We start from the raw sequence: 55,303 nt of genomic DNA on the forward strand, positions 1-55,303 counted from the left end.
TACATGATAATTTGGGCATGCTATTTGAGTACCGGGTATTATTTGGCTCTCAGGAATAAAAAAGACAGTTCTGGTGAGTAAAAATGCATATGTTTATTATGGTTTTGCTTTGCTTTTGCTATTGGGTATTTGTACATGATAATTTGGGCATGCTATTTGAGTACCGGGTATTATTTGGCTCTCAGGAATAAGAAAGACAGTTCTGGTGAGTAAAAATGCATATGTTTATTATGGTTAAAGCTTTTGTTTGATTTTGCTTTGCTTTTGCTATTGTGTATTTGTACATGATAATTTGGGCATGCTATTTGACTACCGGGTATTATTTGGCTCTCAGGAATAAGAAAGACAGTTCTGGTGAGTAAAAATGCATATGTTTATTATGGTTAAAGCTTTTGTTTGATTTTGCTTTGCTTTTGCTATTGTGTATTTGTCATGATAAAATTATTTCAGTTCATAATTATATAACTATAATTGAGCATTTGTACATCACAAATTTAAGTTCATGCTTTTTTTTTTACTACGTTAAGGGTATTTTTAAAAGTACAGTACATGCTATTTTTCTACTTGGTATATATTTTACTATTGGGTGTTTGTACATGATTACTTTAAGTTCGTGTTTGTTTTACTATTGGGTTGTTTTACATGACAATTTTAAGTATGGTACATGCTATCTTACTATTCTGGTATATGATACCGGTAATTTAAAATGTGTGCTATTACCATTCAGTATATGATAATCTTTTAGTGCACGCTATTTTACTGTTTTGGATATTTTTACATGATAGTTTTATGTGCCTGCTTTTAAACTATTCAGGGTATTTGTACGTGGCAAGTTTAAGTTCATACTTTATTTCAATATCCGGTATTTTTACATCATGACAATTTTAAGTACATTCTATTTTACCATTTAGTATATAACAATTTTTAAATGCATGTACATATGATAATTTCAAATATTTATTTTTTAATATTCGGTATATATGATAATTTTATGTGCATATTTTCTACTAAAGTGCCTGCTAATCTTGTGGTGATCTCATGCGAGAGTTGCATCACAGCAATGTCAACAATGACATTTAGCCGCAAAGACAGCGTGCGCAACACAATTCATTAAGCCGATACCGCTAGGCTGTAGACAATTTTTGGGTTCGACGGTAGGACAACGGATCCTAATCTTGTGTTGGCCTGTGGTCCCGTGGTTGTCCTGTAAACGCGCAAGTGAAAGTCGTTCTATGTGGTAGGGATTGTGGTAGGTTGGCTGGCTAATTAGCTGCCTTGTGCGCTGTTGGATTGAGGTTGTTTCGCTGTTAGTTTCAAGTGATCTTGGACGCGGGCTCTAATATGCTGAGCGCACGATCATTTGAAATTTGTATGACAATATAAACACTCTAACTTGTAACTCAGTTTACGTTTGCTAACCTTATCTTGGATGCCTATCTTGGGTCAAACGCATGCTCTTGCCAGGGAAACCAAAAAAACTAACAAAACTAACTAACAAATGTAAGAAAACTATATAAATTAAGGTATCTGGTATTTGCCCCCACAGACAAAAAATCCTAGGTACGACCCTGTTTTTTCACACTCAGGATATTAAACAACTGTTAAACCAAAAGCCATTTGCTTGGAGATACTGATAGTTATGTCTTTTTTATTTTTTGCTAGCCTACTTCTCCACTTAACTTAAAAAGATATTTTTATAATTTAGTGTATTTTACAGTTAACTTAGGTGAATTAGTCTTTTTATTCTTTTTAATCCTTTTATTGGTCTTCTATTTTTTCTATAATACAATTAAGTTGCAACTTTTTAATATAGATATGTAATTTTTAATTGTAAAAAACTTGTAAAGCGCTATTGAAAAGTAAAATATTTTTCAAGGCTACATGTACTTTTCACAGCAATGATAAGAAATAGGTCTGAATAGGTCGACCAATTTGCACAGTGTTGACCAAAAGTCAACTTGGCAATAATGAGGGTTAAATCGTTTTTAATTCAATTTGGACCAATCGATTCGAGACGATTTGTTTGCCTTGATCTCTAACCAACATACCGGAAGTCAACTTGGCAAAACTGAGGGCTTAAAACGTTAATTCGATTCGAGACTATTTGTGGGTCTTGATCTCTACCCGACCTACCGGAAGTTAACTTGGCAAAAATGAGGGTTTAAAACATTGTTGATTCGATTCGAACCAATCGATTTGAGACGATTTGTTTTCCTAGATCTCTACCCAACATACAGGAAGTCACTTTGGCAAAACTGAGGGCTTAAAACGTTAATTCGATTCGAGACTATTTGTGGGTCTTGATCTCTACCCGACATACCGGAAGTTAACTTGGCAAAAATGAGGGTTTAAAACGTTGTTAATTCGATTCGAACCAATCGATTCGAGACGATTTGTCTGCCTTGGTCTCTACCCGACATACCGGAAGTCAACTTGGCAAAAACGATAGTTAAAAACGTTGTTAATTCGATTCGAACCAATCGATTCGAGACGATTTGTCTGCCTTGATCTCTACTCAACATACAATGAGGGTTTAAAACGGTAATTCGATTCAAGATTATTTGTCGGCTCCTTGATCTCTACCCAACATACCGGAAGTCAACTTGACAAAAATGAAATTAAAAACGTTGTTAATTCGATTCGAACCCATCGATTCGAGACGATTTGTTTGCCTTGATCTCTAGCCAACATACCGGAAGTTAACTTGGCAAAAATGAGGGTTTAAAACGTTAATTCGATTCGAGATTATTTGTCGGCCTTGATCTCTACCCGACATACCGGAAGTCAACTTGACAAAAATGAGGGTTAAAAACGTTGTTAATTCGATTCAAACCCATTGATTCGAGACTATTTGTCGGTCTTGATCCTACCCGACATACCGGAAGTCATCTTGACAAAGATGAGGGTTTAAACAATAGTTCGATTCGAGACAATTTGTCTGCCTTGATCTCTACCCGACATACCGGAAGTCAACTTGGCGAAATGATGGTTAAAAACGTTGTTAAATCGATTCGAACCAATCGATTCGAGACGCTTTCTCTGCCTTGATCTCTACCCGACATACCGGAAGTCAACTTGGCAAAAATGAGGGTTTAAAACGTTAATTCGATTCCAGACTATTTGTCGTCCTTGATCTCTACCTGACATACCGGAAGTCAACTTGACAAAAACGAGGGTTAAATTAATGTTGTTAATTCGATTCAAACCCATCGATTCGAGAGGATTTGTTTGCCTTGATCTCTACCTAACATACCGGAAGTCACTTTGGCAAAAATGATGGTTAAAAACGTTGTTAATTTGATTTGAACCAATCGATTCAAGACGCTTTGTCTTCCTTGATCTCTACCCGACATACCGGAAGTCAACTTGACAAAAACGAGGGTTAAATTAATGTTGTTAATTCGATTCAAACCCATCGATTCGAGAGGATTTGTTTGCCTTGATCTCTACCTAACATACCGGAAGTCACTTTGGCAAAAATGATGGTTAAAAACGTTGTTAATTTGATTTGAACCAATCGATTCAAGACGCTTTGTCTTCCTTGATCTCTACCCGACATACCGGAAGTCAACTTGACAAAAACGAGGGTTAAATTAATGTTGTTAATTTGATTCAAACCCATTGATTCGAGAGGATTTGTTTGCCTTGATCTCTACCCAACATACCGGAAGTCACTTTGGCAAAAATGATGGTTAAAAACGTTGTTAATTCGATTCGAACCAATCGATTCAAGACGCTTTGTCTTCCTTGATCTCTACCCATATCGGAAGTCAACTTGGCAAAAATGAGGGTTTAAAACGTTAATTCGATTCGAGACTATTTGTCGGCCTTGATCTCTACCTGACATACCGAAAGTCAACTTGACAAAAATGAGGGTTTAAAACATTGTTGATTCGATTCGAACCAATCGATTTGAGACGATTTGTTTTCCTAGATCTCTAACCAACATACAGGAAGTCACTTTGGCAAAACTGAGGGCTTAAAACGTTAATTCGATTCGAGACTATTTGTGGGTCTTGATCTCTACCCGACATACCGGAAGTTAACTTGGCAAAAATGAGGGTTTAAAACGTTGTTAATTCGATTCGAACCAATCGATTCGAGACGATTTGTCTGCCTTGGTCTCTACCCGACATACCGGAAGTCAACTTGGCAAAAACGATAGTTAAAAACGTTGTTAATTCGATTCGAACCAATCGATTCGAGACGATTTGTCTGCCTTGATCTCTACTCAACATACAATGAGGGTTTAAAACGGTAATTCGATTCAAGATTATTTGTCGGCTCCTTGATCTCTACCCAACATACCGGAAGTCAACTTGACAAAAATGAGGGTTAAAAACGTTGTTAATTCAATTCGAACCCATCGATTCGAGACGATTTGTTTGCCTTGATCTCTAGCCAACATACCGGAAGTTAACTTGGCAAAAATGAGGGTTTAAAACGTTAATTCGATTCGAGATTATTTGTCGGCCTTGATCTCTACCCGACATACCGGAAGTCAACTTGACAAAAATGAGGGTTAAAAACGTTGTTAATTCGATTCAAACCCATTGATTCGAGACTATTTGTCGGTCTTGATCCTACCCGACATACTGGAAGTCATCTTGACAAAGATGAGGGTTTAAACAATAGTTCGATTCGAGACAATTTGTCTGCCTTGATCTCTACCCGACATACCGGAAGTCAACTTGGCAAAAATGAGGGTTTAAAACGTTAATTCGATTCCAGACTATTTGTCGTCCTTGATCTCTACCCGACATACCGGAAGTCAACTTGACAAAAATGAGGGTTAAATTAATGTTGTTAATTCGATTCGAACCCATCGATTCGAGATGATTTGTTTGCCTTGATCTCTACCCAACATACCGGAAGTCACTTTGGCAAAAATGATGGTTAAAAACGTTGTTAATTCGATTCGAACCAATCGATTCAAGACGATTTGTCTGCCTTGGTCTCTACCCGACATACCAGAAGTCAACTTGGCAAAAACGATAGTTAAAAACGTTGTTAATTCGATTCGAACCAATCGATTCGAGACGATTTGTCTGCCTTGATCTCTACTCAACATACAATGAGGGTTTAAAACGGTAATTCGATTTAAGATTATTTGTCGGCTCCTTGATCTCTACCCAACATACCGGAAGTCAACTTGACAAAAATGAGGGTTTAAAACGTTAATTCGATTCCAGACTGTTTGTCGTCCTTGATCTCTACCTGACATACCGGAAGTCAACTTGACAAAAACGAGGGTTAAATTAATGTTGTTAATTCAATTCAAACCCATCGATTCGAGAGGATTTGTTTGCCTTGATCTCTACCTAACATACCGGAAGTCACTTTGGCAAAAATGATGGTTAAAAACGTTGTTAATTTGATTTGAACCAATCGATTCAAGACGCTTTGTCTTCCTTGATCTCTACCCATATCGGAAGTCAACTTGGCAAAAATGAGGGTTAAATTAATGTTGTTAATTCGATTCGAACTCATCGATTCGAGACGATTTGTTTGCCTTGATCTCTACCCGACATACCGGAAGTCAACTTGACAAAAATGAGGGTTAAATTAATGTTGTTAATTCGATTCCAACTCATCGATTCGAGACGATTTGTTTGCCTTGATCTCTACCCAACATACCGGAAGTCACTTTGGCAAAAATGATGGTTAAAAACGTTGTTAATTCAATTCGAACCAATCGATTCAAGACGCTTTGTCTGCCTTGATCTCTACCCATATCGGAAGTCAACTTGGCAAAAATGAGGGTTTAAAACGTTAATTCGATTCGAGACTATTTGTCGGCCTTGATCTCTACCTGACATACCGGAAGTCAACTTGACAAAAATGAGGGTTAAAAACGCTGTTAATTCGATTCGAACCAATCGATTCGAGACGATTTGTTTGCCTTGATCTCTACCCAACATACCGGAAGTCAACTTGGCAAAAATGATGGTTTAAAATGTTCATTCGATTCGAGACTGTTTGTCGGCCTTGATCTCTACCCGACATACCGAAAGACAGCTTGACAAAAATGCGGGTTAAAAATGTTGTTTATATCAACCCAACATACCGGAAGTCACTTTGGCAAAAATGATGGTTAAAAACATTGTTAATTCGATTTGAACCAATCGATTCAAGACGCTTTGTCTGCCTTGATCTCTACACAACATACCGGAAGTCAACTTGGCAAAAATGAGGGTTAAATTAATGTTGTTAATTCGATTCGAACCAATCGATTCAAGACGCTTTGTCTGCCTTGATCTCTACCCAACATACCGGAAGTCAACTTGGCAAAAATGAGGGTTTAAAACGTTAATTCGATTCCAGACTATTTGTCGTCCTTGATCTCTACCCGACATACCGGAAGTCAACTTGACAAAAATGAGGGTTAAATTAATGTTGTTAATTCGATTCGAACCCATCGATTCGAGATGATTTGTTTGCCTTGATCTCTACCCAACATACCGGAAGTCACTTTGGCAAAAATGATGGTTAAAAACGTTGTTAATTCGATTCGAACCAATCGATTCAAGACGCTTTGTCTGCCTTGATCTCTACCCATACCGGAAGTCAACTTGGCAAAAAGGAGGGTTAAATACTATTCAAACTGATTAATTCGAGACGAATTCTTCGAAAAATGGTCGAGATCTTCAGAAATTTTAATTCGATTCAAGACTATTTGTCGGCCTTGATCTCTACCCGACATACCGGAAGTCAACTTGGCAAAAATGAGGGTTTAAAACATTGTTTATTCGATTCGAGCCACTCGATTCAAGACGATTTATCTGCCTTGATCTCTACCGACATACCAGAACTCAACTTGGCAAAAAGGAGGGTTAAATACTATTCAAACTGATTAATTCGAGACGAATTCTTCGAAAAATGGTCGAGATCTTCAGAAATTTCATATCTCCGTGCAACTACAGTGTATGTAATACAGTGGAACCTCGATATAACGAAGTGCCAAGGGACTGGCAAAATGTGTTTGCTGTTAATAACAAGGTTTTGTTATATCAAGGTTCTTTTCCATACATTTTACTATTACTGGGGCGAAGAATATTGTTCGTTATATTGAGGACTTCGCTATATAGAGGTTCGTTAAATCGAGGTTCCACTGTATACTCCATGTATTCAAACTGTCTGTTTTTTATATAACTCTCTTCTACTTGCTGTGTTCTTTGTTTTCTCAATATTTTTCAGGTTGTTTTTGCCTGGATCACCTGGATGGCAATCTATCCATCTGACTGGTGCTATTTCTGGATATATATCTGTAAAAGGTAAGGTATGGCTACACTCTGGAATTTAGTTTTCTGGAATAAAATTTGTGACTTTTGTGAGGCCCCGTAGACTTTTGTTTTAAAGACAACATCTTGTCAAAGAGCAATTTTTTATTTGAATAAACTAATTGGGAATTTGAGTGAAGAGATGTTTTAAAAGGTATTTTGAGAGTTAATTTTAATTAATGTGGTAAACGCATACACAGAATAAGAGTACAGTAAATCTTATTGTGAATAGCAACCGACAACTTTAATTACCTTAATTTAGCATTCTTATTTTCTTTTTCAGAATCAACCTTGCAGAGACTTGGGGGTCGGCTTACATGTACATGTATGTACAAGTGCACTCAGCTTATACACAAGTCTTTACGATAATTAAATTTTATAATGGAACACAAATTAACAATCTGTAATTTTAAAATTTAGAGAGCAATCTCGTCTCTGAAAATCCGTAAAATTATATTCCATCATCCTTGAACCCTAACAGGGCCTTTTTTGTGTCTGTTTACAGCTTGAATGAATCATCATTGTAAATTGCACCTCAAAAGAAGAGAAGACCCCAAGAATGAGAAGGGTTTGTTGTATCAAAATGGCAACAATGAAAACGTAAGTATACAATTGTAACCACATTGCACACTGGCTCTTTAATTAATGTGCAGTATAATGCTTTTTGAAGTGTCGTTGCGGTGGTTTCGTTTTGTTGTTTCGGGTTTATTTGGTACATGCCCAGTTTGTTAACCTTGACTTTTCTTGAAAATATCACCAATTTGATTTAGTCACCCTCCTAATAGTTTTGTAAACACAAAATTATTATGTTTTTTTAAATCCAACTGGTAAATGTGCCCAGTAGTTTCCTCCTTGCCTCAAGACTAAAGCTCATGTTATTTTGTTTCGTGAATTTTGAAACAGTAGCAATGACTGTAGTCTAATTTAAATCACCTGAAACAGTCACCTTCAGCAAAGGCACTGGTTGCTAATTATGCTAATATCTTTGATTACTTTTCAGACAAGAGAAGAAGTGTAAATCTATCAAGCATGTTCCTATTCCTGTCCCACAAAAAGGAGTTGACAAACATTTTTGGACTAGTACTGTTGAGTTGCAGATTGCTTGGACAATGCTTTCGAGCTGTAATAGCGGAAAGGTAACCTGAAGTGTTGGCAGTTTTCTGTTTCATAAATTATTTGTTTTTGAGGAGAAGGGTCAGAGGGCTTAATGTTTTACAGTATTAGGTAAAGGGATAAGTGAACACATGATGCATAATCTAAACAAGAATGCATTGATCAAAACCCTTTCTTCTTCTTAATCTCCTGGAAAAAAAACTTCTGACTTTGTGTGGCCCTGTGAGGGGGTCTGTCAATAATCCATAATCCTCTAGGTAAACTATGGCAATAATTCATATCCCAATTAAAAATAATAACCCTAAAAGTGATGACTGATAATAATCTGTACTTACATTTGTAACGTAATCTGTGGTCCTTTGTAATAAAGAAAACATCTCGTCAAAAGATCGGACTAAAGCATCTCTTTTTATAAAACTCAGGGAATTTGAGTGGATAGATATTAGCTTCAAAAGGTAATTTGAGATTTGATTAATGTAGTAAACGCACATCATAATATTAAATCTTATTGTGCATATAGCAACCAACCACTTCAACTTAGCATTCTTAATTTTTTTTTTTCAGAATCAACCTTGAAAGTTGGGGGTGCAGCTTATACACAAGTCCTTACCGTCGGTAATTTTATAATGGAACACAAAATTAATAATCCGTAATTTTTACATTTAGTGAGCAGTCTCTTTCTCTGAATACCACATATATTTCATAATCCTAAAACCCTAACAGGGCCTCTTTTGTGTCTGTTTACAGCAGTGAGCTTGAATCATCATTGTAAATTGCACTTGAAAAGAAGAGAAGACAACATGTCCTGATACATTTTCTTCCCTGTGTACATATTTTGATTTTGCCCCTTCTACATGTCCCCACTACACCTCCTGCTTAACAGGTCCCTTCAGTGTGAAGAACACATGATTTTGTCACTGCTACATGTTGCTGTAATATGTCCCTGCGTGTTGACCTTAAATAAGCTTGTGTTGTTTTGTTTTATGAATTTTGAAACAGTAGAAATTGAACAAAGTTTATTAATCACCTGAAACAGTCACCGTCTGCCAAGGCACTGGTTGCTAATTATCACAGACAATGGGCGTCAAAAGTCCTTGAGACAGTTGGATGAATTTGATACTAATTTAAAATTCCCGTTTTTTCACCTTTAACCTGCTGCCGCTTCTGAACCACTCCCCCTCCCCCCTATTCAATGTTGTACTCAAACGAGGCAAGTCTTGCAGATAGAAAATACAACAAATTTGTTTCGGGGGGAGGGGGTAATATTGAAGGGGTGAGGGGAAAAATTTGTCCAAGGAACCCAAAAAGTGCCGACTGTCTCAACACTTTTGGCGCTCATTGGAGCTACAATAAGCTTTAATAGTACATTGATTACTATTAAGTCTTGAGAAGAAGTGAAAATCCATATCTAGCATATGCATTGATCCTATTCCTGTCCTACATGTATGTAAAAGGAGGAGCGCTAGTTGGCAAAAAAATTTTTAGCACTGTCAAGATGCAGATTGCTTGGACATGCTTTTGAGCTATAAGGGTGGAAAGGTAACCTGAAATTTTGGCAGTTTAATTTAATTTTTTACAGTATTGGGTAAAGGGATTAGTGAACACATAAATTAAAACTGCACTGATCAAAACCAGGGTTTTGGAAGAAGGATTATTTCCTCTAAGTAAAAGTTGTAAAATTGAGGTCAAGTGTCTTAAAGAATAATACAGCAAAACATCTGGATAATTATGTTATTAATGGTCAATCTGCCGGTGTTTTCTTTGTTCTTCCAGGATGGAATACTGGATGTTGACTTGTGTGAGCCAAGTATTCCAAGAATGAGGAAAAAGATAATACACCAGACCCAATATTCTTCTGGGCGAGTAAAAAGAGGTATATTATAAGAAATGACCTTTAGTATTCTTGACTTTATAGCTTATAATAATTTATTAGGGCCCCAATGGGTCCAAGTGTTCTGCCAGTCAAACATTAAACCATTGCCATAGTAACTGGCTACAACCCTTTTTTTTGTTTTTCTTTTGGTCACACAGGGTGGTCCTCACGCACAAATACTACGTTATTTGAAACCCATTGTCATGCAAGTCAATATGCCATCATTCTGCCAAATAGGGACCTTTATTGCCTAAGTTGCATGTCATGAAACTCAAAATCATTTTACAAAATGAGAATGAATATGATGAAACAAAATATTTAGGTAAAATAAACTTGTGGGTATATGCTTTATTCTGCATGTTTGCTGGGAGCATCATTTAATTTTTTATAAAAAATAATAACACTATTGTATGTAGCATGTTCATTCACATTTGCATTCCCATTCAGTTTTCCATTCCACAATGAGTAAGTGATTGTGTCACGTTTATGTCTTTTTGTGATCTTAACTTCTTCCCAACTTTATAATGGAACTCATGGTAACTAGCCAATTACATCTCTCGTTTCAATTATTCACTGCTTCTCATCTGCTTTTCAAGTTAAGAGAAAAGGTTGAAGTGAACAGCCTAAGATGCTTTCTTCTGCTTAATTGATTAACAAACTTAAAAGACTCGAACATAGGGTACAACATTGGGTTTGAGTTTTTGTGTCATTTTAAGTTTGTTAATCAGTTAAGCAGAAGAGTGCATCTTAAGCTGTTCACTTCATCTGAGTCTTTTGTTTTTAGCTGAGAGGATTTAATAATGGCTTTCTTGTTTTTCTGTGTAGTAGATTGTAGATTGAGGATTTAACAAAACAAAAAAAGAATTTGCAGAACTTTAATGTTGTTCCTTGCCAAGTAGCCAAATTACTAGCATGGGAATGCTTAAGTACAAATTATTTGAGAAACAGCTAAAATTCACATGATTAATTAATTTGCTGACAGAATAAATAGAGGAAAGAGCAAAACACATGAATTCAAATTGCTTTGGGAAATGGTCCTTTTAAAAAAGGCAGAATTTGAGTAATTTTCACAGGTCATCACTTTGAACTTGATTTGTTTTTTCAAAATATTTACTTTAGTCTTGATTTTTTACATTAGGCTACAAAATTCCCAGTCTTGCAGAAAAGATAATTATCTTGATTTTACCATTCACCACTAGTACTAACATTTAGTGACAACAATTATTTTTTAATTTTTTTTGTAGCAAGAATCATACCTCAGGCAGTTTCTATCAGATTTGAATAGGCATGATTGAATAACCTGACAATTGACGCTCCTCCAGGTATGTGGATATAATTTGTACAATGTAATTATTGAAGATGAAGTGTTCAACATGATTCGAGCATGGGACAAAGAAAATTTCTGAGTCCCTGACGGGAATCGAACCCATGGCCTCCCAGATACCGGTTGGGCGCTCCAACCAACTGAGCTATGAGAGACTCTTTGTGAGCTGGGCCATTTTACTAGGATCAGCAATGTCTAATTCATCAAGTTTGTAGTAAATAATAAAGATGGTAAATTTTAAGCTCGGTAATAAGTAATGAAGATGAAGTGTTCAACATGACTCCTGCATGGGACACAGAAAAATTCGCGGGGGGGGGGGACCCCAAAAAGTTTTATAGGGGGGGCTGCGCCCCAAGTTCTAACCCCTCACCCTTTTATATACCTTTTGTGTCAGAAATTGTACCCCTTTTGTATACCTATAACTGAAAAAGGTACCCCTTTCATATACCTAAGAGACATGGCATGGACTTAAAAATTATAGGACGTTTTCTTGTCATTTTTATGTAGCGCTTAACAAATTAAAATAATACAGCCATAAATTGCGTCTGTTCGAAATATTTTAATTAAAGGCCCTTTTAAATAGCCAAATGGCATATTTCCATACCCTTTCATATACTTAAACGTGTGAAATCCCTACCCTTTGATATACCTGAAGCCTTGTATTCTCTCATTTTAGGTAATTTAATTGGTTTATTTATGAAAAAAAAAATTGCTGCAGTCCTTTGTTCTCAATCCATGTTTTCTTAGTGACCCCATTCAAGTAGTCGCTCTTATCTGTAAGTCAGTACATTTTAACAGTAATTCTCAGTTCAAGCTAGGGATCTTTTGCTTGCAAATCTTTAGTATTTTTCAACTTTCTTTGCAGGTTCTATTTCACAGGGCTAGTTTAACAAAGTCCTAAGAGGAAGGCCAATGCATAACTCAATGTAGCAAAGTACCATAATTCAATCTAAACTGTAATGTTACAAATAACAAGCAGTGAAGATCATGAAAGGACATTGATGTAGTCAGTTGGATATGCTGTGTTTAAAGTCCAGACAAGATTTCTTTTTCTACTAACAAACGATATTGAGAAGATCAAGCGATCAACTTCTGATTTCTCCTTACATTGTTGGTTCACTGTCCATCAGTCAAGTGATGAGAACAAAGACAATCATCAACTGGAGAAAACTGTCTTGATAAACCAGCAAATTCTCAAAACAAACCTTAAAAGAAATGTATGGGAATTAGTAAGGAGAATTGAAATGAAAAGAAAGAATAACTAAACAGCATCTTGATCAGGAACGATCTCAATTGCATTTACTTTCAACACACATTTACATAATACAATGATGAGCAAAACAAAACCAGGTTCATCTATGACCTCTTCAGTTGGTTGCCATAATAGATTTGAATCTGGGTTGACTTTATGTAATCATGCTTGAAAAGTTAATCTTGCTACCAGCTTCCAAATGACAACAGCTATATTAAAAAATAACCAACATAATTAAACATTAATATAAACTATACACTGATAACAAAATAATTATTATTATTAAATACTTTAAGAGAAGACATGAGCAATAAAATTACGTAACATTTCAATGACCACATGCCATACACATTTACATTTGAAAATGTTACAAATGACAATGTGCAGGGTTTAACGTTCATTGAAACATTATGTAGTTAAATTGCTTGTTTAATCTTAATGTATTTATTTAAAGTCTTTAGTTGTTATAAATAAATACTTTAAGATAAAGATGAGCAATAGAATTACATAAAATTTCGATGACCCCATGCCGGCATGCACATTTTCATTTGATATTTTACAAATGACAATGTGCAGGGTGCTCATTGAAACCTTATGTAGTTCAATCGCTCCTCCTAATCTTTATGTATTTATTTTAAATCTTTAGCTGTTAAAAATAATAACTTTATTAACAATAAATATAATTTAAAAATAGAAATAAAAACTTGGAAGCTGCTATCAAGGTATTTTTCATGTGTGGTTACATGAAATCATCCCACTTTCAACTCTTACATGGCAACCAATTGAAGAGGTCACAGATTTAACTTGCTTTGCAATTTCTTATTTCATATGTGCAAGTGTGTTAAATTTAAATGTAAGTGCAGTTGTTCTCGATTGAGGTATTTGTCACTGAGATAATTGTACTAGGATGTTTACATAGCCAATAAATCTAGTACAGTCAACTCTTGTTTTAGCAGACACGCTCAGGGTATCGTTTATTGTCCTTTATAGCGAGAGTCTGTAATAGTGGGAGTCACTTCCAGTCAAACCTCTTTCGCCGGGGATCTAGATTTTGTCCGTAATAGCGAGTGTTCACAAGGCGAGAGTTGACTGTACCAGTAACCTTTATTTGGGAAGCTAGCTCAGAAACTATATTAACAGTAAAGAGTTATGAATCGAATGGAAATAAATGTAAGTTGTACCTAGCGCCGTCTGAATTGTATTCTAAGCCGGAGAAGCTGGGGGAGGGGCACGGAAATATAAAGACTAATGCTAAGAGAAGAGTCTCTAAAGCTCCCCACATCAATCCACTATCAATCACCCCCCACCCCCCCCCCCTCCCCATTAGAAAAAATGTTCCGCAGTCCCTGGTTATTAGTAGGATTGCAAAAAGAGTAACAAGTTACCACTTGAAAAGGAGTTGGAGTGGAAAAGTTAAGGACTGGGGGGGGGGGGGGGGTGGTAGACTTGCTTACATGTCGAGCTCACAGGGTCTACCACCACCAAACCGGAAAAGAGAAGCGAACGACTTTTAGAAAATCTAAGGACGGCTAATAACGAACAGGAGTCACGTACTTTTGCGTAAGGATCAATGACCACTCAATAGGCTAGTTTTGAATTACGCTCCACTGATCACAAACAAATAAATAAAGTCGAGGTTGTCAAAAAATTTGAATTTGTCTTTTGTTTTATTCTTCTGGACCTCAACTTCACTCCTTTTTTCCTCCCTCAACCCCCTCACTGTGTTTTCAGCCTCACTCCTAGGGCATGTTTCTTCCTATCCCCAATCCTCTCCTGAGTAAGGATCCAAGATGGCGCTCGATCAAAATGCGTTCGAATATCCTCGGTAATTTGATCATGCTCCATTTCATAATTATTATTTCTTAAATATTTTGACTTAATTTCAATATTTAAAATTTATTTAAATATAATTAAAACAGACTACAGTAAAATTCCGGTTATAAGTCCCCCCGCTTATAAGCCCCTCCGGTTAAAGGCCCATCTACCTGGAAACAAAAATACATCCGATTTAAGTCCCCCCCCCCCCCGGATATAAGCCCACCTCTGCTGCATGGATGAGTACTGAACAGGGCTAAATGTTGCTTTATTATGCGTTTTTACGACTGAATTTAGTTATAGTGGGTAGCCCGACTTCACTCACATGGTTGGTCGGTTGGTTGGTCCATCAGCTGTAAACAAATTGATAAGAGAAGTAAGAGTGTAGCAAGGCGGCCGTAATAAGGCAATAAGGCTATTTCTAAAATTTAACAGGGAAGACAAAAGCAACGAAACAAAATGCGGCTGAAAATTATGTGTGGAAGGTACTTGACTGTAAAAAAAGTGAACATTAAGAGCCACAAAAGCGATGCAGCATGCGATATTTGCATGCGTTTATTATACAGCTGCTTGTAAAAGATTCCTCGCATAACATAATTTCCTATTGCAAAGATAACGCCGGAATTTTCAAATACGATAAACAAGTTTATCTTCTATATTAAGAGCCGCAAAAGCGATGCACCGATCGATCTCTTTCGTATATTTACCTGAATCAGTCTGTATGTTCTGATATATTTATTTACAGCGTTATTACTTTACGGCTTACATGTAAATGCTTTTATTCTCCAATATATACAGGAGCGATAGAATAAACAAACCATTTTAGTGCTGCGGGTAAAAACAGAAAACAAAATAGGAAAAAGGAACAGACACTTCTGGGTTTTGATCTCACGACCTCTCACATAGGGCTCATTTTCCCGAAAGGCGGCTGGAAATCGAGCCTACCTCTCACACTCCATCCTGAAACCTACACGACTGAGCTAATCCGACAATCTCAGTCACGTAAAATGAAAAGATCTTATATCAATGTAATAGACATTGTGGGGTCAACCGCCGATTGTCTGCAATTGTCACAGATGTTTGCTCGTTTTTGCTCTTTTAATTGCATCAAAGAAATGTTTGAACATTTGCCGCTCATATATATTCAAGATATGAAAACCAAACGTAAAACTTGGTGAAAAAATTCAGTCGTGGCTCGAAGAGGCTTTGATTAACTTAAAAGCATATGTCGATCAACACTCGCGTGGCTCGTTTCGAAACGAATTTTTTATTCCGCTTAAAAGCCCTCCTGAATATAAGCCCCTCCACTTATAAGCCCACTCAAAACCCCTTACGAAGTTGTATAAGCCCAGGGCTTATAACCGGAATTTTACGGTATTTTGTTTGCCACTTAACTTAGGGTTGTAAAAATTTTACCGCGCACCGCGAATGTCGCGATCGCGCCGCGGTTTGTTGCAATCGCGACGCGATCATGCGCGACGCGATTGTAAGTGAGCGCGAACGCGTCGCGATTGCCGCGGATAGTCGCGATCGCGGCGCGATGAGTTCGATGGCGGATTATTTATTGTCAGTGACATTGATGAAAGCTAATAAACAGACTGTTCATATTTAGGGGAATACAGGAGAATACAGGGGAATACATGAGAATACAGGAGAATACAGGGAATACAGAAGAATACAGGAGAATACAAGGGAATACAGGGAAATACAGGGGAATACAGGTAAACACAGGGGAATACAACAGAATACATGGGAATACAGGGGAATACATGAGAATACAGGGGAATACAAGAGAATACATGAGAATTCAGGGGAATACTGGAGAATACAGGGGAATATAGGGGCATACACGAGATACAGAAGAAAATATAGTCGTACCTCTCATAAGCGGACACCCTCGGGACGCGAAAAAAGGGTCCGCAACTGGAGCTGGCCGCTTACGAGAATGGTTCTTGTAAGCGGCCACTAGAGGTGTAGGGGATAGATGGACGCTTACGGGAGCTTGCCCAGCTAACATAATGGTACCGGACGTGGATGACGACAAAACAAACACTGAAATATGGTACTGTAATTACAGTAAAATTATTGTGACGAACGGCGATGTGAAGTTGATTAATTAATACAAGATACAGAGGTTTTTTATATGATTTTCTTTGCGGTGTCCGCTTTATACGGGAACTTAAAAACAAAGAAAAAGTCTAAGTCGTAATCTCTGAAAGTGTCCGCGGCCGCTTACGGGAATGTCCACTTACGAGAATGTAAAAATACAGAGTTTGTATGCGAGTAAAAACGGGGTTTCTAACAAGGTGGCCGTAAGTAGAACTGTCCGCTTACGAGAGTGTCCGTTAAGAGAGCTTCGACTGTATACTAGTTGTACCTATCGGTAAGTGCCAACGAGCGAAATACTCATGTTTGTTCATAAGAACAGATATTGAATGGTTTTTGATAGAACTATATTTGAAATGACCAAAATATGATAAATTGTATTTAGCTGATATGCTAATAAAGTGTTATTTCCATGGTGTTCATAAATGACACAGGCTCAGGGGCGGATCCAGGATTTCAAAAGGGGGGGGGGGGGGTGGATGGCAGACCATTATAATAATAATAATAATAATAATAATAATAATAATAATAATATAATAATAATAATAATAATAATAATAATAATAATAATAATAAAACATTTTTATAGCGCCTATCCAGGTCTGCTCTAGGCGCTTTACAAATCTATAAAAATTCGTTAAAATTAGCTGAATTAATCTTAAAAATTAAAAATGTACATTAAAAGTAATAAAAAGTAAAAATCGCTAAGAGTAATAAGTTTTTTTAAAAAGATAAGTTTTGAGTTTTGATTTAAAAGAACTTAAATTGTCACATGAGCGGATAAAAAGAGGTAGACTGTTCCAGAGTTCAGGCGACGAAACAGCAAAAGCTCGAGACCCATACGACTTAAGGTGGAATTTGACAGGGTTAAGGCGTGAAGAGTGTGACGATCGGAGGGTTCTTGAAGGTTGGTAGTGCGTTAACAAATCTTGAATGTAGATAGGAGATTGTTGATGGAGAGCTTTGAAGGTAAGTAGCAGAATCTTAAATTTAATGCGTTTAGAAACAGGAAGCCAGTGTAGTTCTTTCAATATCGGAGTGATGTGGTCGTATTTTCGGGAACAGGTGATAAGTCGAGCACAGACTGAAGCTTTTTTAAGGCATATTAGGGCCTAACCCTAACCCTAAGTTAAGTGGCAGCAGACGGCGAAACGTGGCGTAACAACAACCAGACATGAGCGAGAGCTAATTTTTCTTTCTTTCTTAACAGCTTTATTTTCTATTTCAAATAAAGTGACATTTCGATTTTTTTTACTGAAAAATGGGGGGTGGATATCCACCCTATCCACTCCCTCCCTGTATCCGCCCCTGAGGCTTGATAGCCTGCGTAGCAGGCGCCGTAGTTTCCAGCGCGCGTATTCTCGCGATCGCGCACTCTTTTAAACACACTAAAAAACGTACACAGATGTCTGCTACGCAGGCTACGGGTTTGACAGATTGATAACTCTTGACAATTCTTTGCATTCAACGTTAAAATGTCACAAAATGTAGGCAATAAATGAGGTTAAATCACTGTTTTGTAAATACAACAAGCGATGGTTAAAATGTTTCTGTCCACAAAAGTGATAGCTGCATTTCAAGAACTTCTTATAAATCAAGTCCCAAAATCAAAACGATCATCACTAATACACCACACGAGTACTACGAGCAACATACGGGTAACATACGAGTAACACACGAAACATACGGGCACATACGGGTACATACAGGTAACACACAAGTAACATACGGATACTTAATTACGAGTAACATACGGATACATACGAGCAACATACGGGTACATACGAGTAACATACGGATGCATACGAGTAACATATGAATACATACGTGTGCATACCTGTTCCTTTTTCAATTCCCTTTATTTTGTTATATTTTTCATTTTTATCAGTATGCTTCCCTACCCCCTTCCCGTCAACAAGGTTACGTGACGAGCCCAAAGGACAAAACGTATTGAAGACGTATCAAGAATTTGAAATGTTATAAGGTCAATAGCTCAACTTCTTGAATTCACTTACATACGATCTTACCCGTAACATACGAGTAACATAAGGACACATACAGGTGCATACCAGTTCCTATTTCATTTCATTTTATTTTGTTTTTTTATTTTTCATTTTTTTGTTCCTTGTCCTTTGCGCTCGTCACGCAATTTTTTTTGGAGGGGAGAGCGATGGAGAAACACGTTACATCTAATGACCAATAATTGATTTTTCGATTATTATTCGATTATTATACTCGTATGTTATCTGTATGTACCCGTAATTGCCCGTATGTTTTGTTTTGTTTACTTGTGCTGCATAAAATAAAAATGAAAAATAAAATGAAATGAAATGAAATAGGAACTGGCATGCATGTATCCGTATGTTACTCGTATGTTACCTGTATGTAACCGTATGTACCCGTATGTTCCGTGTGTTACTCGTATGTTACCCGTATGTTACTCGTGGTACTCGTGTGGTGTATTAGTCATGATCAATCAAAACTGCTAAGATGCTTTTTAAAAAATAATTTTCAGTAATCAGAAATGCACAGGTCAGATTTCAGTCTCGCATGCAAAGAGGCGAAGTGTCATGTTCAGTTACGATAAACTTGAAAAATTTGAACAGAAAACAAAACTTGAACGGTCAAGGATTATTTGGAGACAAAACTTTTATTCAAGTAAACATTACATTTGCCGTTAGAAGCAAAAAACGTTTGACTTTCTTGTGTGTATGACATGCAGTAATTTTAGTGAGCGTCGATTTGTATTGATGTTATTCCTACGCGGAGCGAAAATGCGTGCCAAATAAAATATAAACGGTATTTGATTTGGAATAAATCATCGGTCAAACAATTACTATAAACACAATCAACACTAAAAGGTAGCATTTACCCGACTTCAGCATTCTCATAAGTCAAGAAAACTCTATTTGAAGTCAACAGTCCGCTTTTGATTTTCATGTCTCTCTTCGATCGTAAATCAAAGGACTCTAAAGTCGAAAGATTATTTCATCGCTTTGAAGACCTTGATGTTAATTTTTTCGGCGGTCGAATATTCTGTAGGGTATTCTCTTTCGATTTATAATTCCCTAAAGGTGTATTGATCGGTAAAGGGATGAATGACCACATTGAAAATTTTAACAGCGAGCCGCGTAGGGTAGTAACGAAAACGAAGACCCCGAAAACGAAGACCTAAGACCTAAGACCCATACGAAAACTAAGACCCATACGAAAACTAAGACCTAAGACCCATACGAAAACTAAGACCCGTACGAAAACTAAGACCCGTACGAAAACTAAGACCCATACGAAAACTAAGACCCGTACGAAAACTAAGACCTAAGACCCATACGAAAACTAAGACCCGTACGAAAACTAAGACCCATACGAAAACTAAGACCCGTACGAAAACTAAAACCCATACGAAAACGAAGACCCGTACGAAAACGAAGACCCGTATATACGAAAACGAATACCCGGCAAAAACCAGCGTTACCCAGAGTTGCGTGACCTTAATAATAGTGACAATAATATTGAAGCAGACTGAGCGTACTGAGAACATACTACTGAAATTGAAAATCAATGAGCGCTTTACATTTACATGGAGTTTTCGGTGAGAATTTTTCGACAAATGGAACGTTATAGTTACTTCAACACGTAAACGGAATGAAAAGATGCTGTTCCTTTTGAAAATTCCATTCTGATAGCACTGCGGGAGCCTAGGTCACACATGACTTGCCAAGGTTTTTAATCTTTTGGTCGGGGAATATGGTCAAATATCGTGTGACATTTGTACTCGTTTTGCGCGATGTTTGTACTCTACGAATTAGTGTTGGATTGGAATAATATTGAAGCAGACGAGTACTGAGAACGTATCGATCAAGTTTCATTGAAATCCTACATTTTGAAGTGAGTACGCCTCGCTACGCGCTACATGAGTAAAATTAAAACATCTTGGCAAGTACGCCTGTCGGCCCCGGCAAATGAATGAAAGGTCACTATTGATATGACTACACATAAGAAGCACTAACAAAAACTTTATTTACTAAGCAAAAAACAGATGACAGGCCTACACAGACTCCTATTTCTTGACATAAATTTGTACAAAGTAAGCCGTTCGGTAAAATTGGATTTGGTCGTCCAATTTATTTTGACGCCTCAAAGATGTTTAGAAAGGGCACTATGCTCTGTCAGTTGTATTATAAGGAGGCGATTTTAGCTAGGTTAAGTAGAGTCGAAAGATTGCCGCTCAGCAGATGTGAAGAGGTGATAGATCGGCACAGTTTCCCGTTAGTACATTTTGACACCTGTATTAATTTTTTCTCTCCGCACCCTTCTACGCGGATGTAAAGCGAGAAATAATAATCGGGTAGCGAAGTTTATTTAAGCCGCAAGTATTGTGCGCGAGAAGATTTCGATACGGTGCATTACTGCTGGGAGACTTTGGCTGTCTCTTCTGTGACGCAGAAGCAACCGTTTTCGATCAGGTTTTAGTTTTCGATCAAGTCTAGACTTTTGATCAGTAGTACGTTCTTAGTACGCTCAGTCTGCTTCAATATTATTCTGTCATTATTATTAATGTCACGCAACTCTGGGTAACGCTGGTTTTGGCCGGGTATTCGTTTTCGTATATACGGGTCTTCGTTTTCGTATGGGTCTTAGTTTTCGTACGGGTCTTAGTTTTCGTATGGGTCTTAGGTCTTAGTTTTCGTACGGGTCTTAGTTTTCGTATGGGTCTTCGTTTTCGTACGGGTCTTCGTTTTCGTATGGGTCTTAGTTTTCGTACGGGTCTTAGTTTTCGTATGGGTCTTAGGTCTTAGGTCTTCGTTTTCGTTACTACCAGCCGCGTAGACGCCATTTTGGACATTTGCTCTCTAGCAAGGAGTGAGAGACTGGGAACCAGTTGGGAGGAACAATACAACCCAAATATGGGGTTTACTAACACCCAAATATGGTAAAAAAAGTCCCTTACGCAAACTTAAGATTTACGGCTCTATGATTCTGCCGCCTCGACAGCCTCGCCTCTTGGCTCGGCTGTCTCGTTGGCAATAAATATCTGAATACACTATAATAAGGAATACATAAAGTACATACCCTTATTCTATTCGAGAAGCCGCTGAAGAGTTTATTTTCCTCAGGGGCTCGTATTGCCTGATCTGATCTGATGCAACACCGCCCGGTCTCGTTGTAAAATCGTTCTTATTTAATAGCCTGTTTGTTGTTTTCTATATTATTTAAGCTTAAGTCGTTTACTAGAAGTGACGAAACAGAATGGCTGCCGATTCTTTGAGTACAGACATGCAAAAAATGGACGTACAAGGTAAGAGAAACCCCACGTGTACTCAAGCGCCATTTTGCCGACTGAAATGCCGTCTTTCATTTGCTCTGTGTCTACTCCAATCCAGTCAGTTCTTTATTAAATTCAGTTAATCTTGTGAGAGATTTTCCAAAGCTTTGGTGATTCATTGAGCTTGATGATCTATTGAAAATAAGACAAAGTAGAAATTTCAATAGACCAAGAATTTATTTTAGGTCACGCTTTTCTTGCAGTGATTCTGTAGACAATTCTATAAACTCTTACTTTTGTTTTCGTAATTCATTAAGATAATTTCGCCAATGTACGGCCCCGGTATGAAAACAGTTATATTCCTCAGTGTTCTTAAAAATATGGAAGTGCTATTTTTTGTGGTTTTGTAGCTGCACAAATTAAGCATGTTTAAACATTTGCGTGCCAGAATTTTTTTTGAGCTCTAATATCTCTCAGTTCGCTGCATTCTTTTATCGTGAAATAGTTAGGGACTGTAAATTAATTAACTTTGAAAAGTCTTTCGATCGCTTTATAAATTTTATACAAAATAAAGAATGAAAGGTTTGTGAAGTACATGTATAGTAAGCTATTTTTACAAGTTTAGAATTTTCTAATTTACGGAAAAAAATTATTACATTAATAACAAAACTGTGTAAATCATAATTCTGTGTGTCAATAATTTGATAGCTGTAACTGGCAGATTGGTTTAAACAACATGACTTTAATTTGATTCTGACACTGATTTAAAATTATTATAATTAATACAAAACCTAGCCTGGGTGGCACAGGAAGGAAGTAGGAAGTGCCTGCATGTAGGCATAATTATACTGTAGCCAATCAGGCATTAACAGGCGTCATAATTAATGGCATTATAATAAGTTAGAGAGCCTGTGGTAAATTACTTTATAAAATATAATTACCATGGAAACTGGGATCACATAATCAGTCAGTATCTTGTGTGTTGTTGATTATATCATCAAAACACAAAATACTGACTGATTGTGTTTTGATGATTGGTCAAGTTAGTGAAATGTTTGACACATTTTATTAAAAACTAGCAATGATACATTGCAATTCCTGAGTTTTGATTGGTTAACAGGCAATGGTATAACAGGCAACGGTACATTAACTTCTCCCATGACAGACATGTTAGGTCCAATCATTTCTTGGAGACATTTGCTAATATCCTTTATAATTATTGTAAAATGTTCATCTAAATATCTGTCAAACAATTTGAAAGACTCCTTCAAAAATGCATGAGTAAGTAGTCTGTTTTAAATTTCTTCTAGGGCCTAGCTAGTTAGCTAGAGATGCGTTGCTTTTCTCTTTCCAATCTCCGAAGGGGGACCTGGCTGTGTACTCTAAAGCTGTCCCATTCAGTTTACTGCTGTAGACCATATAGGCTCGTAAAGGCCCCTCCTCAAGACAGTGCATACCAAGCTAGCTTAACAAGGGCCATTAGAATGTATGCTCCCCTTAGAAGTATAGGTTAGTTTCTATGTTGAATTCAATTTAAAAGTGAAGTTTCTTTTATTATTCATGTAAACAGTCTAACAATGGACATTGTAACAACTTTTAATTACAATTTATTTTTGGTATGTTTTTTACAAGCCAATGGCCCAGTAATTTACACCTCCGAAAAGGAAGGAAATGATGATTCTGGTGATGGATCTGCTCAGAAACCATTCAAAACTGTTATGCAGGTAATTTGCCGCTAACGAAGTACAGTGTCCTTTTGTCAGTTTGATAACTGAAAGGGATACTTGACGTACAGTTAATAATGCAATTTGTCATGATTTCTCTCCTAAAGGCCTTACGTATCACTGAAGGAGAAGAACCTCTTCCCCAAATCATGGTGGACAGCAAAGCTGAAGGAGAGGTATATATAATGCTTACTGAGTCGCTTGTGACCTTTTAAATGAAAAGTATTAAGCTTGTTGGTTAATATAAGCCTTATTGTAAGTCCTCTGCATTCCTCCACCTGGATTGACAGGGCTCGAAATTGCGACTCACTGGTCGCCAATGCGACCAAAAATTGAGTGCTGGCGACTAGATTTTCAGAACTGGTCGCCAGCTGGGGACTCACGCTTTGTCCGTTCACTTTTCGCTGCTTTGGCATAAACAGAAGAAATTTTTGCATTTAAGTCTTAATATCGAGAAATCATTTGGAACCGGTAGCTAGAAAAAAACTCACCTTTCCTTTTTCACTAAAATAAAACTCAAGATTCGATTTCACGGTCTGTTAAGCTTAATTAATAACTCAAAATGTACTTCGATACTTGTGTTTACCAGGCGCCACTGGCCTACTGTTTCTTTCCCTGAAGATTGGATCCAGGCGCTTCCCGGTCAAAGTCAAATGTCCCAACCCCCGGGACGCGACTCGCAGTCAAATGCCCGACAGAGGGGATCATTCTTGTTGTCAAATCCCGTGCCTTTGATAGGTGCATAATGTTTAGTGACTTCAAGTTCGATGAACAAGACTCTTGAAGACTCGACTTTGGATTTTCTTTGATTTACTTCCAAAAAACTTTTTTTTACAAAATTTGAGTTGTTAACCTCAGGGTGCGACTTATCTGCGGGTCTTAATGGTAACCGAACAAAACACCTTAACGAAACCAAAAACATAAAACCGGAAGCAACCGTAGCTTTTTTGTTCGTAAAGTTACATTTAAAATCATGTTTTCGTGAACATTGTACCAGTATATTAAATTAAGTTCGCGACCAAACTTTTTAATCTGGCGACCACATTTTTCCCGTTAGTCGCCAGCTGGCTCCTAAGCAAACAAGTTAATTTCGAGCCCTGCTTGATTTTCCCATACAGTTTTCTATAGCTTGCCCCATTATGAAGCTTACCTCTTTTGGTTCCATCTCTGTGCTCTTTTTCTAGGTATTCCTTACCAATTCCTATTCCACCTCTTTTCAACCCCTCCACCCCCTTTTGTCTTCTCCCTAAGGGGTGTGCATCTTTGATATTTTAGCTTCCAATAGGTTTGTTAACAAGCTTTCATATAATGTTTTAATGGTATAAAGATGATCAATGTTCTTTCATGAACACACATACAGCGTATGGGAACGGTTGCCTTGTGAATGATTTATATTTATGTTTATTTTGTTTTCAGAAATATGAAAAACTTGCCAAAGCCCAGCTAAAAAAAGTGACTAAAATTTATGCACAAGAGAAGAAAAAATCAGAAGACAGAGAGAAAAAAGAGGTGATTGAAATTTAGTTTTTGATAATTTTTATAATGGACAACTTCAGTCTGTAGATGCCAGGTGTTTCTATTAAATCCCCAACTGCTTGACATAGGATGCATCAACATTAATCAACTGCGTACGTTATGGTAACATGACAGAAGCCAAATTTTGCAAGCACAACAAAATTTTGAGGGACCATTTTTGACTCCTTATATTTAATATCATAGGCTGAGAAAGCCCAACAGAGGGAGAAAAATCTTGAAGAGGCCAAGAAAATTACAATAAAGGAAGATGAAAGTCTACCAAAAGCCAAACGGGTAAGCATTTTATATTAAAAAAAGAGTTGGCATAAGATATACATATCAGTATCTCAAAAAGAAATGCTGACAAAAGTGAAGTTCTGTCCAAAGCAAACTTGTTTGACTTACTGACTTAATTCCTTCTTCCTTGAGCTGGGAAGTAGGGACACATGAAGATCAAATTATTTAACACTGAGGAATTTAATTTCTGTCTGTTCTTTTTCCTGTTCCTATCACTTCTTTCATAAAACCATAGATAAGGATCAGTGAGTCAGTGACTCATCGTGATCAAAGAGTCAAGTTGTTTGGCTGGATTCACAGATTAAGAAGACAAGGTACAGTATGCACTAAGTACTGTTCATAGCCAAGCACTTTAATTACAGTGCATACAACTCTCATAAATTGACACCTCTCCTCTTGCTCTTATTTAATAGTCAAAACTTTACTGTCATGGTATCCATGCTGGTCAGCTGGAGGCTAAATGTCTCATGTTTAGTTTAGTGAACAACCTAGTTGATACATGTGGTTAGCACACTGGACTTTTAAGGTCAAGCATATTCTTGGTTTGAGCCCTGGACTGCAGGGTCATTGTGTTGAGCTCTTGTAAAAGGCATTTTACACTTTCAGTGCCTCTGCTCACCCAAAGGCCCACAGCCAGGATCTATGACCGAATGGGTGCAAACTTGTAGTCACTAGTGGCTCCAGGGGTATCCTCTCCTGGGAAACTTTGAAAACTTCAATTCTCTTAAACAACATTTCATGTATTTTGAAGGCAGGTTAATTGGTATGAAACCAGGCAGCCAAAAGTAAATTAACTTAAAAACACAAAATCAGTATTTCTGGAACGTTTTAATTCAAAATGGATTTTTGATAACTTTCAGAATTACTCTGTGACATTTGATTTACAATTTACCAATGGCAGATTGAATCATTTTGTCATGCACTTACAAATTTATGGTGGTGATGTTTATCCTGATATGATTAGTTTGTTATGCTTTTTTATTCCACCTCATCACTTTTGAATCTTTTAGGGAAGAACCTGATGTTTGTAGTTCTTAGAGATGGCACTGGGTTTCTGCAGTGTGTCATGTCAGATCTTTTGGTAAGAAAGACATTTAACACTATTAAACAAAGTTCACTTTTTGAGGTCATTCTTCTATTTTATAAGTATACTGCTAGATCATAGACCACCCTCCCCGTATACCAGTAATCATTCCTTTTTTGTCGTCCATTTAGTTTTAGTTCATTCCATCTTTATTTACTTTAAACTGTACTTACTTATCCTCATCGGGCCCATGAGGACTCTTGAGGCCGGACTTTAAACTTTACTGCCAGGAAAATTAATAGAAACCGCCTTTAGTTATTTTTTTGTGTGAAAAAGTCAAGAACCTCAGTGTCAATTACTCAAACTTAAAACATCCCTTTAACCATACTCTGAGCTGTCAATATAATTACTTTATCTCAATTTCGCATGAAATATTTTACATTATACAGTGCCAGACCTACGAAGCTCTGATATTGGCAACAGAAGCTTCTGTATGTCTTTATGGTGTCATCAAAGAACTTCCAGAAGGAAAAACAGTAAGTCACTAATTAATCTTTGTACTAAGAGTTAAATCAACAGGCTTTTAAGATGGACTGCTTTGTATTTTCATCCAGGCTCCTGGAGGTCATGAAATGGCTGTGGATTACTGGGAACTAGTAGGGGATTCCCCTGCTGGTGGAGTTGATAATCTTGTGAATGAGGTCAGTTAACTGTGCACAATATTTATCCACTTGCTACGTGTAACTCACTTAACAAACAAACAAACAAACAAACAAACAAGTAAACAAGCAAACACAGACAGACAGACAATAATAAATTTCATGTACAGCTGTTCCACAAATTACATCTGAAGTAAAATTGAGAATAGTAACGAGGCCCTGCCAGGGTAAATTCTGACAAGCGACATGGCCCAAAAAGTAGCGACAGTACATAAAATAAAATCGCGACAAACGACAACCATTTTGGAAAAACTTAATAAATTCCGACAAGGACACGTAATTTTCCTTCAATTTGACATTTGTAATTATGATAGTTAAGAAACCTTTTTCAATGTCCACTGTATCTAACTACCCGGTACCAGTATATTAAACAATGAATTCAATTTTCTGGGTACCTTTGCACCTCACTCTTACTATGTGTTACATTACATGTACTTTTGAAGTACATGAATTATAATATTGTGTTATATCTTTGGTAGGAATCTGCCATAGACACTCAGCTTGACAACAGGCACATTATGCTCAGAGGTGACACGGTAAGATTATTTTTTTCACATATCCTGTTTCTACGTTGAATTAATGGTGTCCTTGTGTGCACTGTTTTCTCTTTAATTGTGCATTGTTTCATTTAGGTTTCAAAGATTCTCAGAATGCGCTCCACAGTTACACAGAGGTTAGTTCTTATTTTGATTGACAAATTCGTTTTGATATACATTAAAATGAAGTACTATTTAACAATTAGACTACGAGCCCGAGTTTTCTATGAGCAAATAGTCAACGAGGCGCAGCCGAGTTGACTATCGCTCATGAACGAGGGTGAGTAGTCTAATTGTTTTAGTAGAAACTGTAAAGGATTGCAGTCCAAAACCTACAATATTGTGCACTTTGAAGACAAAAATCAAGAAAATTTACCGCTTAAAAGCTACTCGCGCGCGCGACTGTTTTCTATCGGCGAATAGAAAACAGTGGGAGAACCAATCAGATTCGCGGATTTCCAATAGAACACAGCTGAGTTTTTACTAATAATAAATATATTGCCTACAGAGATCAAGAGCTGCAATAATAGTCTATTCTTGGTACCTCTAGGATTTTCTGAAATTGTTTGTGAGATATCTTTGTTATTTTACATGCAAAAATTTATTGTCTTTCTGTCATAATTTAGAGCATCATTTTTTCTCAAACTAGTGTCTCTTCATTATTATTATCATATCCGTTAACTTGCGATAGAAGCTTTTGACTTAATATTGATGTTTTTAACTTTAGTTAGTGTTTTTATCATGAAACTGCTAACAGAACTTTTTCTTTTTCAGTTTTAGAGATCATTACTTTGATCGCCATTATGTTGAGGTAATCAAATAATAAATAAGATTAATTCGCAAACAGGTCGGATCCCACTTGTTTTTCCTTTACCACTTAATTCAGAAAAAACTATGAAATTACTGAGTTGTAACTGTTTATCTAAAATATTATTAAAGGGATCGTGGTACGGATTTTAGCCAAACTTGGGCATAGGAAATGACCATCAAATTTGTTTATATGTATAAAATAACCTCTTAAAACAGTGAAGGAATATTTAAATAACACACCAAATGCAAAAGAAGGTATGGATGGCCAAAAGTGTCGAAGATTGAAACGGATTGCGATGTGGGCTTTTGAAATATGGTCCGGCAGAACAGTTTTCAAAGTTAATCTTGTCTGCTTGTAACTTTAATTTATGACGCCCGGGAGACACATTTAGCTGCAAGGAAGCTATGGTTTTGTCATTTAGTATCAAAGAATTAATTTCTTTGCAAACATTTAGTTTCATAGCGAATATTTGGCAAAATTTAATAACATAAGATTAACTTAGCCATGACATAGTCCCTTTAACTTAAATGGTGATACCAAAAGATAAGATAATTTGATTTAATGGTCTTCTTGCAGGTTACTCCACCCACAATGGTACAGACACAGGTTGAAGGAGGGTCTACTCTCTTTGAATTTAACTACTTTGGCGAACAAGTAAGACACATGCTTTTTCAATTTTAAATAATATGAAGTCCTTTGGATGCAGTGCTTGAAACCTGTAGTGGTTGAATTTTTAAATTGTTTTCACGATGTAGTCCTCTGTACATGTTCCACCAGTTTTGTGACATCAGTGTTTTTGAACATTTTAGGCATATTTGACACAGTCATCCCAGCTTTACTTGGAGACAGTCATCCCAGCACTGGGTGATGTGTTCTGTATTGCACAGTCATACAGGGCAGAACAGTCTCGTACAAGAAGACATCTGTCAGAGTAAGCTTTTATTTGCTTGTTTTATTTTCCAACTATGATGGTTGAATCTTAAGAAACAGTTTGGACTTTCACAACAACAAAATTCTACTATACCGGTAAATCCCAAAAATCAGAAATCCTGATGGTTTCTTGAGTCTCCAAAGGGAGCAAAAATTGGTTTGAGAATTTTTGGTAAAATTGCAGTGTTCATGTACATCCCGGGGGGGCTACTCAAAAACGTTTTGTACAGGGAGGCTCCGCCCGAGGTCCAGCCCCTTACCCTTTTATATACCATTTTTGACAGAAAAGGTACCCCTTTCGTATACCTTTTACTGAAAAAGGTACCCCTTTCATATACCTAAAAGACATGGCATAGGCCTAAAATAGGAAGTCTGGATGCCATTTTTAGGTAGCGTTGCATAAATTTAAATGATACAGCCATAACGTGCGTCTCTTTAAAATATTTTAATTGAAGGCCCTTTTAAATACCTAAATGACCGATATCCCTACCCTTTCATTTACCTACACTTGTGAAATCTCGACCCTTTTATATACCTGAAGCACGAAAAAGGTACCCCTTTCGGGCGGAGCCTCCCCGTATAGGCCATTATAGGGAGTACCCCCCCCCCCCAGGATGTACATGTAGTGAAGCAAATCCAAGGGAAACAAATTTGTGTATGAGTTATTGGCAGACTGTGGGAGGTACACCTGCATGGTGGCCTTATGGTTAGTGCACCTGGCTCTGTATCAAAAGGTCCGGGTTCAGGCCCTGGCTTGAATCACTGTGTTGTGTTCAAGATTGGGCAATACACTTTACTCTCATAGTGCCTCTCTCCACCCAGGTGTATAATAGGTATACTGGCGAAATAATGATGGTGGGGGTACCCTGCAATAGACTAGCATCCGATTCAGGGGGGAGTAGAAATATTCCTAGCTGCTCAATGCTACTGAAACCAGGATAACCTCCGGGAGTATGAGCCACTTGGCTCAAGGCTTCCTTTTTTATTGACAGATTAGAAAAATCAGGGGTTCAAGAAATTAAACCCTGAATTACTCCTTGAAGACCATGTACAAAATAAAATAATGTACAATTTTCATGTAATTAGTCATAACTGCACAGTGTTGTACATTTTGATAATCATCAAACTTGACTCTATCTTTTGTCATTCGCAGGTACACGCACGTAGAAGCTGAATGTCCTTTTATTACATTTGACGATCTTCTTGATAGAATAGAAGACTTGGTATGAGTGTGGAAACTCATTTTGTTGTCATCTGATTGCTTTTAGTTCTAAAAAAATTCCTTGTTAATAAATTAAAAATCAGGAGTTTTCATTTCTCTATTCAGTAACTTACCAATGCTACAGTACAAGTTCTTATGCCAGAAGTGCTTTTGATTATTTTTCAGGTGTGCGATGTTGTTGACAGAGTGTTGAAGTCTCCTCACGCAGATATACTGAAGGAAATGAACCCAGTATGTATCTCTTTAGACAATAACCTGACATATCAAGTTACCCAAAGAGTATTTTTTTTCAAGTTTTCTGCAGATAGTCATCTACACAGTATGTGTTATGTTAATGTTATTGCATTACTTTGTATTCTTTCAGGATTTCAAGCCTCCCAAGAGACCTTTCAAGTAAGTTATTGCTGCAGAGATACCCTGATTACTGAAATTTTCCCAACTTTTCATCTCGTGACAATTAAATAGTTTATCTTTTGGTGTTGACCATTTGCTTCTCAACAGGAGAATGAACTATTCTGATGCCATCAAATACTTGAAAGAGCATGACATCAAAAAGGAAGATGGCACCTATTATGAATTTGGAGAGGTACACATGAAATGAACATAAAATTATTAAAAAACTCCTGTCGGAGAATGGGAAATGTATAATTATTATAGTTCATATAGAGTTAAAGATTACCTTCCTTACAGGTCTGACTTGTGGATTATATTTTGTGGGAGGAGGGGTGGTGTAGTGTGAAGACCAGTCACCTTCCACCGGTGTTAGCATCCTGGACCCAGCATCATGTGAGTCAAGTTCGTTTTGGTTGGTTAAAATCTCTATTGAATCAGCAAATTTCTTTTCTTAGGACATCCCTGAGATGCCCGAGAGGAAAATGACAGACCAAATCAATGAGGTAAGAACATGAGTTTAATTCCGTTTTCTTCAAAAATACCCCCCCCCCCCAACCTACCCTGCCCTAAAATAAAGCCTCCCAAATCTCAGATGCAAACGTCCTTACAAAAAAGCTCTCCTGAATGTAAGCCTGTGTGTATTATTTTGGTCAAAGCTCTTATTTCTGTTGATTGGTCACTGTGCACATTACTTTACATGGTTAGAGAATGCTTAGAGCCTCTTTTGTAGTTGTTTTGTATTTTATGTTGTAAGAGAATGTTTGGAGCACTGTAGGACTTGTTGTGGGTTTCGTACTGTTATGTTTAGAGGGTTTTACCTAGTTTTAAATCTACATATAATTAGGTCGGTAAAAATCTAGAGATATCACACCAACCATTAAAAACCGTTAAAAAACTAGTGGAATTCTTGTTTTCGCCCACATTTTTAGTCACAGCAGTATCCTGTCCAAAGAGAAACTCAAAGATATCTTGAGCACACATTTCCATTTGAAAAAAGCCCCCTCCCACCATACATTAGCACTCCCAGAAAGTAAGCCAACCAAAAGGAACATTGAGCAAATAAAAGACTAGGGCCTATATTTTGGAATTTAACAGTATACTATTAGTTGATTTCATTTATTCAGACTACTGAGCAGTATTATCTTGAAAATTAATTTGTGTTTTTTTTTTCTTTTTTTTCTTTTCTTTTCCCTAGCCAATACTTTTGTGTCGCTTTCCTTGCGAAATCAAGTCTTTCTACATGTTCAGGTGTCCAGAGGATAAGCGTCTTACCGAATCTGTAAGTACATCATTGGTTTCACCTAGACACAAACAAGAATTATGTCAGCTAACATTTAAATGTTTTTCTCTTTACTTTAGGTTGACCTTCTGATGCCTGGAGTTGGAGAAATTGTTGGTGGGTCAATGAGGATGTGGGAATATGTAAGTGATTGGGTGACTGTTTTATTAGTAGGAGCAATTTTCTTTTTATAACTTTGAGTGAGTTGTCCAGGGTGGGACCTTGTAATGCCACTTACCACTACCTGGGAGGCGCGGTGACCTAATGGTTAGCGCGCTCGACTCCGAGTCGAACAGCCCAGGTTTGAGCCCTGGCCTGGTCGCTGCATTGTGTTCTTGGGCAAGACACTTTACTCTCACGGTGCCTCTCTCCATCCAGGTGTATAAATGGTTACCGACGAAATTACTTCTGGGGGGTAACCCTACGATGGACTAGCGTCCCATCCAGGGTGGAGTAGCAATACTCCTATAGTCGCTTAATGCTACGGAAACCGGGATAAGCTTCGGCTGTATGGGGAACTTGGCCCGGATGACTTTGACTTACTACCTCAACCCACTGCAAATTGTGGTGTCAACCAATCTGAACAAACAGCAAAAGCATGTAACAAATAGGAGATGCAAAAAATGTGGAGTGCATCTTATTAAGCTAAATGGCTATAAACTCTCAATCTCTATCTCCAAATGCCCAGAGAGCTTAATTATTGCATTGTTGCAATCTAATTATTGTAGAACCCAGGAAAAGGAAAAAAGCCAGCAAAGCAAGTTCTCTTTAAAAGTCATGTATACTCTATCAGCCAATCTTACCTTCATTTCACACCAGCACTAAACAGCTATAATCAACAATAATAAATTCAACATTAGTGCTAGAAGAAAATATTTTCCAGGGGAAAATTTATTCAGTAGAGACATCTGCAGCAGTAAAAAAAAACTAGTGGGCTTGTGTGATTCTTACTTCACAATGCAGGTTCCTTTCCTAAAATGCAACTCGCGACCAATAATATGAAAGAAGGAATAGATTGTATGGCAGCGTTGTAACAAAATCATTTGAATGCCATTCTTTCTCATGTAGGAGGAGTTGGTAGATGGCTACAAGAGAGAGGGTATTGATCCAACCCCTTACTACTGGTACACTGACCAGGTATGTTTCTTCTTTACTTCCTCTATATCTGCTACTAATCAGTTTAGTTTGTTTTATTAAACTCTTGTCTGCCTGAGAGGACAGTCTACTTGCTTTTCCTTATTATTGTTAATCCAATGAAGTAATCTTAGGTATGTTACTTAGAAGATGAAGATCTAGAGCCACCATGTGGAAGCACTTCTAATAAAGCCATTATAATTATTTTTTTATAATTATTTTTCCCAGCAAAAAGCAATTCGTACATAATAGTTGCGGTTCCACTAGAGCTTTTACCCACGGGAAACTGAGACTTTACCCACGGGAAGTCTGTATTTGTGTGTGACCTCTATTCCCGCAGTGATTCTGCCCATGGGAAATCACTATGGATACATCAAAAAGAACAAAAGAATTACCCATGACGTTTCCCTAACCAAGTAGTAGGGTTTATCAGTGGTTTATCTAACCACAAGAGTAGTTCAGCCAATCGGGTGAAAGAAAAAAGTAAATCCGGAAACCGCAGCACATGCTGGGCACATTTTTGTGGTGTTGCGCAAAAATATCGTGGCAAATATCCTGGCACGTACTAAATAACTTAAATACAAGACACGCGGCATCAAACATGGCCAACTTTCGTATATTTTACGAGGGAATACCCAAGCACGTCTTGGCCGGCGAGCAACTTGTAGGCGACGGGTTCTATAAAACAAATACAGCATCTGAAGAGATTGTAGAAATCGTAATCGCAGACGCCTTCTCTGCATTCTTCTTAACACGAAGTTTTGTATAGCTAAATTAACCGGGTATTGCCGTATAAGAAGCAGAAGAACGACCGAAAGCAAACCAGGCGTTTCGCGGTTTGCGATCTCTATGATGCATTAAATTTGCCGCCATACACTGCATGATCGAAAGTTGACCTCGGGTAATTATTTGCAATGTAACCGGAGGTGTTAACCTGACCGGAAACCCAAACCGATCCCAACCCAAGGCAATTACCCACGGGGTTACCTCGGGCAGAGGTCTAGTGGAACCGCAACTAATGTCCTAAAAATTATAATTTCATAATAATGTTGTGGTTTAAATTTCAGGTTGATGATATCAAACTAGTTTGATTTGTAGTTTCCTTTGTTCCAGATTTATTACCATAATCCTTAGGAAAGGAAAATATTAATCAAACTAATTTAAATTCATTTTGACTGAAATTCCTTTAAAACGACAATATACATGTACTATAATGTGTTCCTTTGAGTTTTATTTCAACTCTATTTTGTAACCAATGTAGTAGCTTCAATCTCTTGCAGTGAATTTGAGTTCAGTACTGTAATATTATTAATGTGTTAAAGTCTTTCAATCTTTTGTAATGAAAATAATTGTTTCACTAACCTTGAATAATAAATGATGGTTGTGAATGTTATATTTATTGCAGAGGAAGTATGGTTCTTGTCCACATGGTGGTTATGGTTTAGGACTGGAGCGATTCCTGACATGGCTTCTGAACAGGCAGCATATCAGAGACGTCTGTCTGTACCCGCGATTTACAGGAAGATGTCGGCCATGAAATAGCTGCGCTCGAGGAAACTTGAATGACAATTAAGCCAGTTAAAATGTAGCATGTAACATGCCAATGACAATTCTAGGTATTACAAAGTGTATCAATTAACTTAGTTTATTACTTGTAGAACAAGTGCTTCAATAAAAGCATAATACTCCAATATTGAGGTAGAAATATTTATTGAAAATACGCACTTCTGGCTTCCTTGACCAAACCAACTGTCAACTCTTCTTATAATACATTAAGTACAAGCGTGTTTCACTGCACCACTTCTTGTTCATGCATAGTGATCAGCTGACTCATCCCCAGTTGTCTTTTGAGTCTGTCTTACGACGTCGAACACGGAGTGAATCATGGGAAGGAAGAAGAGAAGCCTTCACATCTTGCAATTTTCGAATAAGAGAAGACTGGGGACGAGTCAGATCAGATAGTGCAGGCACCATGGAACATCTGTTTTCTCAGCCTACAGCAGCTATCCTTGTTGATGCAGTGTAACTCAATGATTTGTAACCCTCCACCTCCCCCCCCCCTACCAACCTGAACAGTGGAATTCTTTAATTGCACATGTGCAGTTCCAGAGAACATCCATACCCACTCTACTGAAGATCATTGGAAATCCCAAGGGAGTGGGGGATTTCAAAAGCCAAAATTTTAAAGAAAAGTGTGGGGCTTAACTGGGATTTCCAGAGGGGTGGGGGGATTCAAACCAAAAAACCTTCCATGGGAGGGGTATGGATATTTTCTGGAACAACACAATACAGATTCTTCTAGGGGTGCATCCTCATCCCCAGGACCACACATTTTGTTTAAAGGACATTGCATTTCCCTGACCACATGACCAAACGAAATGGAGGCTCTGGGTACAAGAATGCTTGGGGCAAAACCAAGATATTTAAAGAATTCTTTTGGGGAAACCACATTCCGAATGGAATTCTTGAGGGTTCAGCGTATTTTCAACAAATTACTTTAGGGGTATGGTAAGAATGAAAGACCTGTCCTCAACAGAGCAGGGCTGTACATAACGGGGGGCAGTTGCTCCCCGCCAGGAAAACTTAATGCCAGTTTGTTTTCTTAACTAGTGTTTGATTTTGCTGGGCTATTTCTTGTGGCTATATTGGAGTTTGCTCCTGCAGCGGAGTTTCACGGAGTTTGCCCCCGCAGACAAAAACCCTAGGTACGGCCCTGCAGAGGGATGCCGATTTTAATGCAATGCGGCTGCCATACATAGGCAATTGGTCTAAAATCACACAACATTCAAAGATAACCATTATTTCATTCTGTTGGGAAACCCAACAGAATGAAAATAATACACTCTGGCTTCTGCTATCTGAGGCCAAATTTACATTTCAAGTGTATGCACAGCAAAAATGGAATGGGGATACAAATTAAGAGACAAAATTTTGTTTGTTCATTGGCATGACAATGCCTGGATCTATAATCCTTAAAGAAAAAACATGAATATGTTCATCGTTGATTATCAATATTAAATAGATTTAGCCACGCCTAAAAGCGAAGCTCCCAATGTATGGACCAAGAATAGAAAAAATATAGCACTTGAGCCCGCGATCCAATGTAAACCATTATTTGGTCAGCGGTAAACTTCAAAAAACATTCGACCTCGATGAGTTCTATTGTGAGCCCGCGATATGGTCATGTGATACTGGTCAGCGGCAGGAGCCCATGAACTCCTGATTTGACAGCTGTCAATTGACCATGACATGGATGTCCGATATCAAAGATGTAAGCTGGTGTTAACCATAACCTTAAACCTACTTCTGGAGTATGGCCACCATGTTGGGGCAACTTCGTCGTCGTCGTCGCACACACCCGCGCGCCATGCCGCTAGCCATGATGACCATGAAAAACCAAAAGCATGGGTCTGTTAATTTTCTATGGGTATGGGGCTCTGCTCTGCGGCCCTTTGGTCCGCTGGGAGCTCCGCTATTAGTCAAATAATTTATAATATAACTTACAATTATTATCGATTGACAGCAGTTTTCATCAGTTATTGGCTTTATTGATTAATTAAACCAAGTACCAGGTAAAAAATTGTCTTTAATAAGTAAGAGATATACAATTCAAAAATTTAATAATCACGTAAATTACAAAAAAATAAATATTAATTTTTCTTAATGGTATTGTACCATGTGGCTGTCCCAATGAGGGTTATTCCTGAAGATGACTGTTGGTGATGACTGGTACTACGTCATCTTCACAGTTAAGTAAAAACTTGAAGCAAGTTTCATAACTCTGATCTGAAGATAACTTTTTGTAGGGTTGTCAAAATGTCGGTCCTAATCATCAACTTTCAACTTTTTTTAGTCCTTTTCAGGACTTCTACTGACCTGACCTACAACAATTATTTAAACAAGAACTAAATTGTCAGAAAATCAAAACTTAAGAATTACAAATCAGGAAAGATAATCAGCAAAATACAAAATGATTATCCGGGTAATTTAAAATGTTTTTTTATTCCTTTGTTGGAGTTTTTTATATACCAGTATATAATGTGTGAAACCCAGGGGGGGTACTCCGGGATCAAAGTGACGGGGATGATCGAATGGAGGAAAAAGTCAGGGCCCAAAAAAATCCCTAAGTCTTCCGACATTACCCAAAAAAATCCCTGGACCAAAAAAACCGCCCAAAAAAATCCCTAGTCAAATTACCCCTTTATTGCCAAGGCCGCGCCAAGGAACTTTAGTTTGATTTTAATACCCAAAAAAATTCCCTATTTAAATCAAGTCACCCAAAAAAATACCTGCCAAATTCTCCTACCCAAAAAAATCCCGGAATCGAAAATTTCGACCCCAAAAAAATCCTTCGCACATCCCCGTCACTTGGATCCCCGAGTACCCCCCCTGGGGTGTGAAAACACTAAAATTAATACTTTTAATCGCTGGTTAACAACCAGCCTTTTCTATTTCCTAGATACCCTTACAGTGGTAGAGAATTAGTAGAAAATAATAGTTTTCTTTAATTATATAATTAATTATTATAAACTCCCTACTTGTTAAAATTAATATCATTACATGACTATGACTGAAAACTTGATTTTACAATGTACAACAATCCTCAGCCTTGTTTACTTTACTGGTATGTTGTCTTACAGTGGTAAGGAATGGTTTCTGTCTACAACAAGCAACCACAGAAAATGTCTGTATTAATGTGCTGTTGGTACAATTTAATTAAGTGGGTTTATAAATTGTTCAAGAATGAGCCCACTACATGTACATGTGTAATAATAAGATGTCACTCTGTAAAGTTCAACAGTACCTGCAATAATCAACTTTAATTTAATAACAAACTGTACTAACCTAACAGTCCATCCATCAGTCAAATTAAATTTAAGTCCCTATAACAACATGACTGTATCATTATTTTGTTCAAGTGGAGAGAATGTCAGTGAAATGGATTGACCTTCTGGCAGTTTATCTACATTGTATTACTAACTCTTGAAACGATTCATCCAATTAGATTCCAATAATGTTCCCAGCTCTATTGTCAAGTTATGGTCTCTCTCCAACACCTCCTGCCAAATCATAAACCTTCTGACACACAGCTGCTGCCAAAGAATCGGCAGCTTCTCTCGTGTCAGCCTCTGCATAAACACGTACAACATCCTCTGTACCAGAAGGTCGCACAAAAGATCTGGCATTTTTGTATCCAGAGACGAGCTTATCAATTTCATCTTGAAGCCCTTCAGGAGCTGTGGTCTTCCTCTCTGAATCTGTTGTCTGGATGACGGTGCGATCCTTGATGGTGACTTTCCGTTGCCTGTTGGGGAGGTCAGTGTATGCCGCACTCCAGTCTTCCAAGCTCCAGCCTTTTTCAAAGAGGATGCTTTCCACCACTAACATGTCACTCATGGCATCGCCGACAGTTTGGTTGACTAAATCTACCATGCTTAAAAACTGCTCTGCAGCTTTGTGCTTCTCAGAGCTGGCATCTGTGTTTTGAGTAACAGACTTCATTTTGTTTACAGCATTGTTTGTAAACAGTACAGTTCCATGGCCATTTGCTTCAAAATAGACTCCAATGTCGAATTCTTCAGCCCTGTGGTGAACATGCTTGACCCCTGTTTTGGCACATGCCACAGGAACACCAAGCGTGTTTTCTGCGTACACTGTTGAACTACCATTGGCATAAGCAGTCTGGACTATTCCCAAGCCTCTTTCAAGTGTCACACCTGTTTTATCAAGTTTTTCCTTCAGATAGCCTACTATCAGGGTAGCAATTCTGTCACCATCAAGCAAGTGGAACTTGTTTTCTTTACCAAAGAAAAAATACAGCACTCTATCAGCATCGCCATCAAATGTTACGCAACGATCACCAGGTGTAGTAACCATGCCATCAGGAGCACATTGGTAAAGCTTGACATAATCGGCACCACACTTCTCATTAAGCTTTCCAGTTGAACCATCATTACACACCCATATGGATAACGAGCCAGACAGGTGTTTGGCCATCTCCTTTATTTTGACAGCTCCCACTCCATTTGCGCCATCCAGCTTGATGATTGGAACACCACTTTTCCCAGACAGTGACCTCAGATGCAGGAAAGCTTTGGAGATTTTCTTGTAGTATCCCTCTTCTGTTGCCTCACCATATTCACCTGCTGTGTTGTGACATCTTACCATGTAGTGCAACTGAGGGGTTGTTAGGACACCTATATAAATAAAAATACTTTTTAATGATTTTGACAGAGCAAGATCAACTTTTCTGTTAATTATTCTGATAATAAGACAAGTGCTGAGTAACAGGTATTCATACATGATAGGGGCCTCAAGTAAAAAAGTGGGACCAGATTTTTTTTATATATATGTATAAAAAAATAAACTTGTCACTCTCCAAAGTTTTCGCTCCTTCAGATCTCACCATTTTGCCCAAAAGTGCAAAACCTCTGGACTTGATTCCGTTCAGAAAGAAATATTTAGAATGGTGGGCTTATTTTTTTTAACTTTTTCAGGGGGCCTCCATAAGCCCTGGGGGTGTCCCACCTAGCACAAGTAAGATTATTTAACAATATTTCTGAAAACTCTAAACATAATTATACATACTTCATATTTAAACGATTGCATGGAAGAAATTCAATTAAGTATGGGGTTGTACGGAAATCCTCACATCTATTCTTCTCATGCTTATTGACCGTCAATAATAATTTAACTATCCAAGGGAGGGTAGGGAGGAATTACAGGGGTGGGTTCTGTCTTCCTCACCGTAGTCATGACACGATCCTCCCAAAGCTTCAATTCCATCCGCCAGAGATTTCACAAACTGCACACCACTCGGTCTTGTGTCTCGGGCAATGAACACCTTAGCTGGAACATTCCAATCAATACTGTGTTCCGTCAATACCCCCCTCAGGACTTCAAACACATCTTCGGCATTTGCCAATTCTGTCGCATGCCTCTCCCACGAGGGCTGTAGCATCTCACCAAGGGGATCAACCAGCTTGACACCATTGTCATGGACAGGGTTATGAGAAGCAGTGACGACTACACCGATAACTTGTCCGTTCTTAGCCTTGGAGCGTAAAACTGCAAGGAGACCCATGCGAAACATCACAGAGTCGAGATTGTCAGCTCGCGTGCGAAATCCCGCGGTTCCATAAGCGAACTTGATATCGGGTTTCGGATGTTGCTTACTCACTTCTGCAGCCTTTTGAAGGAAAGCATCCATGATCAGTGGCAATTTAGGTAGAGAAATACTCAGATCAAGAAAAGCAGCTGAGAAAAGGCAAAGAGTTTCTCAAGGCCACGTTGCTAGTTCGATTCCAGGCCTCTATTACCTTTGTCACGCACGGTTTTTCCAAGCGCCCGCATCTTTTCAGAAATACAGCCGCTGTCAAAAGTGTTTCGTCACTGCAGATTCGTCCTCTTCTCTCCGTTGATTTCGGCCATAGTTGTGTTCTGCGAATAAGGTAATTCATCGTCTCGTATCTTTGCCATCCGTGAGTGTTTTCTACATATTTCATGTAAAATGAATTAAAAGAATCTTGCTTTGTATCTAGTTCAGCTTATTTCTTTGTATTCCGAAAATTAGAAGTTGTTTTCCTCGCTCATAACACAATACGTGCATTGCAAACTCTGTCTAACTGGGTAAATACTTTAAAGATTTCCGTGTATAAGAAGGTTTTATTCAGTAAAAATGGTGTAAGTTTATGTCAGCTTCTTCATGGAACCTTGAAATAGTAAGCATAATTCCTGTAAATGATTATCACACAGGAAACAAACATGGCTCGTAACATAGAAATGGCGGTGGGACTCCAGAAGGGTCATAAAACCACGAAGACAGTCCAGAAACCTAAACCATCCAGAAGAAAAGGGGTAAGAGCTTTTCACTCTTTGTGTCATTAGTCGTGTTTGAACAGTGTTATCCCTAGCCCAGTATAATTTGTTGACGGGGAAAAGGAATGTTAAGGGGAATGTGTTCGGCATATTGTAAAACATGGAGTGGAGTGGAGTGGAGTGGATTTGTAAAACATGGAGTTGTAAAACATGGATTTGTAAAACATGGAGTTGTAAAACACGGCATATTGTAAAACATGGAGTGGACTGGAGTGAAGTGGATTTGTAAAACATGGACTGGAGTGGTTAAACATGGAGTTGTAAAACATGGATTTGTAAAACATGGATTTGTAAAACATGGAGTTGTAAAACATGGAGTTGTAAAACATGGAGTTGTAAAACATGGAGTCGTAAAACATGGAGTTGTAAAACATGGAGTTGTAAAACATGGAGTTGTAAAACATGGAGTTGTAAAACATGGAGTTGTAAAACATGGAGTCGTAAAACATGGAGTCGTAAAACATGGAGTTGTAAAACGTGGAGTTGTAAAATACAAGTGAACTTATAACTCAACTTTTACAATGGCAAACATATCGACGACATGACAAAAAAATGGCTTTCACAAACTCCTAATCCACCCAGGATACCGATCTTCGAGATCTACACTTAAACAAAAATCCACAAACCTCTGCCAGTCGGTAGACCCATTATATCGTGCTACAAAGGGCCGACCGAAAGGATATCATCCTTTGTGGATCATTTATTACAGCCAATTGCTCAAAAACAAACATCGTATCTGAAAGATACGTCTGATTTCATTAACTTTATAGAAAAACCTCATGTGTCACATGAGACCATCTTAGTTTGTATGGATGTAGCAGGCTTATATACGAACATCCCACAGGAAGAGGGTATCACAATAGTATGCCAAGCACACGTAAAATACCACAATAACAGCCCTCCTATTCCGTCCCACGTTCCGTTCCGTTCCAGTTCAACGGAGAAAACTATCTCCAAAGTCACGGAACGGCCATGGGAACGAAGATGGCGGCAATTAAATGATATAAATACAGAGTGGCTCAACTGGATTTTTAAGGGGTAACACCACTCAAGTATTAAAAACTACAACCCCATGTTTTACAACTCCATGTTTTACAACTCTATGTTTTACGACTCCATGTTTTACAACTCCATGTTTTACAACTCCATGTTTTACAAATCGATGTTTTACAAATCCGTGTTTTACAACTCCATGTTTTACAACTCCATGTTTTACAACTCCATGTTTTACAAATCGATGTTTTACAAATCCGTGTTTTACGACTCCATGTTTTACAAATCCGTGTTTTACAACTCCATGTTTTACAACTCCATGTTTTACGACTCCATGTTTTACAACTCCATGTTTTACAACTCCATGTTTTACAACTCCATGTTTTACAAATCGATGTTTTACAAATCCATGTTTTACAACTCCATGTTTAACAAATCCATGTTTTACAACTCCATGTTTTACAACTCCATGTTTTACAAATCGATGTTTTACAAATCCATGTTTTACAACTCCATGTTTAACAAATCCATGTTTTACAACTCCATGTTTTACAACTCCATGTTTTACAACTCTATGTTTTACAAATCGATGTTTTACAAATCCATGTTTTACAACTCAATGTTTTACAACTCCATGTTTTACAAATCCATGTTTTACAAATCCGTGTTTTAGAACTCCGTGTTTTACAACTCCATGTTTTACAACTCCATGTTTTACAAATCCATGTTTTACAAATCCGTGTTTTACAACTCCATGTTTTACAAATCCATGTTTTACAACTCCATGTTTTACAAATCCACTCCACTCCACTCCACTCCATGTTTTACAATATGCCAATCTGTTCAAGTACAATGTTAGGGTTTATTTATAAAACGTGATTGTACAATATGGCATTAACTGTAGAGGCCTGGCAAAACGAGAAACATGTTGACATAATTGTTTCCTCGTTTTGCCATGGTTCCATGCTGCACGGAAGCACAAAATGTTTCTGCAGTGTAGCATAACCAAATTTTGCTTCTTGGAAACAAATTTTGAAGCAAGCTTATTCGGAAGGGGGCGCTTATTGGAAGGAGGGCGCTAAATCGAATCATTACGGTATGTTCAGTGTGAAGGATCCTGTTCCTCTCGATCTCCGTTCGCTCGTTGTCTACAAATTTTCTTGTGCAGGATGTAATGCCTGTTACATCGGCGAAACTAGCCGTCATCTTTCAACGCGCATTCGTGAGCGTCTGAGTAGGGACAGGAACTCACACATTTACCAACATCTGCAGCAGTCTGAGGCATGCCGTAGGCTTGCATCTAAGAACTGCTTTTCTATTGTAGATTCTGCACCCAATAGACTACAGCTAATTTTAAAAGAGGCTGTCCACATCCGCTGGGAAAACCCCACGTTAAATAAGCAGCTCAAACATGCTGACTTAACTCTTTCATTTTAGTTTTATGTTATTTTCTTATAAATAAGTGTCGTTTAATTTAATTTAATTTTTTTGCATCATTTTGTGTAATAATTGTAATTTACTAAGTTATTTTTACTGTTTAATTTCTTTGCCGTGTATTTATACCCGCGCGCATTGTTCCATGTCTCGCGCATTTAAATGCTGCATGTTAAATTTAAAAAGTATCACAAATGTTGCGTATCACGCATGTTATGTCATTGCTTGTAAAAAAATTCAACTTCAACTGTAAACGATCCCACAACTGAAGATGATCGTTGGAACGATCGAAACATGTCTTGCAAGCTAAAAGTTGTTGTACATTTTTTAAAAAAAGAAAATGACAGTACAGGAATCATCTTTACACCGTTTTACCTAAATTTTTCTCTGTTTTGCTCACTTCGAACACTTGCCGCCAAGATGTCCTGTCCCTGTCTGCTTTTACCTCGGTTACTTTTGGTAACTAATCTACATGTAGCTGTCAACAAACCTACATGTAGGTTGGCTTTCTTTTGATTTTGCCGACAATAACTGAGGTTTACTACGTTAGTCAAGTTAAAGCAAAACCTAGGTAAACACCTCTTGTGAAAACATGGTGTCAGTAGCTTCACGACATTATTATTTTGATAACTGAGGTGGCCTTCCCTATAAGTCTGGTGGTTTCTTGGAGGTCTCTTTGTTCTACCTAAACTGTTCAATTGTAATCAATAATTCTTCTTTTGTGCCAAATAAAATGATGGCAATAACGGTGATCAGTAAATGGTAGGTAAACGTAAAGTATGTGTCTGAGCCAAGTGGCCCATACAGCTGGAGCTTATCCCGGTTTCCATAGCATTAAGCAACTAGAAGTATTGCTACTCCCCCTGGATGAGATGCTAGTCCATCGCAGGGTTACCCCCCAGCAGTAAATTCGCAGGTACCCATTTATATGCCTGGGCGGAGAGAGGCACTGTGAGAATAAAGTGTCTTGCCTAAGAACACAATGCAGCGCCCCGGCCAGGCCTCAAACCTGGGCCGTTCACCTCGGAGTCGAGCCCGTTAACCATTAGGCTACCATGCCTCTCACTTGGATATGGGTTTAGTAAACCTCTCAGGTAGTCATTGAAAGTTATTGGTAATAATTTGAATCTCCTGAATAATAGTGAAGGTGGTGCTTAAAAAAGGCTTATTTTGATCAATATTTTGACAAGCCATTTGCAATCATTTTTTTTTTTTCAGGCTGGAAACAAAAGGGTGAAGTTCATCCGTGATCTTGTGCGGGAAGTTGTTGGATTTGCTCCATATGAGAAACGGTGCATGGAGTTGCTAAGAATCGGCAAAGATAAAAGAGCTTTGAAATTTGTCAAAAAGAGGGTAAGAAATTTCTATGCACTCACAGATGGTGTTTTTTTGTCATTGAAGGGCATTCCCTCAATATTTTAAAGGACCCTGGTCAGCCACGCCCTTTTTTTGTTTACATACGAGAGTTTTGGTATAAAATTTATGTGAAGCGCGTCTAAACGAAAGGGATCTCTGTGAAACTGCTAAAGGTAGTTAAACAGAGTTCCAGTAATACAACTTACAGCAATGCAATGAGATTTAACTTCATCATACAATTTTCATAATTTCGATGGCATTGAAAATGGGGAGGCCAACAAGGGTCCTTTAAGGACAATTGTACATTTAACAACAAGATGCATGCATGCAACTATGCAATGCAATCTGCTTCACTTGCTGTTAGAACAGAAGTCACAAAGAGTTGCTTTTACATTCATGGACGCTTTGTTTTAATTTTTTTTTTAGATAGCATTTTAGACCTAACTTTTTATACATTACATTACTTTTATAACTACATTGTAAATAGTTTTTGTAGTATATAAAACTGTACTGTTTTGGTGATGTATATGTAATTGAGTATTTTAATGCCCAGGGCTCCTGTTGTTAAAGGACTACCTTGAGCCTTTTAATTAAATAAAGGTGTCTCTCTGTCTGAATAATTCAGAATGAACTTCACATAACTTGATCTTTTTTTTTTACTCTAGCTTGGAACTCACACCCGTGGAAAGAAGAAGCGTGAAGAAATGCAGGGAGTCATTGCTGCAATGAGAAAACAAGCTCAGCACTAAAGCCATTGTTAATAAAAATCTCTTTTCTCTGGATGTTTTTGTCTGATACTGTTTTGTTCTTTGCAAGTTATGTTAACCCTTAGCCTAGATCTTGTTTTACACTGTTTACAAAACATAAATGGATTAGGCAGACATCTTGCCAGGTTTCATTTTTTCCGAACTGAAAAATCCTTGAATTTTAAAAACAAATTGGTGGGTTCTGGGAACAAGTGAGTTGCCATGGTAACATAATTTTATAAAAACTGTGTCCTGTGTCACCTGTAGAACTATGTAGCTACTAATTTTAGTGACTTGGGCGAAAATCGCTAAATTTAGTGTTCGGTAAAAATTGTCTCGGTGAAATTTAATACCCTTCTCCCACCCTAAAGGAAAACAAAATTAAACATAGTCGGCTCGTAAAATTCTTTTAAAAATGCATGCCGGTAACTTTGTTCTTTCACGCGTTTCTTTCTGGCATAGCCTGCTTCCGATCTGATGGGAGAGCGCAGTGAGCCGAGGAGGGCCTGGGCCTCCTTTCTCCTCCCGCTTTCTTTTCGCCAAGTCCTCGACCGGAGAGCCTGGCAATGCAAATTTTCGTTCAACTCAAGTGAGTTTGTTCTTTACTGAACATTTATTTCTATTTTAGCTATATGTTCATTAAAAACTGGTTTTCAAAATATCGCTTAATTAAATATATATAGTCACTAAATCTTGCTCAGAAAAAATCGCTAAAAAAACAGTAACCTTAAGGTTATTATTATTAATATTGTTGTTGTTGTTTTTGTTGTTGTTAATATTATATAATGGACCTCTTTCATGGACCTTTATTAAGAGTACGAAGATGCCTTTTGGAAAATTTAAATTGAAATCCTACAGGAGACCAATGTGGGCATGCCTGAAGCTGTTTTTTTTTTTTTAACCCTTTGACTCCTGCACCGGCCTAAACCGGCCGCAAAGGATCGGGGCATTTGTCCCGCTTGTGACGTCATCACCTTTTACCCAGAAAGGCGACATCTATGCTCGAATTGTGAAGCAGAAGAAGACCTTTCCAACGATACCTAAACCAGGGCGATTAGATTAATGGAACTTGAAATATGCACCAAAACGCTTCAAAATTTTAGCGAAAAACTCAGAGGAAAATTGCCTCTTTCCACCCTTTGCTTGTCCATGGTAAGTAGTTCTTGCCTCCTTTACGCTTTCGTGGAAATTCTTCTACTAAAACGAAGCCTGCTAGAAGGCCAAACACTGCATCAAAAAGAAAGGAAGAAGAAGAAAAGGAGAAGCGAAAAAAAAAAAAAAAAAAAAAAAAACGAAAAGCCTAAAGTGGTAGGATGGTTTATCGTCCAAAAACTGTCCAAACTTTGATTTGTGCGCATGCACGAGCTAAAAAGTTGTTTAACGTGATTCTGGTGAGAAATAAGCATGCATTTTGTGTTTTGAGGGCCGATTTCAGTGATTTGGAGCTATTTTAGCTTATAATAGACCTTAAAAGGTCAAAAACACCTAAAAAATGCGTTTTTTTGGAAAATCTCCAGGAGTCAAAGGGTTAACCCGCCTGAGAGGCCTGGACTTCACCTGATGTGCAATTTCCTTCCTGGCTCTTGGGTCTTGCTCATCAATCTCCTCTGCTCCAAACTCTAACCCATCATCTGTCACGAGATCTGATTGCGAAACCAAGGACTCAACAATTTCTCCCTTCTTGACATTGGCGCTATAAACAAGCTCGGGCTGGCTAGGATCAGAAGGCTTGCGGAAGTCTAACTGTTTCGCAAATGCTCCTTTCAGTCATTGCTTGAGCTTTGATGATCTGTAGTCACTGATGTCACTGATGTCACTGATGATGCCTTCCTCGTTTAGGTCAATGTTAGGTGTGAAAGAAATTTTCCATCAAGTTCTGCGGTCATGTTGAGGATTCTCGTTTTAATAACGATGACTTCACTTTGAAGATAATGACACAATTTGCCAAATGCCTTGCTGTAGCCTCTAGATTCCTTATCTTCAGTGGCTTTGTTAGCGTCTCAAGGCAAACATAATTATCAAATACTCGCAATGAAACTTAATGTTTGCAAAGAAATTACTTTTATGGACTTAAATGAAAAAAAAAAAAACATGGCTTCATTGCAACCAAATGTGTCTCTCGGGCGTTATGATTTTTAAAAAGTTACAGGCAAACAAGATTAACTTTAAAAACTGTTCAGCCCAACAATATTTCAAAAACCCATATCGCAATCCGTTTCAATATTCATCGCTTTTGGCCATCCGTACCTCCTTTTGTATTTGTGTTCCTTTACAGTTTTGAAAGGTTATTTATATATTTCAACGAATTTGATGGTCATTTCCCATGCCTTAATTTAGCAAAAATCTGTGAAAGAAATGCAATCCTGTCCTTCTAACTACAACAGCACACGTTGTCGCCCCTTATCTCAGCTGCCCTGAGGAAGGATACACTGCCATACTCGCTGATATTCTGGGTTTGAGTTTCCCTTGACCTCGCTCCCTTTCCAGGTTCACATTTCTCTACTTGGCAAACGTTGCATTTATCAATATCAAATCTCTGAACATGAGATCTGAGGAAGCGTTTTGCTGGTGGCTCTTCAAGTGGCTCGTCTGCAGCGATTTTATGATTAGCAGATGCAGGTGCGGCCTTGTTAGCAGTCCCTTGGCTTCGATATGTTGCTTATATAAGTATAACTCTGGTAGCGTGTCCTATAGTACCCTCCTTTGGGTCCCTCTCTCCAGTGGTTCATAATTGTAAGCCAAATGTTGTCTTTTGGTCTCAAAGAGCATTTCTCAAACCTTTTTCCAGCTTTCTCTGCAAACAAGGTTAATATTCCACTACTTTCGGCCACATGGCAAAGGCACTTTTTCCGGTTGGGCTGCAAGTTCGAACTGGCTGAGCGTTTCCTAGAAGCTGGCTTGATCTCTGTTATCTCTTACTCATTAGGCAGTAAAAATAAACGTCTAATGATATTTCTCCTAGGAAATTGAGTAGTTCAGTACTTTAGGAGTCTTAAACAATTTCCTAAAATTGGGGAAAGGGAAGGAAAGAGGAGAAATCAGCAAAAGCCTGATACTCAGGCTAATATCGATTTGAATACTCGAAGATAAATTTCATATCTCCGCGCAACCATGTATTATCCTCTATGTATTATTTTTCCTTTTTATTATTAGGCATCCCCCAAAGAAATAAGTTAAAAGTTTACAGATATAACTTTTTTTAGACGTCAAACAACAACAGAGGAAAGCCGACCGCCTTTTATTAAGTGACAGTTTAACGAAGACTTAACGCCTGATACCACATTTAAAAAAATTCTGCGTCATCTTAATTCATTTTGGAATAGATCATTTCCCCTTTTCTGTGGAATTTCCTCAACCTGAGTTCCTTTATTCCATGTCAATATATTTTTGTGTGCCGATTGAAGTTTTTCGACCAGAATTTTTTCTCATCGAAAAGCCGAGAGAATTGTAATAATTGTTTCTATGTTTATATTCTTTTTGAAGCTTGCGCGACAAAGTTTCGATTCTATTGTAATGCAAATGAGAAATATATATTTGCGAAAAGGGTAATTTTAGATTAGTTTTCTTTGGCATAAAGATATTATTCATTGGTTGTGGTCACATCAAAGCTTTTAACTAAACAGTTAAGGTCGCGCAGGACCCTTGCTCATTAATATATTCATTAGCCAAATTTCTTGTTGGAGTGTTAACTTGTAAAGCTTTAATTCACTTACATTTTGAATATCGATTCCTCTAAAATTTAATAAGGATATTCAGTGATGATGGAATTACATCATGATTGTCCTTTTACTGAGAGATGACCGTTGTCTGTGATGTTACAAGCCCTTAAAAGTTTAACTGAAGATAATGCGATTTTGTGTCCAAGTTTTCAGCTAGCACAGCGCACCAAATTAAATGATTATACAGCCTAGTGATAAATCGTAACTTCTTTTGTGTTCCCACTAGAACAAAATTTTCGATTTCAAAAACTGCTACAAGTTTATGGCTTTTAAGAGAGTAAAAATGTGAAATCTAAACTTTGAAACACGCTATCTTCATTTTGAGAAGGAAATTTAAAAATTCGCTCTAGCCAGAACACAATAGAGTACACCAAGTTTATGTTCCTCGCGAATCAACTCTTGAAATTCTATATCGGCGGAGAAAACTTGGACACGAAATTGAAGGTTTTGAGGCTTCCGAAGACCTTCCGAGTCAATGTTTACAACAACGTGTGATATATTCAAAGCTGTGAATCTATTTATGATAATTCCCTATGTTCCAGCGCACGTGGCACAAAGCTGAGAACAATTACTAGTAATTACTTGTACAAAAGAGTTTAAAAACAAACATTCTCATGAATATTTCGTTTGTTGTCGGCTTCAGTCGTCTGGCAGTTCGTGCATACTCTTTAAATAAATACATACTAATGATTGCAAGGGTCCTGCGCGACCTTAAGACAGAGATAAATTTAGGCCCCGTCCACACTGACCTGGGTAAATTTGAAAACGCCGCGTAAAATGTTTTCCGTCCACATTAACCCGGGTAAATTTGAAAACGATACGCGTCATTAGTAAGTAAAAGTAAAAGTAAAGTCTTTATTTAACGAGGGTAGCACTAAAATAACATAAAAAAATACTCACAAACCAGTGGCCCTCTAAAATTATTTACAATAAAATATAAAAATACACTATTTCACGCTCCAAGTCCAAACGCTCATTGGTGTGCGTTTTTGAAAAGCTCCGTTATCGGTGACCGAAAACGCCGTTTCAGTGTGGACGGTTGGCCTAACCGGAGAAAAAAAGATGCGTTTTCAAATTTACCCGGGTCAGTGTGGACGGGGCCTTAGTTAGCTATTTTGGTAATGTGCCCTCTTCTCTGTTTAGTGAAAATACAGTCAGGAAATTTACGATTTGGTGATTTAAAGCAATCCAAAGTAAAATTATAGCAAACAGGATGCATGAGTTAAAGGCCGAAGTTCACTCTAGAATGGCCATTTATTTTATTTACGCCAATAAAAAGTTTACACAAAGATATGTCATTCTCCAAAATTTTAGCCTCCGCCGTTCGCTATAACCCAACGAAATCTTTCCCAAAACTCCACAACTGAACGCCGCCATGTTGGAGCTGGTAATGTATGCGTGACGTCAAAGAGCTCAGCCTGAAGTTTGGCGGGAATATTTTAATAGTCGAAACTTCTTGTTTTTTTGTATTTCTTGGAGCTCTGTTTGAGCAAAATGGAGATGCACAAACAAGCATTTTGACAAACAAAAGCCACTACGAAGAAATGATGAGTTTCGAGTATTTCAATTTTCCCGCCAAACTTCAGACTGAGCTCTTTGACATCACGCATACATTACCAGCTCCAAGATGGCGGCGTTTAGTTGTCAAGTGTTGGGAAAGATTTCGTAGGTTTATAGCGCACGTTAAGGGCTGAAATTTTGGGGAATATCATGCATTTCTTTGTATAAACATTTTATTGGCGTAGAGAAAATAAATGGCCATTCTGGAGTGAACTTCTCCTTTAAACATTAGTCAAGAAACCTGAAATTTTTATGCACCTGTGGATTATAAATACTGTGAAAACAATGACGATGTATAAAAGAGAAAAAGTGCGGAGTCAGAGGGCCTTTAATTTGTCTCGGTTGTAACAGAAAGGGAAGTTATAAAAGGCCAGGGCACTAGTGATAGAATGGCTGTAGAAAGAATCAATTTACTCTAATGTTCTTTTAATTTTCGCAGTTTGTTGCTTCCTAATTTAAGAAAACTACAAATCGAGTTTACAAAATACAGACTACAAAGTTATTGTAAAGCCGGTCTCTAATTAACGAACGGTTATAATTTTTACCATTCTGCAAAACTTTTCAGTAAAGTGTAAATTGAAGCAAATACAAAGCTGTTTTGAAATAAAAAAGTTCCAGGTCGACAGAAACTTCCTAAATACAACAAAATTATGTATAGAGTTTACAAGAACTACAAAATGGCGAATTGTAAAGCTATCAAAAGTTCTGCAAAGTTGTTAAATAACTTCCTATGAAAATTACATATAAATTAAAGTTTACACTATCATTACGTAATGACTGTAAAGCCGGTGTCCAAAGAACAGTAAATAACCGTTCTGCAAGTGTTTCTGAAGTGTATATCGAATCAAATACAAAGCGGTTTTGAAATTAATGTTATTTACAAGTTTCAGGTGAGCTATACACAAATGTAGTCGCTTCAGAGAATGATGTTACTTGATATTCCTGTTTTCAATGGAGAGCTGTTAACTAAAGATTTTCTTTTTTATCAACGCGCCGGCCTGTGTCATTGCAATCTTTTTTTCGCATTTAATTCTGCTCGTTGATGTCTGGTAAATTATGGAAACGAAGCGCCTTTTAATACAACTGTTCTAGTCGAAACGAGAAAAGAGTTTCTATTTGCATCATTCAAGTTTAATTTGTGACCATTTAGTGCACAAGTACAATTCGTTTCTATCATATAAAAATTAAAGTCATGAATCTCATATCTTTTTGGTTATTTTAAGAAATCATCCGTTTAACCTCTCAGTACTATAGCGGAGAATTGATTTTTTTGTTAACTGTTGCTACGAACTACTCCTTAAATTTGACTCGGTGTGGCCTGATTTTGCGGTCTAGAGCGCTAAACAGCATTAAAGAAGATTCTTTAATGCTTGGCGGTAATTTGAACTGAAAATAAAACAGATGCAAGGGTTTATAGCACAATATGCTGTAGCCATGAAAAAGGCAATAAGCAAGAAGTATCGGAAGCCACAAGACGATATGTCCGATACAAAAAGGTCCAGAATCCACCCGATACTGTTGGGAAGCCAGCAAACTGCAAACCCTACAACAATAGCAATGGCCATCTTCAGCACATTTCGTTTCCTTTTCACGCGTTGCTGTGTCGCGTTGACCGATTGCTGGCCTGGAATCGTCTGTGACTTAAGCTTTCTATAGATTATAGTGTAAAGTATGGCTATCAAAACTAGCGGGGTGTACAAGAATACAATTTGTATAGCTAATATGTAATTTTCATAAGACGAGGACTCGCCAAAGACTTCATTCCACTGAAGCGCACACTCCAGCCCTCCCGGATATTCAACAAGTTTGAAGGCGAAGAGATCTGGGGACCAGGTAGCCATTGCGAAGATCCAAGTGGCGAGAATGAAGAAGTGGCACAGCTTTGAACTGATGAGTGGGGAACGGAGGGGAAATACCATAGCACCAAATCGATCCACTGCTATCAGAACCAGGCTCTGAATAGAAACAGCAAGGGAGACATCATGTAGGAAGGGAACCAGCTTACATAAGGCTAGGCCAAGAGGACCACCGATCAGCCAGGAGTCGACGTACAGCTCTGTTATAATCAGCGGGAAGAGGAAAATCGACCACAGCAGATCGGACATGGCCATGTTTACGATTAAAAAGTTGATGGGTTTTCTCATGTTTTTCGTCTTGTAGACAATTATTCCGATGAAGATGTTTCCAGCCAGCGAGACAACAAAGATCAGGCAGTAAACGAAGGTTTCCCCCAATTTTAAGGCTGTAGGATTACTGAAGCAACTCATGATCAATGGCTGTGTTCCATTCGCCGTTGTGTTCATGTTTGCCGATATTCTCGTAGTTCAGTTCTTATTCAGCTATTTCTCTAACAAATGATGTTTTATCTGGCTGGCTAACTTAACGTACGACCCCCGCATTATATATATTCTGCTGAAGGCGGGATAATCATTTGGTTTGAGGTCATTCGTACGCAAACAATTAATTATTCAAAGACTAACTGACAGCGTTTACTGAAAACAACTTAGGTTTTCGTTTTTCTATTTGGAATAGGGACGACGAAAATGGACAGCTGCGACTTTATGATCGAGTCATGATCACGTAGGAAATTTCCGCGCATTGACAGGATAATATATCACGGGATAGTTTTTCGCGGATGTTTCCTTACTTTTCTGTTTCTTCTTTCGGCGCATCGTCTACCCGAAAATTATTGCCTTTTGGACTAGAAAACTGTTTTACCATCTTTTCTATAGACTGTCCACAGCCCTCTATTTTTTCGTGTTTTTTTTCGTGTTTTTTTGATCGATGAGCGCGCGGTGAGAACGGCAAGAAAACTGGACGCCAGCGCAAAACGGAAGAAGCAAGGAGGTGGGGGGCTTTTTGCGTTGAAAAATCGAGAGGCTGTGGACAGTCTATCTTTTCTACAGACATCATACTCTAAACTGTATTTGATAGTTGTTCATAGTACACATAATCCTGCCTCTTGACGCTTTTTTGAACTGACATCTTTGAATTTAAAGCACTTTCTCCGAAGATTCGAATACATGGAAATTTGTTGCTTTGCATTTTTCTTCTGCGACAATTCCTCTTAAAATTCTGCTGTAATTTTCTTACTACATTCTCATTTGATCTTACTCTCACATGATATAAAAATTTGGCAAATATTATTTGAGTTATTTGAGTTTAATTTTCCGGGGGCTTCAGCATCTTGTAAACCGAAGATGTTTTTAGTGACGTTAAACCGTTACGAAGGAAAACTATTTGCTGTATATTTCGTTTAAAATTTAAAATGACCACCATTAAAGTGATTAAAATCGCAGTACCTTCAAGTATATTTAAACTGTCGAAAAAATTGATCAATTCGTATAATACATAGTTAGGCGTCTCTAATTAGTTTACTTTGTAAGCTAGATAACCTGACACGTTAAGAAAGTTTATTAGGTACTCCACGGCAAAAAAAGGGGAGTACAGAAAACTCTTCTGTTATTTTCCTAAAGCATTCTCATTTTGTTTTAATATTAGCCCATGCATTGATTAAACGATTGTAGATATAAATTTTGCGGCTGTTTTAATACCACTTGGTGGTTATTTAACATAAACGTTTGTTCGGTTATTGCGCAAGAAATGTCAGTGTTTCACAATGGTTCATTTGCGAGATTTGCAAGAATTTTCTACTCCCAAGTTCCTTAATTACGTGCTGAATTTGTTTGATGTCAATATATTTTTCTCGCGTCGATTATTAAGTAAATGTTGCAGCTGTGTTGTATTAGGTTGTGTCAGTTCTTCCTTAACAGTCATTAACTCTGCCAACAGTTTGTCCTACGGCCTCCTGTAATTTGAGTTAAAATTTTAAACTGCTAAATATAATTGCGAACAAATAACGTGCTCTATTTAAATAAACATTGTATGAACGACTGAAATAAACAGCTGAATTACGCTGGTTTGCACACGTAAGGCCAATTGAGACAATTCTATGCATGGTGCAATTTTATTTAAAATGATATTTCCCGTTACCAAAATCGTGA

At 37.7% G+C, this 55,303-nt stretch overlaps 5 protein-coding genes and 2 long non-coding RNA genes across 12 annotated transcripts in view; 4 read left to right on the plus strand and 3 right to left on the minus strand.

Annotated features, from left to right (window-relative positions):
- Positions 1 to 5,081, plus strand: part of LOC144660204 (uncharacterized) — a 7,887-nt gene extending 2,806 nt beyond the window's left edge. Inside the window, exons 2-3 of the long non-coding RNA XR_013572058.1 lie at positions 1 to 2,531; positions 4,166 to 5,081. The exon at positions 1 to 2,531 is cut by the window's left edge and continues 774 nt beyond it. This is a non-coding gene — a long non-coding RNA (uncharacterized LOC144660204). The remainder of the gene's footprint in view (positions 2,532 to 4,165) is intronic.
- Positions 5,082 to 5,471: 390 nt separating this feature from the next.
- Positions 5,472 to 14,027, plus strand: LOC144660152 (cytosolic Fe-S cluster assembly factor NUBP2 homolog). 5 transcript variants are annotated; one of them, XM_078520740.1, is made up of 7 exons: positions 5,478 to 7,279; positions 7,564 to 7,605; positions 7,786 to 7,880; positions 8,281 to 8,416; positions 10,167 to 10,266; positions 11,511 to 11,588; positions 12,456 to 14,027. In XM_078520740.1, the coding sequence occupies exons 3-6, from the start codon at positions 7,840 to 7,842 to the stop codon at positions 11,549 to 11,551; spliced, it is 318 nt and encodes a 105-aa protein (XP_078376866.1). In that variant the 5' UTR covers positions 5,478 to 7,279; positions 7,564 to 7,605; positions 7,786 to 7,839; the 3' UTR covers positions 11,552 to 11,588; positions 12,456 to 14,027. The 5 variants fall into 5 exon arrangements, with proteins under 5 accessions (XP_078376874.1, XP_078376866.1, XP_078376856.1 ...); XM_078520730.1 differs by having other exon boundaries at positions 7,578 to 7,605; XM_078520720.1 differs by having other exon boundaries at positions 5,482 to 7,274.
- Positions 14,028 to 21,735: 7,708 nt separating this feature from the next.
- Positions 21,736 to 35,304, plus strand: LOC144659944 (asparagine--tRNA ligase, cytoplasmic-like). 2 transcript variants are annotated; one of them, XM_078520478.1, is made up of 24 exons: positions 21,736 to 22,062; positions 23,340 to 23,538; positions 23,662 to 23,753; positions 23,861 to 23,929; positions 25,170 to 25,262; positions 25,473 to 25,562; positions 25,801 to 25,879; positions 26,576 to 26,646; positions 27,039 to 27,125; positions 27,204 to 27,290; positions 27,788 to 27,844; positions 27,941 to 27,981; positions 28,619 to 28,655; positions 29,232 to 29,309; positions 29,465 to 29,586; positions 30,739 to 30,808; positions 30,973 to 31,038; positions 31,172 to 31,200; positions 31,309 to 31,393; positions 31,656 to 31,703; positions 32,396 to 32,479; positions 32,560 to 32,622; positions 33,548 to 33,616; positions 35,019 to 35,304. In XM_078520478.1, the coding sequence occupies exons 2-24, from the start codon at positions 23,361 to 23,363 to the stop codon at positions 35,148 to 35,150; spliced, it is 1,827 nt and encodes a 608-aa protein (XP_078376604.1). In that variant the 5' UTR covers positions 21,736 to 22,062; positions 23,340 to 23,360; the 3' UTR covers positions 35,151 to 35,304. The 2 variants fall into 2 exon arrangements, with proteins under 2 accessions (XP_078376604.1, XP_078376612.1); XM_078520486.1 differs by lacking the exon at positions 23,340 to 23,538 and having other exon boundaries at positions 21,739 to 22,062.
- LOC144660211 (uncharacterized) lies at positions 32,399 to 35,088 on the minus strand. The gene is made up of 3 exons (XR_013572059.1): positions 34,976 to 35,088; positions 33,283 to 33,308; positions 32,399 to 32,501 (listed from the first exon to the last, which is right to left on the minus strand). It is a non-coding gene; the product is annotated as an uncharacterized LOC144660211 (long non-coding RNA).
- A 2,378-nt stretch (positions 35,305 to 37,682) lies between the features above and the next one.
- Positions 37,683 to 40,954, minus strand: LOC144659799 (phosphoacetylglucosamine mutase-like). Its single transcript, XM_078520317.1, has 2 exons — positions 40,361 to 40,954; positions 37,683 to 39,810 (listed from the first exon to the last, which is right to left on the minus strand). The coding sequence occupies exons 1-2, from the start codon at positions 40,821 to 40,823 to the stop codon at positions 38,651 to 38,653; spliced, it is 1,623 nt and encodes a 540-aa protein (XP_078376443.1). The 5' UTR covers positions 40,824 to 40,954; the 3' UTR covers positions 37,683 to 38,650.
- A 21-nt stretch (positions 40,955 to 40,975) lies between these two features.
- LOC144659805 (large ribosomal subunit protein eL36-like) lies at positions 40,976 to 46,056 on the plus strand. Its single transcript, XM_078520330.1, has 4 exons — positions 40,976 to 41,064; positions 41,369 to 41,470; positions 45,137 to 45,271; positions 45,940 to 46,056. Exons 2-4 carry the CDS (start codon positions 41,378 to 41,380, stop codon positions 46,021 to 46,023), a joined length of 312 nt encoding a protein of 103 aa, XP_078376456.1. The 5' UTR covers positions 40,976 to 41,064; positions 41,369 to 41,377; the 3' UTR covers positions 46,024 to 46,056.
- Positions 46,057 to 52,131: 6,075 nt separating this feature from the next.
- Positions 52,132 to 53,654, minus strand: LOC144648976 (QRFP-like peptide receptor). Its single transcript, XM_078508428.1, has one exon. The coding sequence runs from the start codon at positions 53,600 to 53,602 to the stop codon at positions 52,649 to 52,651; it is 954 nt and encodes a 317-aa protein (XP_078364554.1). The 5' UTR covers positions 53,603 to 53,654; the 3' UTR covers positions 52,132 to 52,648.
- Positions 53,655 to 55,303: the final 1,649 nt, after the last annotated feature.

Source organism: Oculina patagonica, chromosome 1 (assembly GCF_052425735.1).
Source record: "Oculina patagonica isolate OP01 chromosome 1, crgOcupat, whole genome shotgun sequence".
Taxonomy (NCBI): domain Eukaryota; kingdom Metazoa; phylum Cnidaria; class Anthozoa; order Scleractinia; family Oculinidae; genus Oculina; species Oculina patagonica.

Coding starts and splice junctions, on each gene's coding strand:
- LOC144659805 (XM_078520330.1), top strand. CDS start 41,378: ATGGCTCGTAACATAGAAATGGCGGTGGGACTCCAGAAGGGTCATAAA. Junction 41,471..45,136: donor AACCATCCAGAAGAAAAGGG/GTAAGAGCTTTT, acceptor TTTTTTTTTCAG/GCTGGAAACAAAAGGGTGAA. Junction 45,272..45,939: donor TGAAATTTGTCAAAAAGAGG/GTAAGAAATTTC, acceptor TTTTTACTCTAG/CTTGGAACTCACACCCGTGG.
- LOC144659944 (XM_078520478.1), top strand. CDS start 23,361: ATGCGTTGCTTTTCTCTTTCCAATCTCCGAAGGGGGACCTGGCTGTGT. Junction 23,754..23,860: donor CATTCAAAACTGTTATGCAG/GTAATTTGCCGC, acceptor TCTCTCCTAAAG/GCCTTACGTATCACTGAAGG. Junction 32,480..32,559: donor ATAAGCGTCTTACCGAATCT/GTAAGTACATCA, acceptor TCTTTACTTTAG/GTTGACCTTCTGATGCCTGG.
- LOC144648976 (XM_078508428.1), bottom strand. CDS start 53,602: ATGAACACAACGGCGAATGGAACACAGCCATTGATCATGAGTTGCTTC.
- LOC144660152 (XM_078520748.1), top strand. CDS start 7,840: ATGAGAAGGGTTTGTTGTATCAAAATGGCAACAATGAAAAC. Junction 7,881..8,280: donor AAAATGGCAACAATGAAAAC/GTAAGTATACAA, acceptor ATTACTTTTCAG/ACAAGAGAAGAAGTGTAAAT. Junction 10,267..11,510: donor TTCTGGGCGAGTAAAAAGAG/GTATATTATAAG, acceptor TTTTTTTTGTAG/CAAGAATCATACCTCAGGCA.
- LOC144659799 (XM_078520317.1), bottom strand. CDS start 40,823: ATGGATGCTTTCCTTCAAAAGGCTGCAGAAGTGAGTAAGCAACATCCG. Junction 39,811..40,360: donor AGGATCGTGTCATGACTACG/GTGAGGAAGACA, acceptor TTATTTATATAG/GTGTCCTAACAACCCCTCAG.